At 39.9% G+C, this 72,089-nt stretch overlaps 1 protein-coding gene and 3 non-coding genes across 4 annotated transcripts; 2 read left to right on the top strand and 2 right to left on the bottom strand.

Annotated features, from left to right (window-relative positions):
• Nucleotides 1-13,788: 13,788 nt before the first annotated feature.
• LOC130958688 (small nucleolar RNA R71) lies at nt 13,789-13,896 on the top strand. The gene has a single exon (XR_009077797.1). It is a non-coding gene; the product is annotated as a small nucleolar RNA R71 (small nucleolar RNA).
• A 7,392-nt stretch (nt 13,897-21,288) lies between these two features.
• Nucleotides 21,289-22,115, bottom strand: LOC130954480 (tobamovirus multiplication protein 1-like). Its single transcript, XM_057881224.1, has 4 exons — nt 21,933-22,115; nt 21,783-21,854; nt 21,468-21,540; nt 21,289-21,338 (listed from the first exon to the last, which is right to left on the bottom strand). Exons 1-4 carry the CDS (start codon nt 22,098-22,100, stop codon nt 21,289-21,291), a joined length of 363 nt encoding a protein of 120 aa, XP_057737207.1. The 5' UTR covers nt 22,101-22,115.
• An 11,311-nt stretch (nt 22,116-33,426) lies between these two features.
• On the bottom strand, nt 33,427-33,534 carry LOC130959182 (small nucleolar RNA R71). Its single transcript, XR_009078277.1, has one exon. It is a non-coding gene; the product is annotated as a small nucleolar RNA R71 (small nucleolar RNA).
• Nucleotides 33,535-42,569: 9,035 nt separating this feature from the next.
• Nucleotides 42,570-42,677, top strand: LOC130959586 (small nucleolar RNA R71). Its single transcript, XR_009078658.1, has one exon. It is a non-coding gene; the product is annotated as a small nucleolar RNA R71 (small nucleolar RNA).
• The last annotated feature ends 29,412 nt before the right edge of the window (nt 42,678-72,089 follow it).

A 72,089-nucleotide genomic window follows, 5' to 3' on the forward strand; every position in this document is an offset into this window, starting at 1 on the left:
CAAAATATTGACTCAGCAAGTCAACATGATTTCTCAAAGTCTGAATGGATGGCAAAATGCATCCAACAGTACTAAAGAGGCATCTTCTGAAGAATAAGCTTATGATCCTAAGAACCCTGCAATGGCAGAGGTAAATTACATGGGTGAACCTTATGGGAACACCTATAATTCCTCATGGAGAAATCCTCTGAATTTCTCGTGGAAGGATCAACAAAAGCCTCAACAAGGCTTTAATAATGATGGAAGAAACAGGCTCAACAATAGCAAGCCTTTTCCATCATCTTCTCAACAACAGACAGAGAATCCTAAGGAGAGTTCCTCTAGCTTAGCAAACAGAGTCTCTGATCTATCTAAGGCCACTTTAAGGTTCATGAGTGAAACAAGGTCCTCCATCAGAAATTTAGAGGCACAAGTGGGCCAGCTGAGTAAAAAAGTCACTGAAACTCCTCCTAATACTCTCCCAAGCAATACTGAAGAGAATCCAAAAAGAGAGTGCAAGGCCATTGACATAATCAACATGGCCGAACCTAGAGAGGAAGGGGAGGACGTGAATCCCAATGAGGAAGACCTCATGGGACGTCTCCCAAGTAAGAAGAAGTTCCTTATTATGGACTTAAAGGAATCTGAAGGTCATATAAAGACCATTGACGTTGGGATTTTTGCCAATAAAGAATTTCATAAAAATAGTCGCGTTGTAGATATAGTCTCTAAACCGACAGAAATCCCTTCGTACAAACGTTTTGGTTGTCACAAGTAACAAACCCCTTTTTCAAATTGATAACCGAGTATTTAAACCTCGGGTCGTCTTCTCAAGGAATTGCAGGGAGGTATGTTCTTATTATTGGTTATGAGTTTTGTAAATCGGGGGTTTTGAGAATTTGGACAATGGGCACAAGCATATTTTAAAGCAATAAAAATAAATAAATAACTGTAAAATAAACTCTTGGCAAGGTATAAGAACTGGAAGTCCTATCCTAGTTATCCTTATCAATTGTGATGAGAATTGGATTTTTCTCCCACTTTGTTAACCTCTAACTATGAAGGTAAGTTAAGTGGATGAATTAATTTTGATTCCTCAGGTCCTAGTCTTTCCTTGGGAAAGGCTAGAGTTATTGGAACTTGAATTAATGAAATGAAGAAATCCAATTTTCAATCAACAACGGAGCTGATAACTTTAGAGTCACCAATTAATCAACTACAGCCAAAAATGTAAAAAGCTAAATTAAAATCATAAATATCTGGAATACCTTCAATTCATTCAAAGCAGTAAAATCTAATATGGAAAATATTCATAAGCCAATTGGGCAACAGAAAAATCCAAATTATTTATATAAATAAAAGACAGCAATCATCAATCTGAAATATCTCAAATAACATTAATTAAGAAAATCAATCTAAACATGGAACATTGAAAATAAATAAATACGAAGAACCTGGGATTGAGAGTCACTCCTAAAACTAAGAGAAGTCCTAAATCCTAATTTCTAAAAATCCTAATTTCTAAATCCTAAGAGAGAGGAGAGAATCTCTCTCTCTAAAAACTACATCTAAAACTAAAATTATGAATTATGAATAGCATGATCTGAATGGATGCAATCCCTCTACTTTATAGCCTCTAATCTGAGTTTTCTGGGCCGAAAACTGGATCGAAAACAGCCCAAAAATCGCTGGAGAAGAAATCTGCCACGCTGGTTTTTCGTCACTGCGACGCGGCCGCATGGGGCACGCAGTCGCGTCGCCTAGCGTCAGGGCGACTATGGCATATTATATATCAAATCGAAGCCCCAGACGTTAACTTTCCAACGCAACTGAAACCGCGTCATTTGGACCTCTGTAGCTCAAGTTATGGTCATTTTAGTGCGAGAGGGTCAGGCTGACAACTTTGCAGTTTCTCCAACTTCTTGTATTCCTTCCACATGCTTCCTTTTCATCCTCTAAGCCATTCCTGTCCTATAATATCTGAAAACACTTAACACACATATCAAGGCATCTAATGGTCATAAGAGAGGATTAATAGTAAGTAAATATAAGATCAAAGAAGCATGTTTTCAATCAAAGCACATAATTAGGAAGGCAAATGTCAAACCATGCAAATAGTATGAATAAGTGGGTAAAGAGTTGATAAAAACCACTCAATTGAACACAAGATAAACCATGAAATATGGGTTTATCAACCATAGAGATTCCATTAAACCTCCTTCTGCCATTCATGAGCTCTGAAGACTATTCTTCCTCTGAAGAGGATGAAGATATAACTGGAGAGCAAGTTGCTCAATATCTAGGAGCTATCATGAAGCTGAATGCCAAGTTGTTTGGTAATGAGACTTGGGAAGATGAACCTCCCTTGCTCATTAGTGAACTAGATACATGGGTTCAGCAAACTTTACCTCAAAAGAAACAAGATCCTGGTAAATTCTTAATACCCTGTACCATAGGCACTATGACCTTTGAGAAGGCTCTATGTGACCTAGGGTCAGGCATAAATCTTATGCCACTCTCTGTAATGGAGAAGCTGGGGATCATTGAGGTATAGCCTGCCACATTCTCATTAGAGATGGCAGACAGATCACAAAGACAAGCTTATGGATTGGTAGAGGATGTGTTAGTGAAGGTTAAAGGCCTTTACATCCCTGCTGATTTCATAATCTTATAGACTAGGAAGAATGAGGATGAATGCATCATCCTTGGAAGACCCTTCCTAGCCACAGCAGGAGCTGTGATTGATGATAATAGAGGAGAATTAGTCCTTCAATTGAATGGGGACTACCTTGTCTTTAAAGCCCAAGGCTATCCTTCTGTAACAATGGAGAGGAAGCATGAAAAGCTTCTCTCAGTACAGAGTCAAACAAAGCCTCCAGAATCAAACTCTAAGTTTGGTGTTGGGAGGCCACAACCAAACTCTAAGTTTGGTATTGAGAAACCCCCACATTCAAACTCTAAATTTGGTGTTGGGAATCCATAACATTGACCTGATCACCTGTGAGGCTCCATGGGAGCTCACTGTCAAGCTATTGACATTAAAGAAGCGCTTATTGGGAGGCAACCCAATTTTTATTTATATATATTTTTATTGTTCTTTTATGTTTTCTTAGGTTCATGATCATGTGAAGTCACAAAACAATTACTAAAATTAAAAACAAAATAAAAAACAGCAGAAGAAACAGCACACCCTGGAGGAAGAGCTTACTGGCATTTAAACGCCAGTAAGGAGCATCTGGCTGGCGTTCAACGCCAGAACAGAGCATGAATCTGGCGTTGAACGCCAGAAACAAGCATGGAACTGGCGTTTAACGCCAGAAACATGCTGCAGATTGGCATTGAACGCCTAAAACAAGCATGGAGCTGGCGTTTAACGCCAGAAATAAGCATTAATCTGGCTTTGAACGCCAAGATTGCATGCATAGGGTGTTTTACACGCCTCATTAGTGCAGGGATGATAAATCCTTGACACCTCAGGATCTGTGGACCCCACAGGATCATCTCAGGATCTGTGGACCCCACAGGATCACCTCAGGATCTGTGGACCCCACAGGATTCCTACCTACCTCAACTCACCTTCTCTCTTCTTCACACAATCCAATAACACTCTTCCCCAAAAACCCTTCACCAATCACTTCAATCTCTCTTCCCCATCACCTCTTCCCCACTCACATCCATCCACTCTTCCCCATAAACCCCATCTACCTTCAAAATTAAAAATCTCTTTCCCACCCAAACCCACCCTAAATGGCCGAACCAACTCCCTCTCCCTCCACTATATAAACCCCTTCATCCTTCTTCATTCTCACACAACACAACCATCTCTTATCCCCCTTGGCCGAAACACAAACCTCTCTCCCTCTCCTCCGTATCTTCTTCTTCTTTATCTATTCTTTTTTCTTTTGCTCGAGGACGAGCAACATTCTAAGTTTGATATGGAAAAAGCATAGCTTTTTTTGTTTTTCTATAACCATTGATGGCACCTAAGGCCGGAGAAACCTCTAGAAAAGGGAAAGGGAAGACAAAAGCTTCCACCTCCGAGTCATGGGAGATGGAGAGATTCATCTCAAAAGCCCATCAATACCACTTCTATGAAGTTGTGGCCAAGAAGAAGGTGATCCATGAGGTCCCTTTCATGCTCAAGAAAAATGAGTATCCAGAGATCTGACATGAGATCCAAAGAAGAGGTTGGAAAGTTCTAACCAACCCCATTCAATAAGTCGGGATCTTAATGGTTTAAGAGTTCTATGCCAATGCATGGATCACTAGGAACCATGATCAAAGTATGAACCCGAATCCAAAGAATTATCTTACAATGGTTCGGGGAAAATGCTTAGATTTCAGTCCGAAAAATGTAAGGTTGGCGTTCAACTTGCCTATGATGCAAGAAAATGCACGCCCCTACACTAGAAGGGTCAACTTTGATCAAAGATTTTACCAAGTCCTTATGGACATATGTGTGGAAGGAGCTCAATGGAAAAGAGACTCAAAAGGCAAGTCGGTTCAATTAAGAAGACTGGACCTCAAGCTTGTGGTTAGAGGATAGTTGGAGTTCATCCAACACTCCATCATCCCCACTAGCAACCGATCTGAAGTTACTGTGGATCGGGCTATCATGATCCATAACATCATGATTGGAGAGGAAGTATAAGTTCATCAAGTCATCTCTCTTGAATTCTACAAAATAGCCGAAAAGCCCTCTACCTTGGCAAGGCTAGCTTTTCCTCATCTCATTTTCCATCTATGCTACTCAGCTGGAGCTGTTATAGAAGGAGACATCCTCATTAAGGAGGACAAGCCCATCACTAAGAAGAGGATGGAGCAAACAAGAGAGACCACTCATGGATCTCAAGAGATACATGAGGAAGCTCATCACCAAGGAATCCCTAAGATGCCTCAAGGGATGCACTTTCCTCCCAACAACTATTGGGAACAACTCAACACTTCTCTAGAAAACTTGAGTTATAACATGGACCAACTAAGGGTGGAGCATCAAGAGCACTCTATCATTCTCCATGAGATTAGAGAAGATCAAAGAGCAATGAGGGAGGAGCAACAGGCAAGGAAGAGACATAGAAGAGCTCAAGGACATCATTGGTCCTTCAAGAAGAAGGTGCCACCATCACTAAGGTGGATTCATTCCTTGTTCTTATTTTTTTGTTTTTCGGTTTTCATGCTATATGTTTGTCTATGTTTGCGTCTCTATTACATGATCATTAGTGTTTAGCAACTATGTCTTAAGGCTATGAATAATTCCATGAATCCTTCACCTTTCTTGAATGAAAAATGTTTTTAATATAAAAGAACAAGAAGTACACGAGTTTCAAATTCATCCTTGAAATTAGTTTAATTATATTGATGTGGTGACAATACTTTTTATTTTTTAAATGAATGCTTGAACAGTGCATATTTTTTATCTTGTTGTTTATGAATGTTAAAATAATTGGCTCTTGAAAGAATGATGAACAAAGAGATATGTTATTGATAATCTGAAAAATCATGAAATTGATTCTTGAAGCAAGAAAAAGCAGTGAAAAAGCATAAGCATGCGAAAAAAAAGTGGCGAAAAAAATATGAAAGAAAAAAGAAAAAGCAAGCAGAAAAAGCCAATAGCCCTTAAAACCAAAAGGCAAGGGTAAAAAGGATCCAAGGTTTTGAGCATCAATGGATAGGAGGGCCCAAGGAAATAAAATTTAGGCCTAAGCGGCTAAATTAAGCTGTCCCTAACCATGTGCTTGTGGCATGCAGGTCCAAATGAAAAAACTTGAGACTGAATGGTTAAAATCGTGATCCAAAGCAAAAAGAGTGTGCTTAAGAACTCTGGACACCTCTAACTAGGGACTTTAGCAATGCTGAGTCACAATCTGAAAAGGTTCACCCAGTTATGTGTCTGTGGCATTTATGTATCTGGTGGTAATACTGGAAAACAAAGTGCTTAGGGCCACGACCAAGACTCATAAAAGTAGCTATGTTCAAGAATGAACATACTTAACTAGGAGAATCAATAACACTATCTGAAATTCTAAGTTCCTATAGATGCCAATCATTCTAAACTTCAAAGGAAAAAGTGAGATGCCAAAACTATTCAGAAGCAAAAAGCTATAAGTCCCGCTCATCTAATTAGAACTAATATTCATTGATATTTCGGGATTTATAGTATATTCTCTTCTTTTTATCCTATTTGATTTTCAGTTGCTTGGCGACAAGCAACAATTTAAGTTTGGTGTTGTGATGAGCGGATAATTTATACGCTTTTTGGCATTGTTTTTAGATAGTTTTTAGTAGGATCTAGCTACTTTTAGGGATGTTTTCTCTAGTTTTTATGCTAAATTCACATTTCTGGACTTTACTATGAGTTTGTGTGTTTTTCTGTGATTTCAGGTATTTTCTGGCTGAAATTGAGGGACCTGAGCAAAACTCTGATAGAAGGCTGACAAAGGACTGCTGATGCTGTTGGATTCTGACCTCCCTGCACTCGAAATGGATTTTCTGGAACTACAGAAATCCAAATGGCGCGCTCTCAACGGCGTTGGAAAGTAGACATCCAAAGCTTTCCAGAAATATATAATAGTTTATACTTTATTGGAGATTAGACGATGAAAACTGGCATTCAACGCCAGTTCCATGCTGCATTCTGGAGTCAAACGCCAGAAACACGTCACAAACCAGAGTTAAACGCCAAAAACACGTTACAACTTGGCGGTTAATTCCAACAGAAGCCTCTGCACATGTAAAGCTCAAGCTCAGCCCAAGCACACACCAAGTGGGCCCCGAAAGTGGATTTCTACATCAATTACTTATTTTTGTAAACCCTAGTAGCTGGTCTAGTATAAATAGAACATTTTACTATTGTATTAGACATCTTGGTTTCGTCTTTTATCTTAGCATCCATCTTTGGATGTTTAGTTCTTAGACTTTGGGGGCTGGCCATTCGGCCATGCCTGAACCTTGATCACTTATGTATTTTCAACGGTGGAGTTTCTACACACCATAGATTAAGTTATGGAGCTCTGCCGTACCTCGAGTTTTAATGCAAAGTACTACTATCTTTTATTCAATTCGGCTTATTCTTATTCTAAGATATTCGTTGCACTTCAACATGATGAATGTGATGATCCGTGACACTCATCATCATTCTCACCTATGAACGAGTGACTTACAACCACTTCCGTTCTACCTTAGATCGAGCGTGTATCTCTTGGATTCCTTAGTCAGAATCTTCGTGGTATAAGCTAGAACACTTTGGCGGCCAATCTTGAGGATCCGGAAAGTCTAAACCTTGTCTGTGGTATTCCGAGTAGGATTCAGGGATTAAATGGCTGTGACGAGCTTCAAACACGCGATTATTGGGCGTGATGACAAACGCAAAAGAATCAATGGATTCTATTCCGACATGATCGAGAACCGACAGATGATTAGCCGTGCTGTGACAAAGCATTTGGACCATTTTCACTGAGAGGATAGGATGTAGCCATTGACAACGGTGATGCCCTACATACAACTTGCCACGGACAGGAGTATAAAGGATTGAAGGAAGGCAGTAGGAAAACAGAGATTCAACAGGGACAAAGCATCTCCATACACTTATCTGAAATTCCCACCAATAATCTACATAAGTATCTCTATCTTTATTTTATGCTTTATTTATTATTATTTTCGAAAACCATTATAAACCTTTTGAATCCGCCTAACTGAGATTTACAAGATTACCATAGCTTGCTGGTGCGCGAAATTGTGATCACTACACAACTTTGCACAACTAACCAGCAAGTGCACTGGGTCGTCCAAGTAATACCTTACGTGAGTAAGGGTCGATCCCACGGAGATTGTTGGTATGAAGCAAGCTATGGTCACCTTGTAAATCTCAGTCAGGCAGACTCAAATGGGTATAGATGATGAATAAAACATAAAGATAAAGATAGAGATACTTATGTATATCATTGGTGAGAGCTTCAGATAAGCGTATGAAGATGCTTTCCCTTCCGTCTCTCTGCTTTCTTACTGTCTTCATCCAATCCTTCTTACTCCTTTCCATGGCAAGCTTATGCAAGGGTTTCACCGTTGTCAGTGGCTACCTCCCATCCTCTCATTGGAAATGTTCAACGCACCCTGTCACGGCACGGCTATCCATCTGTCGGTTCTCAATCAGGCCGGAATAGAATCCAGTGATTCTTTTGCGTCTGTCACTAACGCCCCGCCTTCAGGAGTTTGAAGCACGTCACAGTCATTCAATCATTGAATCCTACTCAGAATACCACAGACAAGGTTAGACCTTCCGGATTCTCTTGAATGCCGCCATCAGTTCTTGCCTATACCACGAAGACTCTGATCTCACGGAATGGCTGGCTCGTTTGTCAGGCGAGCACTCGGTTGTCAGGCGATCAACCATGCATCGTGTATCAGGAATCCAAGAGATATTCACTAGAGCCTCGAATGCTTGTAGAACAAGAGTGGTTGTCAGTCACTTTGTTTATGAGTGAGAATGATGATGAGTGTCACGGATCATCACATTCATCAAGTTGAAGAACAAGTGATATCTTGGACAAAGAACAAGCGGAATTGAATAGAAGAACAATAGTAATTGCATTAATACTCGAGGTACAGCAGAGCTCCACACCTTAATCTATGGTGTGTAGAAACTCCACCGTTGAAAATACATAAGAACAAGGTCTAGGCATGGCCGTGAGGCCAGCCTCCCAATAATCTAAGAACAAGACGCCCAAAGATGATCTAGAGATCTAAAGTGATCAAAAGATGAAAATACAATAGTAAAAGGTCCTATATATAGAGAACTAGTAGCTTAAGAATTACAAAGATGAGTAAATGACATAAAAATCCACTTCCGGGACCACTTGGTGTGTGCTTGGGCTGAGCAATGAAGCATTTTTCGTGTAGAGACTCTTCTTGGAGTTAAACGCCAGCTTTTATGCCAGTTTGGGCGTTTAACTCCCATTTAGGTGCCAGTTCCGGCGTTTAACGCTGGGAATTCTGAGGGTGACTTTGAACGCCGGTTTGGGCCATCAAATCTTGGGCAAAGTATGGACTATCATATATTGCTGGAAAGCCCAGGATGTCTACTTTCCAACGCCGTTGAGAGCGCGCCAATTGGGCTTCTGTAGCTCCAGAAAATCCACTTCGAGTGCAGCGAGGTCAGAATCCAACAGCATCTGCAGTCCTTTTCAGTCTCTGGATCAGATTTTTGCTCAGGTCCCTCAATTTCAGCCAGAAAATACCTGAAATCACAGAAAAACACACAAACTCATAGTAAAGTCCAGAAAAGTGAATTTTAACTAAAAACTAATAAAAATATACTAAAAACTCAACTCAAACTACTAAAACATACTAAAAACAATGCCAAAAAGCGTACAAATTATCCGCTCATCACAACACCAAACTTAAATTGTTGCTTGTCCTCAAGCAACTGAAAATCAAATAAGATAAAAAGAAGAGAATATGCAATGAACTCCAAAAACATCTATGAAGATCAGTATTAATTAGATGAGCGGGGCTTTTAGCTTTTGCCTCTGAATAGTTTTGGCATCTCACTCTATCCTTTGAAATTCAGAATGATTGGCTTCTTTAGGAACTCAGAATCCAGATAGTGTTATTGATTCTCCTAGTTAAGTATGATGATTCTTGAACACAGTTATTTATTGAGTCTTGGCCGTGGCCCAAAGCACTCTGTCTTCCAGTATTACCACCGGATACATACATGCCACAGACACATAATTGGGTGAACCTTTTCAGATTGTGACTCAGCTTTGCTAAAGTCCCCAATTAGAGGTGTCCAGGGTTCTTAAGCACACTCTTTTTGCCTTGGATCACAACTTTATTTCTTTCTTTTTCTTTCTTTTTCCCTTTTTTTTTCGTTTTTTTTTTTTTTTTTTTTTTTGTATTCACTGCTTTTTCTTGCTTCAAGAATCATTTTTATGATTTTTCAGATCCTCAGTAACATGTCTCCTTTTTCATCATTCTTTCAAGAGCCAACATTCATGAACCACAAATTAAAAAGACATATGCACTGTTCAAGCATACATTCAGAAAACAAAAGTGTTGCCACCACATCAAAATAATTAAACTGTTATAAAATTCAAAATTCATGCAATTCTTCTCCTTTTCAATTAAGAACATTGTTAATTTAAGAAAGGTGATGGATTCATAGAAAATTCATAACTTTAAGGCATAGATACTAATGATCACAAGACACAAACATAGATAAACATAAGCACTAAAATTCGAAAAACAGGAAAATAAAGAACAAGGAGATTAAAGAACGGGTCCACCTTAGTGATGGCGGCTTGTTCTTCCTCTTGAAGGTCTTATGGAGTGCTTGAGCTCCTCAATGTCTCTTCCTTGTCTTTGTTGCTCCTCTCTCATGATTCTTTGATCTTCTCTAATTTCATGGAGGAGAATGGAGTGTTCTTGGTGCTCCACCCTTTTCTTAGTGATGGGCTTGTCCTCATCAATAAGGATGTCTCCTTCTATGTCCACTCCAACTGAATAACAGAGGTGACAAATGAGATGAGGAAAGGCTAACCTTGCCAAGGTAGAGGACTTGTCCGCCACCTTATAGAGTTCTTGGGCTATAACCTCATGAACTTCCACTTCTTCTCCAATCATGATGCTATGGATCATGATGGCCTGGTCTAGAGTAACTTCGGACCGGTTGCTAGTGGGGATGATTGAGCGTTGGATAAACTCCAACCATCCTCTAGCCACGGGTTTGAGGTCATGCCTTCTTAATTGAACCGACTTCCCTCTTGAATCTCTCTTCCATTGGGCGCCCTCTTCACAAATGTCAGTGAGGACTTGGTCCAACCTTTGATCAAAGTTGACCCTTCTAGTGTAAGGATGTTCATCTCCTTGCATCATGGGCAAGTTGAATGCCAACCTTACATTTTCCGGACTAAAATCCAAGTATTTCCCCCGAACCATAGTAAGCCAATTCTTTGGATCCGGGTTCACACTTTGATCATGGTTCTTGGTGATCCATGCATTGGCATAGAACTCTTGAACCATTAAGATTCCGACTTGTTGAATGGGGTTGGTAAGAACTTCCCAACCTCTTCTTCGGATCTCATGTCGGATCTCCGGATATTCACTTTTTGAGTGAAAAAGGGACCTCGGGGATCACCTTCTTCAAGGCCACAACTTCATAGAAGTGGTCTTGATGCACCCTTGAGATGAATCTTTCCATCTCCCATGACTCGGAGGTGGAAGCTTTTGCCTTCCCTTTCCTCTTTCTAGAGGTTTCTCCGGCCTTGGATGCCATAAATGGTTATGGAAAAACAAAAAGCAATGCTTTTACCACACCAAACTTAAAAGGTTTGCTCGTCCTCGAGCAAAAAAAGAAAGAAGAGAGTAGAAGAAGAAGAAATGAGGAAGAAGGGAATGGCTTTGTGTTCGGCCAAAGAGGGTGAGAGTTGGTGTTTAGGTTGTGTGAAAATGAAGGAGTGAAGAAGGGTTTATATAGAAGAGGGGGGCTTATGGTTCGGCCATTATGGGTGGGTTTGGGTGGGAAAGTGGTTTGAATTTGAATGGTGAGGTAGGTGGGGAAGAGAAAGATGGGATTTGATAGGTGAAGGGTTTTTGGGGAAGAGGTATTGAGGTGATTGGTGAATGGGTGAAGAGGAAGAGAGAGTGGTGGGTTGGTGGGGATCCTGTGGGGTCCACAGATCCTGAGGTGTCAAGGAAAAGTCATCCCTGCACCAAATGGCATGCAAAAACACGTTTTGTGCCAAATCTGGCGTTAAACGCCGGGCTGGTGCCCATTTCTGGCGTTTAACGCCAGGTTCTTGCCCTTTCCTGGCGTTTAACGCCAGTCTGGTGCCCTTTTCTGGCGTTAAACGCCCAGAATGGTGCCAGACTGGGCGTTAAACGCCCAATTGCTAGCCTTACTGGCGTTTAAACGCCAGTAGGTTCTTCCTCCACGGTGTGCTGTTTTTCTTCCTGTTTTTCATTCTGTTTTTGCTTTTTCAATTGATTTTGTGACTTCTTATGATCATCAACCTACAAAAAACATAAAATAACAAAAGAAAATAGATGAAATATAACATTGGGTTGCCTCCCAACAAGCGCTTCTTTAATGTCAGTAGCTTGACAGTGGGCTCTCATGGAGCCTCACATTTTCTCAGAGCAATGTTGGAACCTCCCAACACCAAACTTAGAGTTTGAATGTGGGGGTTCAACACCAAACTTAGAGTTTGGTTGTGGCCTCCCAACACCAAACTTAGAGTTTGACTGTGGGGGCTCTGCTTGACTCTGATTTGAGAGAAGCTCTTCATGCTTCCTCTCCATGGTGACAGAGGGGTATCCTTGAGCCTTAAACACAAAGGATTCTTCATTCACTTGAATGATCAGTTCACCTCCATCAACATCAATCACAGCCTTTGCTGTGGCTAGGAAGGGTCTGCCAAGGATGATGGTTTCATCCATGCACTTCCCAGTCTCTAGGACTATGAAATCAGCAGGGATGTAATGGTCTTCAATCTTCACCAAAACATCCTCTACAAGTCCATAAGCTTGTTTTCTTGAGTTGTCTGCCATCTCTAGTGAGATTCTTGCAGCTTGTACCTCAAAGATCCCTAGCTTCTCCATTACAGAGAGAGGCATGAGGTTTACACTTGACCCTAAGTCACACAGAGCCTTCTTGAAGGTCATGGTGCCTATGGTGCAAGGTATGGAAAACTTCCCAGGATCTTGTCTCTTTTGAGGTAATTTCTGCCTAGACAAGTCATCCAGTTCCTTGGTGAGCAAAGGAGGTTCGTCCTCCCAAGTCTCATTTCCAAATAACTTGTCATTTAGCTTCATGATTGCTCCAAGGTATTTAGCAACTTGCTCTTCAGTGACATACTCATCCTCTTCAGAGGAAGAATACTCATCAGAGCTCATGAAAGGCAGAAGTAAGTCCAATGGAATCTCTATGGTCTCATTTTGAACCTCAGATTCCCATGGTTCCTCATTAGGGAACTCATTGGAGGCTAGTGCACGCCCATTGAGGTCTTCCTCAGTGGTGTTCACTTCCTCTCTCTCCTCTCCAAATTCGGCCATGTTGATGGCCTTGCACTCTCCTTTTGGATTTTCTTCTGTGTTGCTTGGGAGAGTACTTGGAGGGAGTTCAGTAACTTTCTTGCTTAGCTGTCCCACTTGTGCCTCCAAATTCCTAATGGAGGATCTTGTTTCAGTCATGAAACTTTGAGTGGTTTTGATTAGATCAGAGATCATGGTTGCTAAGTCAGAGGTGTTCTGCTTAGAATTCTCTGTCTGTTGCTGAGAAGATGATGGAAAAGGCTTGCCATTGCTAAACCTGTTTCTTCCACCATTATTGTTGTTGAAACCTTGTTGAGGTCTCTCTTGATTATTCCATGAGAAATTTGGGTGATTTCTCCATGAAGAATTATAGGTGTTTCGATAGGGTTCTCCTAGGTAATTCACCTCTTCCATTGAAGGATTCTCAGGATCATAAGCTTCTTCTTCAGATGAAGCATCCTTAGTACTGTTTGGTGCATTTTGCATTCCAGACAGACTTTGAGAAATCAAGTTGACTTGCTGAGTCAATATTTTGTTCTGAGCCAATATGGCATTCAGAGTATCAATCTCAAGAACTCCTTTCTTCTGACTTGTCCCATTGTTCACAGGATTCCTTTCAGAAGTGTACATGAATTGGTTATTTGCAACCATTTCAATTAGCTCTTGAGCTTCTGTAGGCGTCTTCTTCAGATGAAGAGATCCTCCAGCAGAGCTATCCAAAGACATCTTGGATAGTTCAGAGAGACCATCATAGAAAATACCTATGATGCTCCATTCAGAAAGCATGTCAGAAGGACATTTTCTGATCAATTGTTTGTACCTTTCCCAAGCTTCATAGAGGGATTCTCCTTCCTTCTGTCTGAAGGTTTGGACTTCCACTCTAAGCTTACTCAATTTTTGAGGTGGAAAGAACTTTGCCAAGAAGGCGTTGACTAGCTTTTCCCACGAGTCCAAGCTTTCTTTAGGTTGTGAGTCTAACCATGTCCTAGCTCTATCTCTTACAGCAAAAGGGAATAGCATAAGTCTGTAGACCTCAGGGTCAACCCCATTAGTCTTGACAGTGTCACAGATTTGCAAGAATTCAACTAAAAACTGATGAGGATCTTCCAATGGAAGTCCATGAAACTTGCAATTCTGTTGCATTAGAGAAACTAATTGAGGCTTAAGCTCAAAGTTGTTTGCTCCAATGGCAGGGATAGAGATGCTTCTCCCATAGAAGTCGGGAGTAGGTGCAGTAAAGTCACCCAGCACCTTCCTTGCATTGTTGGCATTGTTGTTATTTTCGGCTCCCATGGGTTCTTCTTCTTTGAAGATTTCTGTCAGATCCTCTATAGAGAATTGTGCCTTAGCTTCTCTTAGCTTTCACTTCAAGGTCCTTTCAGGTTCAGGGTCAGCTTCAATAAGAATGCCTTTGTCTTTGTTCCTGCTCATATGAAAGAGAAGAGAACAAGAAAATATGGAATCCTCTATGTCACAGTATAGAGATTCCTTGAGGTGTCAGAGGAACAGAAAAATAGAAGGAAGAAGTAGAGAATTCGAACTTAATCAGATAGAGTTCGAATTGTGCATTGAGAAGGAGTGGTACTCCACAAATAGAAGGATGTGAGAAGAGGGGAAGAGATTTTTTCGAAAATTAAGTTAAAAAGATTTTAAGAACTGGTGCACGAAATTGCAATAACACTTTTGCAATCCCGCACAACTAACCAGCAAGTGCACTGGGTCGTCCAAGTAATACCTTGCGTGAGCAAGGGTCGATCCCACGGAGATTGTCGGCTTGAAGCAAGCTATGGTTATCTTGTAAATCTTAGTCAGGATATCAGAAATTATCAGGATTGATTGTAAAAAGCAAAAGAACATGAAATGATTACTTGTTTTGCAGTAATGGAGAATAGGCTGAGGCTTTGGAGATGCTCCATCTTCCGAATCTCTGCTTTCCTACTGTCGTCTTCATCAAACACGCAAGGCTCCTTCCATGGCAAGTTGTATGTAGGGTTTCACCGTTGTCAATGGCTACCTCCCATCCTCTCATTGGAAATACGTCCCTGATGCTCTGTCACAGCATCGGCTATCCATCTGTCGGTTCTCAATCAGGCCGGAATAGAATCCAGTGATTCTTTTGCGTCTGTCACTAACGCCCCGCCTTCAGGAGTTTGAAGCACGTCACAGTCATTCAATCATTGAGTCCTACTCAGAATACCACAGACAAGGTTTAGACCTTCCGGACTCTCTTGAATGCCGCCATCAGTTCTAGCTTATACCACGAAGATTCCGATTAAAGAATCCAAGAGATACCTACTTAATCTAAGGTAGAACAGAGGTGGTTGTCAGGCACATGTTCATAGTTGAGAATGATGATGATTGTCACAGATCATCACATTCATCCGGGTTAAGAACAAGTGATATCTTAGAATGGAAGCAAGCATGATTGAATAAGAAACAGTAGTAATTGCATTAATCCATCAAGACACAGCAGAGCTCCTCACCCCCAACCATGGGGTTTAGAGACTCATGCCGTGGAAGGTACAAGAAACGTGTAAAAAGTGTTATGAGGTCATAAGGTACGGATACAATGTCAAAAGGTCCTATAAATAGTTAAACTAATATCCTAAGGTTTACAGAAATGAGTAAATGACAGAAAAATCCACTTCCGGGCCCACTTGGTGTGTGCTTGGGCTGAGCAATGAAGTAATTTCGTGTAGAGACCTTTTCTGGAGTTAAACGCCAGCTTTCATGCCAGTTTGGGCGTTTAACTCCAAGTTTTATGCCAGTTCCGGCGTTTAACGCTGGAATTTCTGATGCTGATTTGCTACGCCGGTTTGGGCCATCAAATCTTGGGCAAAGTATGGACTATCATATATTGCTGGAAAGCCCAGGATGTCTACTTTCCAATGCCGTTGAGAGCGCGCCAATTGGGCTTCTGTAGCTCCAGAAAATCCACTTCGAGTGCAGGGAGGTCAGAATCCAACAGCATCTGCAGTCCTTTTCAGTCTCTGGATCAGATTTTTGCTCAGAACCTTCAATTTCAGCCAGAAAATACCTGAAATCATAGAAAAACACACAAACTCATAGTAAAGTCTAGAAAAGTGAATTTTAACTAAAAACTAATAAAAATATAATAAAAACTAACTAAAAGATACTAAAAACATACTAAAAACAATGCCAAAAAGCGTATAAATTATCCGCTCATCAAGAACATTTTGAAAAATTGATTGATAACTTTCAAAAACTAAGAGTGGGAAAGAAATCAAATGATTTTTGAAAAAAATATGATTGAAAACTATTTTTGAAAAAGATGTGATTAAAAGGATATGTTTGAAAAATTATGCTTTTAAAAAGATATGATTGAAAAGATATGATTTGAAAACAATTTTAAAAAGATTTGATTTTAAAATTAATGACTTGGCTAACAAGAAAAGATATGATTCAAACATTAAACCTTTCTCAACAGAAAAGGCAACATACTTAAAATGTTCAATCAAATCATTAATTGTTAGCAAGTATCTTTGAAAAAGGAAAGAAATTGATTTTGAAAACATTTGATTGAAAAGATTTGATTTGAAAAAGATTTGATTTTGAAAAACTTTGAAAACTTGAAAAAAAAATCTGAATTAAAAACAGAATCTTCCCTCTTGTGCCATCCTGGCGTTAAACGCCCAGAATGGTGCACATTCTGGCGTTTAATGCCCAATGCACTACCTTTTTGGGCGTTAAACGCCCAACCAAGCACCCTGGCTGGCGTTTAAACGCCAGTCTGTCCTTCTTCACTGGGCGTTTTGAACGCCCAGCTTTTTCTGTGTAATTCCTTTGCTGCATGTTCTGAATCTTCAGTTCCCTGTACTATTGACTTGAAAATAGAACCAAGATCAAATAAACAATGCATGCAAGACACCAAACTTGAAATTAGACACTAGACTCAAACAAGAAACATAAAATATATTTTGGTTTTTATGATTTTTAATTTTTGTTTTTGGATTTTTCTAAAACTATAATGAAATAGAAAATAAAGGTTTCAGAATTCTCAATTTGGATTCCAGGAATCATTGCAATGCTAGTCTAAGACTCCGGTCCAGGAATTAGACATGGCTTCACAGCCAGCCAAGCTTTCAAAGAAAGCTTCGGTCCAAAACACTAGACATGGCCAATGGCCAGCCAAGCCTTAGCAGATCATTGCTCTAATAGCAAGATTGATAGGAATCAACAAGCTCTTGTGATGATAGGTTGAAACCTTGGTCCAATTAGATTAGACATGGCTTCTCAGCCAGCCAGACTTCAACAGATCATCATGAAACACTAGAATTTATTCTCAAGAACTCTGAAGAAAAATACCTAATCTAAGCAACAAGATGAACCGTCAGTTGTCCATACTCAGAACAATCCCCGGCAACGGCGCCAAAAACTTGGTGCGCGAAATTGTGATCACTACACAACTTTGCACAACTAACCAGCAAGTGCATTGGGTCGTCCAAGTAATACCTTACGTGAGTAAGGGTCGATCCCACGGAGATTGTTGGTATGAAGCAAGCTATGGTCACCTTGTAAATCTCAGTCAGGCAGACTCAAATGGGTATAGATGATGAATAAAACATAAAGATAAAGATAGAGATACTTATGTATATCATTGGTGAGAGCTTCAGATAAGCGTATGAAGATGCTTTCCCTTCCGTCTCTCTGCTTTCCTACTGTCTTCATCCAATCCTTCTTACTCCTTTCCATGGCAAGCTTATGCAAGGGTTTCACCGTTGTCAGTGGCTACCTCCCATCCTCTCATTGGAAATGTTCAACGCACCCTGTCACGGCACGGCTATCCATCTGTCGGTTCTCAATCAGGCCGGAATAGAATCCAGTGATTCTTTTGCGTCTGTCACTAACGCCCCGCCTTCAGGAGTTTGAAGCACGTCACAGTCATTCAATCATTGAATCCTACTCAGAATACCACAGACAAGGTTAGACCTTCCGGATTCTCTTGAATGCCGCCATCAGTTCTTGCCTATACCACGAAGACTCTGATCTCACGGAATGGCTGGCTCGTTTGTCAGGCGAGCACTCGGTTGTCAGGCGATCAACCATGCATCGTGTATCAGGAATCCAAGAGATATTCACTAGAGCCTCGAATGCTTGTAGAACAAGAGTGGTTGTCAGTCACTTTGTTCATGAGTGAGAATGATGATGAGTGTCACGGATCATCACATTCATCAAGTTGAAGAACAAGTGATATCTTGGACAAAGAACAAGCGGAATTGAATAGAAGAACAATAGTAATTGCATTAATACTCGAGGTACAGCAGAGCTCCACACCTTAATCTATGGTGTGTAGAAACTCCACCGTTGAAAATACATAAGAACAAGGTCTAGGCATGACCGTGAGGCCAGCCTCCCAATAATCTAAGAACAAGACGCCCAAAGATGATCTAGAGATCTAAAGTGATCAAAAGATGAAAATACAATAGTAAAAGGTCCTATATATAGAGAACTAGTAGCTTAAGAATTACAAAGATGAGTAAATGACATAAAAATCCACTTCCGGGACCACTTGGTGTGTGCTTGGGCTGAGCAATGAAGCATTTTTCGTGTAGAGACTCTTCTTGGAGTTAAACGCCAGCTTTTATGCCAGTTTGGGCGTTTAACTCCCATTTAGGAGCCAGTTCCGGCGTTTAACGCTGGGAATTCTGAGGGTGACTTTGAACGCCGGTTTGGGCCATCAAATCTTGGGCAAAGTATGGACTATCATATATTGCTGGAAAGCCCAGGATGTCTACTTTCCAACGCCGTTGAGAGAGCGCCAATTGGGCTTCTGTTGCTCCAGAAAATCCACTTCGAGTGCAGGGAGGTCAGAACCCAACAGCATCTGCAGTCCTTTTCAGTCTCTGGATCAGATTTTTGCTCAGGTCCCTCAATTTCAGCCAGAAAATACCTGAAATCACAGAAAAACACACAAACTCATAGTAAAGTCCAGAAAAGTGAATTTTAACTAAAAACTAATAAAATATACTAAAAACTCAACTCAAACTACTAAAAACATACTAAAAACAATGCCAAAAAGCGTACAAATTATCCGCTCATCACTTGCTTCATACCAACAATCTCCATGGGATCGACCCTAACTCACGTAAGGTATTACTTGGACGACCCAGTGCACTTGCTGGTTAGTTGTGCGAAGTTGTGACAAAGTGTGATTCACGTTTGAGAGCACCAAGTCTATTGGCGCCATTGTTGATGATCACAATTTCGTGCACCAACACACTGCTTCGTGCATATGTGCACAAGCCAAATTTTCCAGCCCCAACTCATTAAATGATCGAAGACGTTAGTGTGCTATCTTGGGTAACATTAGCACACTAATGTTGGCACCTCCCCCTTATGTAGTAACGTTAGTGAGCCAGCTTTGGCCACTAACGTTGCCCATTCTTCCGTGATGCACGTTGGTGAGCCAACTTTAGCCACTAACGTTGGTGAGCTAACTTTGGCCACTAACGTTGCTTATTCTTTACTTGCCACCTAGGCCACTTGATTGAGGACCATGCTATTTCTTTTGCTTATGTGGTTGCCGTTTTACCCAGCCAATGTGTGTGTTCTATGCCGAGCACACTTGGAATACACATATTGTGTTTTATTATACCACACTAATATGATCTTTTTCCTCAATTGTTGTTTGTTTGCGTTCTACAGCAACCCGGAGCCCCGGTGCCCACCAGCTAAAGGTGGAGCCTCTTAGAGCATCTCTTCACCTCCGGATTGAGTGCATGCATGAAGGACCGTGCAACGATCAAGTGTGGGGGAGGATCTGCAATTTTCGGAGCATAAATTTTCTTTTTCTCAACACTTTGCACTATTTCCTAGCTTTTAATAGTTGTGCTTTTCTATGAATATTTGTTAGTATTTTATTACATTATGCTTTGCTTATTTTGCTTGTATATATCTTAGCTTGTTTATAGTTTTAATTTAGTAAATCTGCATTTGTATTTGCATAGTAGAGTAAATAAGTTTGGTAAAACAACAAAGAATTTTCAAGAAATCTCTTTTAGGGCGCTCCATTGATTAGATTTGAAAACTTGCTTTTGAACTTGCTTGAAGTATCTTTTTATGGAACATAGAGAAAAAGCTTGAACAAATACCAAGTGAGATTTGAGTTTTGATTGTGTGGTTTCATATTTTCAATCACAATTTTTGTTCTTGTGTGATATGCTTCTTTTATGATTGTAATCTTAGATTTGTTTTAGTCTATTGTCCTATGTTTGATGTTTTGAATTGCATTTAGTATGATTGAGGCCATCTTTGAAATTGAACTCACAAACCCATATGGCCAACCCTTACATCTACCATCACTACAAGAAACATCATTAAAATCGACGGCAAAATCGACGGCTATGCCGTCGATAATATTAAAAATCGACGGCAAAATGGACGGTGGAAGTGGTCGCTATTAAGCTTGTTAATTTTTCAAAATTTGAATAAAATCGACGGCTTGCCTAGCCGTCGATAATAATTTAATAAAATCGACACCATTTCGTCTATAATATGAATTTGATAACTTTACCTTCTTACTAAAATCGACAATGTTGCCGTCGATATTATTATATAAAATCGACGCCTTTTTTGTTGATATTTGATTCAATAAAATCGACACAACTACCGTCGATTTAATTATTTAGATACCGACAAAATTTTTTGTCTATATTTTGTTTTTTTTTGTCTATTTTAAATTTTAAAAGCGACAATGCTACCGTCAATTTTAATAGCTATATTTTTTTTATTTGAAAAATAGTAAACAATTAATCCAAATAAACTTTTAAATATAGAAATAAAATTTATATAGAATATTAGATAACAAGGAAAATAAATTTTTAAATATAAAAACAAAATTTATACTAAATATTAGATAATAAATTTACAAATTTATTAAAATAATAAATAATCCTCTAACATAAAGACATAAGACAAGATAAATTTTTACGGTAACCTTTTTTTTAGTCAACTTAATTCTTAACGAAAGCACTAATATATTAAACTACAAAATTTTAAAAGAATCATTATTACAAAAATTAATTATTATAATTGAAGGATCAAATTCCAACCATGAAAAACTACCATTCCATTGCAAGAAAATTGGTACAAACTAGGAACTGTTACCCTCCATGAAAATGATCCTATCAAACAGTAATTTTTTCCCTTGCTATCAACAGCTTTCTTCCACCCACACCATCCACCATTAACGATCTTTTTCAGATCATCTGTGCCTGTATAGTGTGGATCGAGTATTAGATTGAATCAAATGCAAAAGTCTCACCTTCCTCCATATATAAGGAACCCTAATGCAGCCATAAATGACACAGCTGCACAGAAGAAAAATAATCTCATAAGAGAAAAGGCCACGCATATAGCAAGATATTGTATTCTGGTGGCAAAAATGCATTCTTAATATGGGTATGAAATACAATTTGATATTTGCTTTAAAAACTAACCTGCAATGAATATATTTCCAACGAGCTCAATAACACTATTGTGATCTATCCAGAGGTACAGCCAAATACAAACCTGAATCCAAACCACGCTTTAATCATTACGATAATCGATATCATCTATCAAAGGAGAAATTTGTTTTCTTCTATTTTGCTCTGGGAGAAACTTATGCCATCCTGAAATGCTTCTTGTGGCAACTAAATACAAGTATAAAACAAATAGTAGAAATCTATAATGGGATTTTCGCAAAGCAATCAAAATTCTTAACTAGTCTAGTAGCTTGTGATTGAAGTAAAGGTAGCAGGAAAGCACAATACCTGGATGAAATAGACGGCAGCATTGATAGAGATATAAACAAGCCTGAAATTATCAGTGGACAAACTCCTTGCCTGCTCAGTGTGTCAGTTAGAATGGACTGTAAGAGTAATTGTAAAAGAGAGCGCAGAAAAGAAAAGGGGGAGGCATACCTGACGATAAATCTCAGCCCAGAAAAGGACCAGAAGTGTATAAGTAGAGAAAAATAGGATGCCAGGAAGGTCCAAGAGAACCAAAATCAACACCTTGGGATGGAGGAGGAAGACTTGGGTGTGAAATCCAAAGACGAGGGCGCGTAGAGCGTTGACGAGGAAGTTCATGAGATGGAAGATCTTCTGGGTGGTCCAACGATATTCGGGGATTCTCAGCTCGATTCTAATCAACTGAATCTGAAGAAATCAAAGATGGTGAGGGAATTGATTTTGAAATAGTAATCCACTCCCAAGAGTGTATATACAAGTACACCACCACCTGCATTTAGATGCTAGAGGGTTAAGAGCAACTCATTCTGAAAATAACACAGAGCAAAAGACAAATCATTGAAGCGAATATGCAACTGAAAAATCATGTTCCTTCAGCTTATCCCCTGAGAAATCACAGATAAATCATGTTTCTGCTCAGTCTATTTCCACAACAATATTGTCCAGTTCCACTATCATAGGGAAACATAATCATTATGTGATTTTATTAGTATGACAAAGTATGAACATGAGGCTTTGGTACCTAAACCAAAAGCACTACTCCCTAAAGTTAAGAGTACTATGGGATTTATGACTTGGCCAAATGGCTTTCTTCTTGGATTTCTTGTATGTAATTCAAATTCTAAACCTACAAATTCTGATGAGTCTGAAGATGATGGGAATGAGAGAGATGAGTTTAATGAGTCAACTATCAAATTCTCAAATGTCAAGAAAGTTTGCACAGATTATTATGTTATAGGTATAAGCTTCACATTATTCTGCCCTATATACAAATGAATTAATAGACTAATAATTAAGAACATAAGCATATACACATTTAATAAAACCAAATTATCTTTGTCTGATAATTTAAAGCCAGTTACTCAGTAATTACAAATGAAGTGTATTTGGATATGTCATTGTAATAAAGGCCAACATGAAAAAGAAGACATGTAATTTCAAAACCATTGGGGAGCAGAAAGATGGAAATTACCGAATCATTAAAACCATCCTGAAGATAATGAAAGTATTCATAGGAACCTTGAACAAGAGAAACACTTCCCCCAGAAACTGCATAAACCATAACATTTTCAGATAAATCAGAGAAAAATTACATTGAGACACAGAGCAAAATAGCACTTACCCCCACTGTTTGGAATCCCAATGTGTACATCCCTGAGTAAAGTTGAACCTAATATTACGAAAAGAATATTAAATAACTGAAGGCATAAATAAAACAGAGGAAATTATAGGAGTTATTACTAAAAAATAAATAATGGAAATGCAGATGCAATCATAATTCTCAGTACCTATAAAGCATTAAAAATAAATGAATAAATTAAATCTACTTATTACCCTTTTATTGAGAGCCAAGACCACCATTTTTCAATTTTGAAAAATCCAAGGCGTTAGCGATTCTCAGAAGGGGTCGATCAAAAGGTAATTCCAACCTTGTGTGTAAGGATCTCCTAACTTCAACTGCAGAGAGCCTTGTGATAGTATTTAAAGTTGTGGTAGTATTTTCTAGTATATATATATATATATTATATATATATATGATCATATCTAGTTCCCATGTAATATGATCATATGCAAGACCAGACCACTTTACAAGCCATTCAAAATAGCCAACTGAATAATTGTTATCATGCCCATCTAAATGTTCTTTATCTTGCTTTAGTAACACAATTGCTCTTTTTAGCAACAAGCGGTGAGGTATACTCCATTCTTTTTTCCACTTGATAACCTATCATTGTAGCATACAAGAAATTTATTAAGGATAGTTCCAAAGCAAGTATAAAAAATGAGCATTGCTATTCGTTTCTAAGAAAATATAAAGTAACTCAACCTGGCGCTTCCTCTTAAATGCTGACAAAACTTTTGGCCCCTCTTCAAGCATTTGTGTTTCTGGAATCCAGCGATTGTAAGCATGAGCAAGGCCCAAATACTTGACAAAGTACTCCTTTTTCGTCACTACCAACAGGTACTTAATCATTATCATCAATGAATAAACTGACTATAATATATTTGAAATGTGAAACAAAGGTAAGTGAAATATAATAGGAAATATTGGGGAAAAGAAACACCACAAATTATGATTGACCATACCATTGTTTTTTGAAATGCCTTCTCTAAAATCCAAGATGGACTCCACCCCTTCAGAAATGGAGTACGCACCAAGATCTAGCTTTTTCTTAACACACCATGCACAATTCAGAAAGCCCACATGGTAGTAATTGAGAGGAGGATTCAAAATACATGGTAATGCAAAAACAATAAATTAATTGAAGTTAATTTCAAAATACAACCCCAACAGAACATGCAAAGCAAAATTAACACCAATCAAAGCGAACACTTAGAGATTAGAAGAAACAAAAACTTGAATAAAACTAACCACTCGTATTCTTGAGAGGATAATATACTGGCAACTTGATCGGAAACTCACAACGAATCAAGCAACCATTCTCCCACACATTTCTCCGAATGTTCTTCTTCAACAACTGAATCAACCTTTTCGAGGCTATTCGATTTTCCACTCTCCGACACTAAAAATTTCAGCTCGCCAGAACCGGCGGCGACTGCTCCGATCACTGGTCGATTATCCCCTTCCTCTTCACCGTATAGAAGCTTCCTCAGTCTACGAGCAGCATGAACTGCTGCTTGAGCATCGGTGCCAGCTCCGTAAGCAAGCGCTCCAATTACTTCAAAGCCTTTAGGAATCAATGTCCGAAGCACCTCTGTTTACAAATTTCAAAATGCGAGACAAAGAAAAAGTTGAAGTGAATTTAAGATTTGAAATTTATAGAGAGAGAGAGAAGGAAAACCTGATTATTTGTGGAGATCATCGGAGGAGAGGCGGAGGAGGAGGGAGAGATCATCTTGATTCGATGGCGGAGCAGAGCGACGACGGCGCGGCGACGATGTAGAAGGAGGGTGATGACAAGTCATCTTATGCTAGTTTCACAAGCAGTTTTCATCTGTTTCATTAGGTTTTATACACTTTCTTGCACAATAAGTAAGTGATTGGAGTGGAATTTCATGTTTATCTTGATTTAATCAAACATCATTAATTTTATACAAAATCACGAGATTTAAGCAAGAATAAAATAATTATCATAAACGATGCAATTTCTTATGATTTTGGTGAGACTTTGATTTATTGTTTGATTGATTTTAGGTGACAAAATGGAGAGGAAGAGATGCATTCCATGGCAACGCTATGTTCAATTAAGGAACGCTACGCTCAGTAGCGACGCGCACGCGCACAGGGCGCTTACGCGTCAACAATGACTTTTGAAGATCCACGCGCACGCACGCATGACGCGTACTCGTGGATGTGCTTGGCGCTCATTTATAAAGAGAGCGCTACATTAAATTAGTGAACATTTTCGGGCATTTTAAGGTTAGGATTGGAAGTTTTGCACCCGACGCGCATGCACGCATGGCGCGCACGCGTCGATGGAGCACCGAGATGAAGCACGCGCAGGCACAAAGGACGCACATGCATGGGAGCGTTCATGGCACGAATGTAGCGCTCATTTAACGAACGCTATCAAGGATGCGTGAGCACACAAGATGCGGATGAGTCAATATGCTAAGATGACAGGGGATGCGTGATAAACCCCATTTGTAGGGTTTATCTTGTATTGATTTTTGGGGATTTTATCACATTTTACCCACATTTATTCAATGAAATAGCATGGTTTTGTATATTCTCCTTTAATCGTGCTTAAGAATGAAAACATGCTTTTTAGGTCTTAAAATAGCTAAATCTAATTCTCCTTGATTCCATTAGATGCCTTGATATGTTTGTTAAGTGATTTAAGGTTTAGAAGGCAAAGATTGGATCAAGGGAATGAAGAAAGAAGCATGAAAAGTTGGAGAACTCATGAAGAAATGAAAGAACCGGAAAGCTGTCAAGCCGACCTCTTTGCACTTAAACGACCATAACTTGAGCTACAGAGGTCCAAATGATGCGGTTTCGGTTGGGTTAGAAAGCTAACATCCGGGGCTTCGAAACGATATAAGATTTGCCATAGTTGCTAGACGTATGGTGGCGCGCACACGCATAGTACGCGCACGCGCCGTTGCTGCCACCTAGTCCACTTGAAGCAAAACGTGGCCAGCGATTTTAGAAGCCTTGTGGGCCCAATCCAACTCATTTCTGATGCTATTTAACCCAAGGAGTGAAGAGGAAAACACATGTTAGTTACCAATTAGTTTAGTTTAGCTTTGTAGTTAGTTTCTAGAGAGAGAAGCTCTCACTTCTCTCTAAAATTAGGATTAGGATTAGGTTTAGTTCTTAGATCTAGGTTTTAATCTTTGCTTTCTTCTACTTCTACATTTCAATTCTTTGTTGTTAGATTTATCTTCTTCTACTCTTTTGTTGTAATTTCCTTTATGTTGTTCTTGTGTTTTGTTGTAGATATACTTTTGTTTCTCCCATTTTCTCTCAATTCAATAAGAGGTAATTCATAATAATTGTTCTTCTTTGCTTTTCTATTGTTGATCTCTTGCCTTTGTAGTTAGATCTCTCTTTAATTCTTGCAATTTATGTTGTTTACTTTTATTGCCTTTTATGTGTTTGATGAAATGTCTCTTATAGCTATTAGTTAGATTTTGTTTCTCTTGGCCTAGGTAGAGTAATTAGTGATACTTGAGTTATCTAATTCCTTTGTTGATTGGTAATTGGAGAGATTGATAATTGGTTTGGAGTGCACTAAAGCTAGTCTTTCCTTGGGAGTTGGCTAGAACTTGTGGCTCAAGTCAATTCATCCACTTGACTTTCCTTTATCTAGTAAGGGTTAACTAAGTGGTAGCAATGAACGATTCTCATCACAATTGAGAAGGATAACTAGGATAGGACTTCTAATTTTCATACCTTGCCAAGAGCCTTTTATAGTTGTTAGTTTATTTTTATTGCCATTTACTTTCATGCCTCTTATCAAAACCCCAAAACAACTCAAACCAATAACAAGACACTTTATTGTAATTCCTAGGGAGAACGACCCGAGGTTTGAATACTTCGGTTTATAAAATTAGCGGTTTGTTACTTGTGACAAACAATCTTTTGTATGAAAGGATTTTTGATTGGTTTAGAAACTATACTTGCAACGAGACTTCAATAGTGAAATTCTATACCGTCAAAAATCCAATCGTCAATGCGCACGCGCAGAAGACGCGTACGCGTGAGTAAGTGAACACTGCGCTCAATTTGCCAACGCTACGTTCTCCTAGAAGTAGCAACCCAGCACCATCTATGACCCACTCCATGAGAAGGCCAAAAAGCCCATTCTAAGTACCAGAGGATTAGATTAGAAAGTTTATAAATAGGAGAAGATTTGATTTCATTGGGGTTCGGCCTGGAGATTTTCTTTTCATCTCTTTTTAGTCTCTCTTTAGAATTTTTAGATCGAAGTTCTGTTTTATTTTGTTCTTCATTTTCTGGATGATTTTCTTTTTTGTTTTTGTCTTACTTGAGCTATGATGAACTAACTCCGCCTATGTTACACTTGCAGTACATAGCTGGTTCCAAGCCTAGATAAAGGAGGAAGGTTGTGTTAGGTCTTCGGCAACCAACATAAAATTATAGCCGAACCCCCATTACATGAATCAAAGACATTATTACGCTAAAGCTAGGTCGTTGCCCAGAAGCAACGCGCCGTATGGCTCAAGTACAGTGTCAAAGCAAGAGCCACTGCATCGGTGCCCGGATGTAGTGTTAAATAAGAAGGGTTCTCGCGTTTTCGTGAACAGACGGGGGTAAATAAGCTAGTTCACAAAGTAAAAGGTAAAGGTCGAAGTGACAGAAGGTTGAGATTTGGGACATGGAACATAGGCACTCTAACAGGAAAGTCCATGGAGGTGGTGGACACCATGACAAGGAGGAAGATTAACATTATGTGCCTACAAGAAACGAAATGGGTTGGTGCAAAGGCTAGGGAGTTGGATACTTCTGGTTTCAAACTTTGGTATATAAGAAAGGTGAAGAATAGGAATGGGGTTGGAATAATTATGGATAAGCAGTGGAAGAAGGACATAGTGGATGTCAAGAGGGTAGGAGATTGGATCATCTCTATCAAAATTGTGGTGGAGGGAGGTGCTTTCCATGTGATTAGCGCCTATGCACCGCAAGTAGGTTCGGACGAACAACACAAGATAAGGTTTTGGGAGGATCTAGATAGTTTGGTTCAAGGCATACCTTTGGGAGATAAGATTTTCTTAGGAGGAGATTTAAATTTCCATGTTGGGAGAGAAGTGACTGGATATGGGAGTATTCATGGAAGCCATGGTTTCGGGGTGATCAATGCCGAGGGTAAAACTATTTTGGACTTTTCCTCAACCTTTGATCTTCTCATCGCAAATACATGTTTTAAAAAGAGAGACGAACATCTTATAACCTATAAGAGTGGCATGACAAGCTCTCAAATCGACTTCTTCTTGCTGAGGAGAGTCGACCAAAAATTTTGCATTAACTGTAAAATTATCCCGGGAGAGAGTTTGACAACACAACATAGGGTGCTCGTCATGGATTTTCACGTTGAGCAAAAGTTGAGGAAAAGACATCATACGAAGAACCCAAGGATGAGGTGGTGGCAGATGAAAGGTGAGGAACAAAGAAGCTTCCTAAGACGGGTAGGAGAAGAGGCAAAGTGGGGTGGGAATGGAAGCGCGGAAGAAATGTGGAGGGATATGGCAGAAGTTATTAGAAGAATAGCAAAAGAAAGTTTTGGTGAATCTAAAGGAATAGGACCAAGAGACAAGGAGTCCTAGTGGTGGAATGCGAGTATACAAGAAAAGATAAAGATAAAAAGGGAATGATTTAAAGAGTGGTCTTTATGCCGCAATGCAGATAATTGGGAAAAATATAAGGCGGCTAAGAAAGAGACAAAAGTGGTTGTAAGTGAAGCAAGAACAAGAGCATATGAGGGTCTCTACCAGTCTTTGGGCACGAAAGAAGGAAAAAAAGGTATATATAGAATCACAAAGAGCCGGGAAAGAAGAACGAGAGATTTGGATCAGGTTAAGTGCATAAAGGATAAGGATGGATAGGTGTTGGCTCAAGAGGAGAAGATTAATGAAAGGTGGAAGAGCTACTTCTACGAGTTATTTAATGAAGGACAGAAGACTCTTCCGAGCCTTGGTCAATTATGCGCAAGGGAAGAAGATCAAAACTTTGACTACTATCGAAGGATTTGAGACTTCGAGGTAAAAAAGGCTCTAAAGCAGATGAAAAATGGCAGGGCAGTAGGACCTGATAATATCCCGATTGAGGTTTGGAAGGGTCTTGGAGAAAAAGGCATCAACTGGTTAACCAAGCTTTTTAATGAAATTTTAAGGTCAAAGAAGATGCCTGATGAGTGGAGAAAGAGCACCTTGTACCTATCTACAAGAATAAGGGGGATATACAAAGTTGCGGAAACTATATAGGGATTAAGCTTATGAGTCATACTATGAAGTTATGGGAAAGGGTGATAGAATGGAGGTTGAGAAAAGAGACACAAGTAACAGAGAACCAATTTGGATTTATGCCAGGAAGATATACCACTGAAGCGATATACTGATGAGCGGATAATTTGTACGCTTTTTGGCATTGTTTTTAGTATGTTTTTAGTAGTTTTAGTTTAGTTCTTAGTATATTTTTATTAGTTTTTAGTTAAAATTCACTTTTCTGGACTTTACTATGAGTTTGTGTGTTTTTCTGTGATTTCAGGTATTTTCTGGCTGAAATTGAGGGACCTGAGCAAAAATCTGATTCAGAGACTGAAAAGGACTGCAGATGCTGTTGGATTCTGACCTCCCTGCACTCGAAGTGGATTTTCTGGAGCTACAGAAGCCCAATTGGCGCGCTCTCAACGGCGTTGGAAAGTAGACATCCTGGGCTTTCCAGCAATATATGATAGTCCATACTTTGCCCAAGATTTGATGGCCCAAACCGGCGTTCAAAGTCACCTCAAGAAATTCCAGCGTTAAACGCCGGAACTGGCACCTAATTGGGAGTTAAACGCCCAAACTGGCATAAAAGCTGGCGTTTAACTCCAAGAGAAGTCTCTACACGAAAATGCTTCATTGCTCAGCCCAAACACACACCAAGTGGGCCCGGAAGTGGATTTTTATGTCATTTACTCATCTTTGTACACCCTAGGCTACTAGTTTTCTATATATATAGGACCTTTTACTATTGTATAGAGAGTCTTTTGATCATGTTTTGATGATTGAACTCACTTTGGGAGGCTGGCCATTCGGCCATGCCTAGACCTTGTTCTTATGTATTTTCAACGGTGGAGTTTCTACACACCATAGATTAAGGTGTGGAGCTCTGCTGTACCTCGAGTATTAATGCAATTACTATTGTTCTTCTATTCAATTCCGCTTGTTCTTTGTCCAAGATATCACTTGTTCTTCAACTTGATGAAGGTGATGATTGACACTCATCATCATTCTCACCTATGAACAAGGTGACTGACAACCACTCTTGTTCTACAAGTAACCAAGGCTCTAGTGAATATCTCTTGGATTCTTTAATCGGAATCTTCGTGGTATAGGCAGGACCTGATGGCGGCATTCAAGAGAATCCGGAAGGTCTAAACCTTGTCTGTGGTATTCTGAGTAGGATTCAATGATTGAATGACTGTGACATGCTTCAAACTTGTAACCTGCTGGGCGTTAGTGACAGACGCAAAAGAGGGATTCTATTCCAGTAGGAAGCGGGAACCAACCGGTGATTGGCCGTACTGTGACAGAGTGCGTGAGCATTAGCTTTCACTGCGAGGATGGGAGGTAGCCATTGACAACGGTGAAACCCTACACGAGCTTGCCATGGAAAGGAGTAAGAAGGATTGGATGAAGACATTAGGAAAGCAGAGAGACGGAAGGGAAGGCATCTTCATACGCTTGTCTGAAGCTCTCACCAATGATATACATAAGTATCTCTATCTTTATCTTATTACTTTATTCATCATCTATACCCATTTGAGTCTGCCTGACTGAGATTTACAAGATGACCATAGCTTGCTTCATACCACCAATCTCCGTGGGATCGACCCTTACTCGCGTAAGGTTTATTACTTGGACGACCCAGTGCACTTGCTGGTTAGTTGTGCGAAGTTGTGTTTATGCCATGGTATTGAGCACCAAGTTTTTGGAGCCATTACTAGGGATTGTTTATGTTTTGAAAAGTATTGATCACAATTTCGTGCACCAAGTTTTTGGCGCCGTTGCCGGGGAATTGAATGTCCTAACTACGGTTTCGCATTCGTTCTCTGCAATAACAGTGCCAAGTTTTGATCCTGATCCGGCAACAGCACCAAGTTTTTGGCGCCGTTGCCGGGGATTGTTCTTGTGTATGGACAACTGACGGTTCATCTTGTTGCTTAGATTAGGCATTTATTTTTTTTCGAAATTCTTGAAGATGAATTCTAGAGTTTCATGATGATTTGTTGAAATCTGGCTGGCTGTAAAGCCATGTCTAATTTCATTGGACCGAGGTTTCAACTTATCATCACAAGAGCTTGTTGATCTTGCTTTTGGAGCAGTGATCTGCTAAGGCTTGGCTGGCCTTTGGCCATGTCTAGTGTTTTGGACCGAAGCTTTCTTTGAAAGCTTGGCTGGCTGTGAAGCCATGTCTAATTCCTGGACCGGAGTCTTAGACTAGCATTGCACTGATTCCTGGAATTCTCATTAAGAATTTTGATATCTTTTTCCACTTAATTTTCGAAAATCATAAAAAAAAAAAATTTCACAAAATCATAAAAACCAAAAATATTTGATGTTTCTTGCTTGAGTCTAGTGTCTCATCTTAAGTTTGGTGTCAATTGCATGCATTCATTCATGTGTCTTAAGATCTTCAAATAATTCTTGATGATTTCTTACTCTGATCTTTAAATTCTTTTGACTTGAGTGTTTATGTGTCTCATATAGTGTCAATAGTATACAAACTGCTAAGTTTGGTGTCTTGCATGCATTGTTATTTGATTCTTGTTGCATTTTGATTATTAAAAATCCAAAAATTTTTTTTTATTTGTGTCTTTTCAAGTCAATAATACAGAGAATTGAAGATTCAGAACATACTGCAGAGGAATTATACAGAAAAAGCTGGGCATTCAAAAATGCCCAGTGAAGAAGGCAGACTGGCGTTTAAACGCCAGCCAGGATACCTGGTTGGGCGTTTAACGCCCAAAAAGGGTGCATTTTGGGCGTTAAACGCCAGAATGGATACCATTCTGGGCGTTTAACGCCAGGATGGTGCTAGGGGGAAGATTTTGTTTTTCAAATCAAATTTTTTTTCAAGTTTTCAAAGTTTTTCAGAATCAAATCTTTTTCAAATCATATCTTTTCAATCAAATGTTTTCAAAATTAATTTCTTTCCTTTTTCAAAGATACTTACTAACAATTAATGATTTGATTGAACATTTTTTGCCTTTTCTGTTGAGGAAGGTTTTATGTTTGAATCATATCTTTTCTTGTTAAGCAAGTTATTTATTTTTAAAATCAAATCTTTTTAAAATTGTTTTCAATTCATATCTTCTCAATCACATCTTTTTAAAATCAATCATATCTTCTTAACCACATCTTTTTCAAAATAGTTTTCAATCAAATCTTTTTGATTTCTAATTTCAAAATCTTTTTCAAAAATCACTTAACTTCTTTCCCACTTTTGTTTTCGAAAATCAATTAGTGTTTTTCAAAAATGTTTTCAAAATATTTTAATTAATTTTCAAAAAAAAAATTACTCCCCTCCTTCTCACATCCTTCTATTTATGGAGTACCACTCCTTCTTAATGCACAATTCAAACCTTATCTAAGTAAAGTTCGAATTCTTCTTCTCCTTCTTCTTTCTATTTCCCTTTTCCTCTGACACATCAAGGAATCTCTATACTGTGACATAGAGGACTCCACATTTTCTTGTTCTCTTCTCTTTCATATGAGCAGGAGCAGAGACAAAGGCATTCTAGTTGAAGCTGACCCTGAACCCGAAAGGACCTTGAAGAGAAAACTAAGAGAGGCCAAAGCACAACTCTCTTTAGAGGACCTGACCGAATTCTTCAAAGAAGAAGAAGACATGGCAGCCGAAAACAACAATAATGCAAACAATGCAAGGAAGGTGCTGGGTGACTTTACTGCACCTACTCCTGATTTTTATGGGAGAAGCATCTCTATCCCTGCCATTGGAGCAAACAACTTTGAGCTTAAACCTCAATTAGTTTCTCTAATACAACAGAATTGCAAGTTCCATGGACTTCCAATGGAAGATCCTCATCAGTTCTTAGCTGAATTCTTGCAAATCTGTGACACAGTCAAGACTAATGGGGTAGACCCTGAGGTCTATAGACTGATGCTATTCCCTTTTGCTGTAAGAGACAGAGCTAGGATATGGTTGGACTCTCAACCTAAAGAAAGCCTGGACTCTTGGGAAAAGCTAGTCAATGCCTTCTTGGCAAAGTTCTTTCCACCACAAAGATGGAGTAAGCTTAGAGTGGAAGTCCAAACCTTCAGACAGAAGGATGGAGAATCCCTCTATGAAGCTTGGGAAAGATACAAACAATTAATCAGAAAATGTTCTTCTGACATGCTTTCTGAATGGAGCATCATAGGTATTTTCTATGATGGTCTCTCTGAACTATCCAAGATGTCCTTGGATAGCTCTGCTGGAGGATCTCTTCATCTGAAGAAGACGCCTACAGAGGCTCAAGAGCTCATTGAAATGGTTGCAAATAACCAATTCATGTACACTTCTGAAAGGAATCCTGTGAACAATGGGACAAGTCAGAAGAAAGGAGTTCTTGAGATTGATGCTCTGAATGCCATATTGGCTCAGAACAAGATATTGACTCAACAAGTCAATTTGATTTCTCAAAGTCTGTCTGGAAGGCAAAATGCACCAAGCAGTACTAAGGAGGCTTCATCTGAGGAAGAAGTTTATGATCCTGAGAACCCTTCAATGGAAGAGGTGAATTACCTAGGAGAACCCTATGGAAACACCTATAATTCTTCATGGAGAAATCACCCAAATCTCTCATGGAAGAATCAAGAGAGACCTCAACAAGGTTTCAATAATAATGGTGGAAGAAACAGGTTTAACAATGGCAAACCTTTTCCATCATCTTCTCAGCAACAGACAGAGAATTCTAAGCAGAACCCCTCTGACTTAGCAACCATGGTCTCTGATCTAATTAAAACCACTCAAAGTTTCATGACTGAAACGAGGTCTTCCATTAGGAATTTGGAAGGACAAGTGGGACAGCTGAGCAAGAAAGTTACTGAACTCCCTCCAAGTACTCTTCCAAGCAACACAGAAGAAAATCCAAAAGGAGAGTGCAAAGCCATCAATATGGCCGAATTTGGAGAGGAAGGGGAGGAAGTGAACGCCACTGAGGAAGACCTCAATGGGCGTGCACTGGCCTCCAATGAGTTCCCCAATGAGGAACCATGGGAATCTGAGACTCAACATGAGACCATAGAGATTCCATTGGACTTACTTCTGCCTTTCATGAGCTCTGATGAGTATTCTTCCTCTGAAGAGGATGAGTATGTCACTGAAGAGCAAGTTGCTAAGTACCTTGGAGCAATCATGAAGCTAAATGACAAGTTATTTGGAAATGAGACTTGGGAGGATGAACCTCCTTTGCTCACCAAAGAACTGGATGACTTGTCTAGGCAGAAACTACCTCAAAAGAGACAAGACCCTGGGAAGTTTTCCATACCTTGTACCATAGGCACCATGACCTTCAAGAAGGCTCTGTGTGACTTAGGGTCAAGTGTAAACCTCATGCCTCTCTCAGTAATGGAGAAGCTAAGGATCTTTGAGGTACAAGCTGCAAAAATCTCACTAGAGATGGCAGCCAACTCAAGAAAACAAGCTTATGGACTTGTAGAGAATGTTTTGGTTAAGATTGAAGACCATTACATCCCTACTGATTTCATAGTCCTAGAGACTGGGAAGTGCATGGATGAATCTATCATCCTTGGCAGACCCTTCCTAGCCACAGCAAAAGCTGTGATTGATGTTGATGGAGGTGAACTGATCATTCAAGTGAATGGAGAATCCTTTGTGTTTAAGGCTCAAGGATACCCCTCTGTCACCATAGAGATGAAGCATGAAGAGCTTCTCTCAAATCAGAGTCAAGAAGAGCCCCCACAGTCAAACTCTAAGTTTGGTGTTGGGAGGCCACAACCAAACTCTAAGTTTGGTGTTGACCCCCCACATTCAAACTCTAAGTTTGGTGTTGGGAGGTTCCAACATTGCTCTGAATATCTGTGAGGCTCCATGAGAGCCCTCTGTCAAGCTACTGACATTAAAGAAGCGCTTGTTGGGAGGCAACCCAATGATTATATTTTATATAGTTTCTTTTGTTATTTTATGTTTTTTGTAGGTTGATGATCATAAGAAGTCACAAAATCCATTAGAAAAGCAAAAACAAAATGAAAAATAGGAAGAAAAACAGCACACCCTGGAGGAAGATGTTGCTGGCGTTCAAAAGCCAGTAAACCTAGCAGTTGGGCGTTTAACGCCCAGTCTGGCACCATTCTGGGCGTTTAACGCCAGAAAGGGGCACCAGACTGGCGTTAAACGCCAGAAAAGGGTAAGAACCTGGCGTTAAACGCCAGGAATGGGCATCAGCCCGGCGTTTAACGCCAGAAATGCCTCAAAACGTGATTTTGAGCAACATTTGGTGCAGGGATGACTTTTCCTTGACACCACAGGATCTGTGGACCCCACAGGACCCCACCACCACTCTCTCTCTTCTTCCCCCATTCACCAATCACCTCAACACCTCTTCCCCAAAAACCCTTCCCCTATCAAATCCCATCTTTCTCTTCACCACTCACATCCATCCTTCATAAAACCCCACCAACCTCACCCTTCAAATTCAAACCACTTTCCCTCCCAAACCCACCCATAATGGCCGAACCTCATCTCCCCTCTCTCCTATATAAACCCTTCTTAACCCCTTCATTTTCACACAACCAAAACACCACTTCTCCCCTCTTTGGCCGAATACACCACCATCTCCCTCTTCCTCATTTCTTCTTCATCTACTCTCTTCTTTCTTCTTTTGCTCGAGGACGAGCAAACATTTTAAGTTTGGTGTGGTAAAAGCGTTGCTTTTTCGTTTTTCCATAACCATTATGGCATCCAAGGCCGGAGAAACCTCTAGAAAGAGGAAAGGGAAGGCAAAAGCTTCCACCTCCGAGTCATGGGAGATGGATAGGTTCATCTCAAGGGTGCATCAAGACCACTTTTATGAAGTTGTGGCCTTGAAGAAGGTGATCCCCGAGGTCCCCTTTTCACTCAAAAAGGGTGAATATCCGGAGATCCGCCATGAGATTTGGTGCGCGAAATTGTGAATAATACTTTTTCACAACTCAAATAATCCCCGGTAATGGCTCCAAGAACTTGGTGGCTCAATACCATGGCATTACACAACTTCGCACAACTAACCAGCAAGTGCACTGGGTCGTCCAAGTAATAAACCTTACGTGAGTAAGGGTCGATCCCACGGAGATTGTTAGTATTGAAGCAAGCTATGGTCATCTTGTAAATCTTAGTCAGGCAAACTCAGATGTATATGGTGATGAACGAAAATAACATAAAAGATAAGGATAGAGATACTTATGTATATCATTGGTGTAAGAGCTTCAGACAAGTGTATGAAGATGCCTTCCCTTCTGTCTCTCTGCTTTCCTAATGCCTTCATCCAATCCTTTCTTACTCCTTTCCATGGCAAGCTCGTGTAAGGTTTCACTGTTGTCAGCAGCTACCTCCCATCCGCGCAGTGAAAGCTAATGCACACACTCTGTCACAGTGCTGCCAATCACCGGTTTGGTTCCCTCCCCTACCGGAATAGAATAACTCTTTTGCGTCTGTCACTAACGCCCAGTAGGTTACAGGTTTGAAGCACGTCACAGTCATTCAATCATTGAATCCTACTCAGAATACCACAGACAAGGTTAGACCTTCCGGATTCTCTTGAATGCTGCCATCAGTTCTTGCCTATACCACGAAGACTCTGATCTCACGGAATGGCTGGCTCGTTTGTCAAGCGAGCACTCGGTTGTCAGGCGATCAACCATGCATCGTGCAATCCGGAATCCAAGAGATATTCACTAAGCCTCAAATGCTTGTAGAACAAGAGTGGTTGTCAGTCACCTTGTTCATAGGTGAGAATGATGATGAGTGTCAATCATCACCTTCATCAAGTTGAAGAACAAGTGATATCTTGGTAAAAGAACAAGCGGAATTGAATAGAAGAACTATAGTAATTGCATTAATACTCGAGGTACAGCAGAGCTCCACACCTTAATCTATGGTGTGTAGAAACTCCACCGTTGAAAATACATAAGAACAAGGTCTAGGCATGGCCGTGAGGCCAGCCTCCCCAAAGTGATCAAAGGATCAAAAATAATCCAAAGATGATCAAAGGATCTAAAAACAATCCAAAGATTTTTAATACAATAGTAAAAGGTCCTACTTATAGAAAACTAGTACATAGATGAGTAAATGACATAAAAATCTACTTCCGGGCCCACTTGGTGTGTGCTTGGGCTGAGCAATGAAGCTTTTTCGTGTAGAGACTCTCCTTGGAGTTAAACGCCAGCTTTGGTGCCAGTTTGGGCGTTTAACTCCCATTTGGGTGCCAGTTCCAGCGTTTAACGCTGGGATTTCTTGAGGTGACTTTGAACGCCGGTTTGGGCCATCAAATCTTGGGCAAAGTATGGACTATCATATATTGCTGGAAAGCCCAGGATGTCTACTTTCCAACGCCGTTGAGAGCGCGCCAATTGGGCTTTTGTAGCTCCAGAAAATCCACTTCGAGTGCAGGGAGGTCAGAATCCAACAGCATCTGCAGTCCTTTTTGAGTCTCTGGATCAGATTTTTGCTCAGGTCCCTCAATTTCAGCCAGAAAATACCTGAAATCACAGGAAAAACACACAAACTCATAGTGAAGTCCAGAAAAGTGAATTTTAACTAAAAACTAATAAGAATATACTAAAAACTAACTAGATCATACTAAAAATATACTAAAAACAATGCCAAAAAGTATACAAATTATCCGCTCATCACAACACCAAACTTAAATTGTTTCTTGTCCCCAAGCAACTGAAAATCAAATAGGATAAAGAGAAGAGAATATGCAATGAACTCCAAAAACATCTATGAAGATCAGTATTAATTAGATGAGCGGGGCTTTTAACTTTTTGTCTCTGAATAGTTTTGGCATCTCACTCTATCCCTTGTAATTCAGAATGATTGGCTTCTTTAGGAACTCAGAATCCGGATAGTGTTAATGATTCTCCTAGTGAAGTATGATGATTCTTGAACATAGCTATTTATTGAGTCTTGGCTGTGGCCCAAAGCACTCTGTCTTCCAGTATTACCACCGGATACATACATGCCACAGACACATAATTGGGTGAACCTTTTCAGATTGTGACTCAGCTTTGCTAAAGTCCCCAATTAGAGGTGTCCAGGGTTCTTAAGCACACTCTTATTTGCCTTGGATCACAACTTTATTTCTTTCTTTTTCTCTCTTTTTTTTTTCTTTTTTTTTTCTTTTTCGAAAATTTTTTTTTTCGTTTGCTTTTTCTTGCTTCAAGAATCATTTTTAATGATTTTTCAGATCCTCAGTAACATGTCTCCTTTTTCATCATTCTTTCAAGAGCCAACATTCATGAACCACAAATTCAAAAGACATATGCACTGTTCAAGCATACATTCAGAGAACAAAAGTGTTGCCACCACATCAAAATAATTAAACTATTATAAAATTCAGAATTCATGCAATTCTTTCCTTTTCAATTAAGCACATTTTTATTCAAGAAAGGTGATGGATTCATAGGACATTCATAACTTTAAGGCATAGACACTAAGACACTAATGATCATAAGACACAAGCATGGATAACATAAAGCACTAAAATTCGAAAAACAAAGGAATAAAGAACAAGGAAATCAAGGAACGGGTCCACCTCAGTGATGGCGGCTCTTCCTTGCTTTTGAAGGTCCTATGGAGTGCTTGAGCTCCTCAATGTCTCTTCCTTGTCTTTGTTGCTCCTCCCTCATGATTCTTTGGTCTTCTCTAATTTCATGGAGGAGAATGGAGTGTTCTTGATGCTCCACCCTTAGTTGTCCCATATTGGAACTCAACTCTCCTAGGGAGGTGTTTAGTTGCCCCCAATAGTCTTGTGGAGGAAAATTCATCCCTTGAGGAATCTCAGGGATCTCATGATGAGAGGGGTCTCTTGTGTGCTCCATCCTTTTCTTGGTAATGGGCTTATCCTCATCAATGGTGATGTCTCCCTCTATGTCAACTCCAACTGAATAACAGAGGTGACAAATGAGGTGAGGAAAGGCTAACCTTGCCAAAGTGGAGGTCTTGTCCGCCACCTTGTAGAGTTCTTGGGCTATAACCTCATGAACTTCTATTTCTTCTCCAATCATGATGCTATGGATCATGATGGCCCGGTCTATGGTAACTTCGGACCGGTTGCTAGTGGGAATGATTGAGCGTTGTATGAACTCTAACCATCCTCTAGCCACGGGTTTGAGGTCATGCCTTCTCAATTGGACCGCTTTCCTCTTGAATCTTGCTTCCATTGTGCGCCCTCTTCACATATGACTGTGAGGACTTGGTCCAACCTTGATCAAAGTTGACCCTTCTAGTGTAAGGATGCTCATCTCCTTGCATCATAGGCAAGTTGAACGCCACCCTCACACTTTCCGGACTAAAATCCAAGTATTTCCCCGAACCATAGTAAGATAATTCTTTGGATCCGGGTTCACACTTTGGTCATGGTTCTTGGTGATCCATGCATTGGCATAGAACTCTTGAACCATCAAGATTCCGACTTGTTGAATGGGGTTGGTAAGTACTTCCCAACCTCTTCTTCGGATCTCATGGCGGATCTCCGGATATTCACCCTTTTTGAGTGAAAAGGGGACTTCGGGGATCACCTTCTTCAAGGCCACAACTTCATAGAAGTGGTCTTGATGCACCCTTGAGAGGAATCTATCCATCTCCCATGACTCGGAGGTGGAAGCCTTTGCCTTCCCTTTCCTCTTTCTAGAGGTTTCTCCGGCCTTGGATGCCATAAATGGTTATGGAAAAACGAAAAAGCAACGCTTTCACCACACCAAACTTAAAATGTTTGCTCGTCCTCGAGCAAAAGAAGAAAGAAGAGAGTAGAAGAAGAAGAAATGAGGAGGAGGAGATGGTGGTGTATTCGGCCAAGGAGGGGGAGAAGTGGTGTTTAGGTAGTGGGAAAATGAAGGGGTAAAGAGGGGTTTATATAGGAAAGAGGGGGATGAGGGTTCGGCCATTTGAGGGTGGGTTTGGGAGGGAAAGTGGTTTGAATTTGAAGGGTGAGGTTGGTGGGGTTTTATGAAGGATGGATGTGAGTGGTGAAGAGAAAGATGGGATTTGATAGGTGAGGGTTTTTGGGGAAGAGGTGTTGAGGTGATTGGTGAATGGGGGAAGAAGAGAGAGAGTGATGGTAGGGTCCTGTGGGGTCCACAGATCCTGTAGTGTCAAGGAAAAGGCATCCTTGCACCAAATGGCATCAAAATCCACGTTTGAGCCTTTTCTGGCGTTAAACGCCGGGCTGGTGCCCATTCCTGGCGTTTAACGCCAGGTTTTTGCCCTTTACTGGCGTTTAACGCCAGTCTGTGCCCCTTTCTGGCGTTAAACGCCCAGAAGGGTGCCAGACTGGGCGTTAAACGCCCAACAGCTAGCATTACTGGCGTTTGAACGCCAGCTTCTTCTTCTCCAGGGTGTGCTGTTTTTCTTCCTGTTTTTCATTTTGTTTTGCTTTTTTCATTGTTTTTGTGACTTCTTATGATCATCACCTACAAAAAAGATAAAATAACAAAAGAAAATAATTAATTATAAAACATTGGGTTGCCTCCCAACAAGCGCTTCTTTACTGTCATTAGCTTGACAGAGGACTCTCATGGAGCCTCAGAGATGCTCAGAACCGTGTTGGAACTTCCCAACACCAAACTTAGAGTTTGATTGTGGCCTCCCAACACCAAACTTAGAGTCTGACTGTGGGGGCTCTGTTTGGCTCTGTTTTGAGAGAAGCTCTTCATGCTTCTTCTCCATGATGACAGAGGGATATCCTTGGGCCTTAAACACCAAGGATTCTTCATTCACTTGAATGATCAACTCTCCTCTATCAACATCAATCACAGCCTTTGCTGTGGCTAGGAAGGGTCTGCCAAGGATGATTGATTCATCCATGCACTTCCCAGTCTCTAGGACTATGAAATCAGTAGGAATGTAATGGTCTTCAACCTTAACCAGAACATCCTCTACAAGTCCATAGGCTTGTTTTCTTGAGTTGTCTGCCATCTCTAGTGAGATTTTTTGCAGCTTGCACCTCAAAGATCCCTAATTTCTCCATTACAGAGGGGCATGAGGTTTATACTTGACCCCAAGTCACACAAGGCCTTCTTGAAGGTCATGGTACCTATGGTACAAGGTATAGAAAACTTCCCAGGATCCTGCCTCTTTTGAGGCAATTGCTGCCTAGACAAGTTATCCAGTTCTTTGGTGAGCAAAGGGGGTTCATCCTCCCAAGTCTCATTTCCAAATAACTTGTCATTCAGCTTCATGATTGCTCCAAGGTATTTAGCAACTTGCTCCTCAGTGACATACTCCTCCTCTTCAGAGGAAGAATACTCATCAGAGCTCATGAAGGGCAGTAGTAAGTCCAAGGGAATCTCTATGGTCTCAGTTTGAGCCTCAGATTCCCAAGGTTCCTCATTGGGGAACTCATTGGAGGCCAGTGGACGTCCAGTGAGGCCTTCCTCAGTGGCGTTCACTGCCTCTTCTTCCTCCCAGAATTCGGCCATATTTAGGGCTTTGCACTCTCCTTTTGGATTTTCTTCAGTGTTACTTGGGAGAGTGCTTGGGGGAAGTTCAGTAATTTTCTTGCTCAGCTGACCCACTTGTCCTTCCAAATTCCTAATGGAGGATCTAGTTTCAGTCATGAAACTTTGAGTGGTTTTGATTAGATCAGAGACCATGGTTGCTAAGTCAGAGGTATTCTGCTTAGAGCTCTCTGTCTGTTGCTGAGAAGATGATGGAAAAGGTTTACCATTGTTAAACCTGTTTCTTCCACCATTATTATTGAAACCTTGTTGAGGTCTCTCTTGATTCTTCCATGAGAGATTTGGGTGATTTCTCCATGAAGAATTATAGGTGTTACCATAGGGTTCTCCCAGGTAATTTACCTCTTCCATGGAAGGGTTCTCAGGATCATAGGCTTCTTCCTCAGATGAAGCTTCCTTAGTACTGCTTGGTGCATTTTGCATTCCAGACAGACTTTGAGAAATCAAATTGACTTGTTGAGTCAATATCTTGTTCTGAGCCAATATGGCATTCAGAGTGTCAATTTCAAGAACTCCTTTCTTCTGACTAGTCCCATTGTTCACAGGATTCCTTTCAGAAGTGTACATGAATTGGTTATTTGCAACCATTTCAATCAGTTCTTGAGCTTCTGCAGGCGTCTTCTTCAGATGAAGAGATCCTCCAGCAGAGCTATCCAAAGACATCTTGGATAGTTCAGAGAGACCATCATAGAAAATACCTATGATGCTCCATTCAGAAAGCATGTCAGAAGGACATTTTCTGATCAATTGTTTGTATCTTTCCCAAGCTTCATAGAGGGATTCTCCATCCTTCTGTCTGAAGGTTTGGACTTCCACTCTAAGCTTACTCCATCTTTGTGGTGGAAAGAACTTTGCCAAGAAGGCATTGACTAGCTTTTCCCAAGAGTCCAGGCTTTCTTTAGGTTGAGAATCCAACCATATTCTAGCTCTGTCTCTTACAGCAAAAGGGAATAGCATCAGTCTATAGGCCTCAGGGTTAACCCCATTAGTCTTGACTGTGTCACAGATTTGCAAGAATTCAGCTAAAAACTGATGAGGATCTTCCATTGGAAGTCCATGGAACTTGCAATTCTGTTGCATTAGAGAAACTAATTGAGGCTTAAGCTCAAAGTTGTTTGCTCCAATGGCAGGGATAGAGATGCTTCTCCCATAGAAATCAGGAGTAGGTGCAGTGAAGTCACCCAGCACCTTCCTTGCATTGTTGGCATTGTTATTGTTTTCGGCTGCCATGTGTTCTTCTTCCTTGAAGAATTCGGTCAGGTCCTCTAAAGAGAGTTGTGCCTTGGCTTCTCTTAGCTTTCGCTTCAAGGTTCTCTCAGGTTCAGGGTCAGCTTCAACAAAAATGCCTTTGTCTCTGCTCCTGCTCATATGAAAGAGAAGAGAAAAAGAAAATGTGGAATCCTCTATGTCACAGTATAGAGATTCCTTGAAATGTCAGAGGAAAAGAGAAATAGAAAGAAGAAGGAGAAGAAGAATTCGAACTTTAGTTAGATAAGGTTCGAATTGTGCATTCAGAAGGAGTGGTACTCCATAAATAGAAGGATGTGGGAAGGAGGGAAGAGAATTTTCGAAAATTCATTTAAAAGATTTTGAAAACATTTTGAAAATTTGATTGATAATTTTCGAAAATTAAAAGTGAAAAAGAAATCAAGTGATTTTTGAAAAAGATTTTGAAATTAGAACTTAAAAAGATTTGATTGAAAACTATTTTGAAAAAGATGTGGTTAAAAAGATTTAATTGAAAAGTTATGGTTTTAAAAAGATGTGATTGAGAAGATATGATTTGAAAACAATTTTAAAAGGTATGATTTGAAAACAATTTGAAAAGATATGATTTTAAAAATTAATGACTTGCCTAACAAGAAAAGATATGATTCAAACATAAAACCTTTCTCAACAGAAAAGGCAACAATTTTTGAGATGTTCAATCAAATCATTAATTGTTAGTAAGTATCTTTTAAAAAGGAAAGAAATTGATTTTGAAAACATTTGATTGAAAAGATTTGATTTGAAAAAGATTTGATTTTGAAAAACTAAAAAAAAAATTGATTTGAAAACAAAATCTTCCCCCTAGCACCATCGTGGCGTTAAACGCCCAGAATGGTATACATTCTGGCGTTTAACGCCCAAAATGCTACCTCTTTGGGCGTTAAACGCCCAACCAGGTGCCCTGGCTGGCGTTTAAACGCCAGTCTGCCTTCTTCACTGGGCATTTTTGAATGCTCAGCTTTTTCTGTGTAATTCCTCTGCAGTATGTTCTGAATCTTCAATTCTTTGTATCATTGACTTGAAAAGACACAAATTAAAAATATTTTTGGATTTTTTTATAATCAAAATGCAAAAGGAATCAATTAACAATGCATGCAAGACACCAAACTTAGCAGTTTGTATACTACTGACACTAACAATATGAGAATGCATATGAGACACACAAAATGCTTCAAGTCAATAGAATTCAAAGATCAAAACAAAGAAATATATGCATGGATTCGAAAATTATAACAAAAACATGCATTTGACACCAAACTTAGGATGAGACACTAAACTTATGCAAGAAACATCAAATATTTTTGGTCTTTTTATGATTTTGTAAATTTTTTTTTTTGTGTTTTTCGAAAATTAAATGGGAAAAGGTATCAAAATTCTTAATGAGAATTCCAGGAATCAGTGCAATGCTAGTCTAAGACTCCGGTCCAGGAATTAGACATGGCTTCACAGCCAGCCAAGCTTTCAAAGAAAGCTTCGGTCCAAAACACTAGACATGGCCAGAGGCCAGCCAAGCCTTAGCAAATCACTGCTCCAAAAGCAAGATTGATAAGAAATCAACAAGTTCTTGTGGTGATAAGTTGAAACCTCGGTCCAATGAGATTAGACATGGCTTCTCAGCCAGCCAGATTTCAACAAATCATCATGAAACTCTAGAATTCATCTTCAAGAATTTCGAAAAAAATAATACCTAATCTAAGCAACAAGATGAACCGTCAGTTGTCCAGCCTAAACAATCCCGGGCAATAACACCAAAAACTTGATGTTGTTGCCGGATCTTGGCACTGATGTTACCAAAAGCTTGCTCAAAACTTGAACAATCCCCGGCAACGGCGCCAAAAACTTGGTGCGCGAAATTGTGAACAATACTTTTTCACAACTCAAATAATCCCCGGTAATGGCTCCAAGAACTTGGTGGCTCAATACCATGGCATTACACAACTTCGCACAACTAACCAGCAAGTGCACTGGGTCGTCCAAGTAATAAACCTTACGTGAGTAAGGGTCGATCCCACGGAGATTGTTAGTATTGAAGCAAGCTATGGTCATCTTGTAAATCTTAGTCAGGCAAACTCAGATGTATATGGTGATGAACGAAAATAACATAAAAGATAAGGATAGAGATACTTATGTATATCATTGGTGTAAGAGCTTCAGACAAGTGTATGAAGATGCCTTCCCTTCCGTCTCTCTGCTTTCCTAATGCCTTCATCCAATCCTTTCTTACTCCTTTCCATGGCAAGCTCGTGTAAGGTTTCACTGTTGTCAGCAGCTACCTCCCATCCGCGCAGTGAAAGCTAATGCACACACTCTGTCACAGTGCTGCCAATCACCGGTTTGGTTCCCTCCCCTACCGGAATAGAATAACTCTTTTGCGTCTGTCACTAACGCCCAGTAGGTTACAGGTTTGAAGCACGTCACAGTCATTCAATCATTGAATCCTACTCAGAATACCACAGACAAGGTTAGACCTTCCGGATTCTCTTGAATGCTGCCATCAGTTCTTGCCTATACCACGAAGACTCTGATCTCACGGAATGGCTGGCTCGTTTGTCAGGCGAGCACTCGGTTGTCAGGCGATCAACCATGCATCGTGCAATCCGGAATCCAAGAGATATTCACTAAGCCTCAAATGCTTGTAGAACAAGAGTGGTTGTCAGTCACCTTGTTCATAGGTGAGAATGATGATGAGTGTCAATCATCACCTTCATCAAGTTGAAGAACAAGTGATATCTTGGTAAAAGAACAAGCGGAATTGAATAGAAGAACTATAGTAATTGCATTAATACTCGAGGTACAGCAGAGCTCCACACCTTAATCTATGGTGTGTAGAAACTCCACCGTTGAAAATACATAAGAACAAGGTCTAGGCATGGCCGTGAGGCCAGCCTCCCCAAAGTGATCAAAGGATCAAAATAATCCAAAGATGATCAAAGGATCTAAAAACAATCCAAAGATTTTTAATACAATAGTAAAAGGTCCTACTTATAGAAAACTAGTACATAGATGAGTAAATGACATAAAAATCTACTTCCGGGCCCACTTGGTGTGTGCTTGGGCTGAGCAATGAAGCTTTTTCGTGTAGAGACTCTCCTTGGAGTTAAACGCCAGCTTTGGTGCCAGTTTGGGCGTTTAACTCCCATTTGGGTGCCAGTTCCAGCGTTTAACGCTGGGATTTCTTGAGGTGACTTTGAACGCCGGTTTGGGCCATCAAATCTTGGGCAAAGTATGGACTATCATATATTGCTGGAAAGCCCAGGATGTCTACTTTCCAACGCCGTTGAGAGCGCGCCAATTGGGCTTCTGTAGCTCCAGAAAATCCACTTCGAGTGCAGGAAGGTTAGAATCCAACAGCATCTGCAGTCCTTTTTGAGTCTCTGGATCAGATTTTTGCTCAGGTCCCTCAATTTCAGCCAGAAAATACCTGAAATCACAGAAAAACACACAAACTCATAGTGAAGTCCAGAAAAGTGAATTTTAACTAAAAACTAATAAGAATATACTAAAAACTAACTAGATCATACTAAAAATATACTAAAAACAATGCCAAAAAGTATACAAATTATCCGCTCATCAAGATTCAAAGAAGAGGTTGGGAAGTACTTACCAACCCCATTCAACAAGTTGAAATCTTGATGGTTCAAGAGTTCTATGCCAATGCATGGATCACCAAGAGCCATGATCAAAGTATGAACCCGGATCCAAAGAATTATCTTACTATGGTTCGGGGGAAATACTTGGATTTTAGTCCGGAAAGTGTGAGGGTGGCGTTCAACTTGCCTATGATGCAAGGAGATGAACATCCTTACACAAGAAGGGTCAACTTTGATCAAAGGTTGGACCAAGTCCTCACAATCATATGTGAAGAGGGCGCACAATGGAAGAGAGATTCAAGAGGCAAGCCGGCTCAATTGAGAAGGCATGACCTCAAACCCGTGGCTAGAGGATGGTTGGAGTTTATCCAACGCTCAATCATTCCCACTAGCAACCAGTCCGAAGTTACTTTAGACCGGGCCATCATGATCCATAGCATCATGATTGGAGAAGAAGTGGAAGTTCATGAGGTTATAGCCCAAGAACTCTACAAGGTGGCGGATAAGTCCTCTACCTTAGCAAGGTTAGCCTTCCCTCACCTCATTTGTCACCTCTGTTATTCAGTTGGAGTTGACATAGAGGGAGACATCACCATTGATGAAGATAAGCCCATTACCAAGAAAAGGATGGAGCACACAAGAGACCCCTCTCATCATGAGATCCCTGAGATGCCTCAAGGGATGCACTTTCCTCCACAAAACTATTGGGAGCAACTAAACACCTCCCTAGGAGAATTGAGTTCCAACATGGGACAACTAAGGGTGGAGCACCAAGAACACTCCATTCTCCTCCATGAAATAAGAGAGATCAAAGAATCATGAGAGAGGAGCAACAAAGGCAAGGAAGAGACATTGAGGAGCTCAAGCACTCCATAGGACCTTCAAGAGGAAGGAAGAGCCGCCATCACTAAGGTGGACCCGTTCCTTGATTTCCTTGTTCTTTATTCTTCTGTTTTTCGAATTTTAGTGCTTATGTTTATCCATGTTTGTGTCTTATGATCATTAGTGTCTTAGTGTTTATGCCTTAAAGTTATGAATGTCCTATGAATCCATCACCTTTCTTAAAGTAAAAACGTGCTTAATTGAAAAGGAAAAGAATTGCATGAATTTTGAATTTTATAACAGTTTAATTATTTTGATGTGGTGGCAACACTTTTGTTCTCTGAATGTATGCTTGAACAGTGCATATGTCTTTTGAATTTGTGGTTCATGAATGTTGGCTCTTGAAAGAATGATGAAAAAGGAGACATGTTACTGAGGATCTGAAAAATCATAAAAATGATTCTTGAAGCAAGAAAAAGCAGTGAATACAAAAAAAAAAAAAGCAAGCAAAAAGCAAACGAAAAAAAAAAGAGAAAGAAGAAAAGAGAAAGAAAAAGAAAGGAATAAAGTTGTGATCCAAGGCAATAAGAGTGTGCTTAAGAACCCTGGACACCTCTAATTGGGGACTTTAGCAAAGCTGAGTCACAATCTGAAAAGGTTCACCCAATTATGTGTCTGTGGCATGTATGTATCCGGTGGTAATACTGGAAGACAGAGTGCTTTGGGCCACGGCCAAGACTCAATAAAGTAGCTGTGTTCAAGAATCATCATACTTAACTAAGAGAATCAATAACACTATCTGGATTCTGAGTTCCTAGAGAAGCCAATCATTCTGAGTTCCAAGGGATAAAGTGAGATGCCAAAACTATTCAGAGGCAAAAAGCTAAAAGCCCCGCTCATCTAATTAATACTGATCTTCATAGATGTTTTTGGAGTTCATTGCATATTCTCTTCTTTTTATCCTATTTGATCTTCAGTTGCTTGGGGACAAGCAACAAATTAAGTTTGGTGTTGTGATGAGCGGATAATTTGTACGCTTTTTGGCATTGTTTTTAGTATGTTTTTAGTAGTTTTAGTTTAGTTCTTAGTATATTTTTATTAGTTTTTAGTTAAAATTCACTTTTCTGGACTTTACTATGAGTTTGTGTATTTTTCTGTGATTTCAGGTATTTTCTGGCTGAAATTGAGGGACCTGAGCAAAAATCTGATTCAGAGACTGAAAAGGACTGCAGATGTTTTTGGATTCTGACCTCCCTGCACTCGAAGTGGATTTTCTGGAGCTACAGAAGCCCAATTGGCGCGCTCTCAACGGCGTTGGAAAGTAGACATCCTGGGCTTTCCAGCAATATATGATAGTCCATACTTTGCCCAAGATTTGATGGCCCAAACCGGCGTTCAAAGTCACCTCAAGAAATTCCAGCGTTAAACGCCGGAACTGGCACCTAATTGGGAGTTAAACGCCCAAACTGGCATAAAAGCTGGCGTTTAACTCCAAGAGAAGTCTCTAGACGAAAATGCTTCATTGCTCAGCCCAAACACACACCAAGTGGGCCCGGAAGTGGATTTTTATGTCATTTACTCATCTTTGTACACCCTAGGCTACTAGTTTTCTATATATAGGACCTTTTACTATTGTATAGAGAGTCTTTTGATCATGTTTTGATGATTGAACTCACTTTGGGAGGCTGGCCATTCGGCCATGCCTAGACCTTGTTCTTATGTATTTTCAACGGTGGAGTTTCTACACACCATAGATTAAGGTGTGGAGCTCTGCTGTACCTCGAGTATTAATGCAATTACTATTGTTCTTCTATTCAATTCCGCTTGTTCTTTGTCCAAGATATCACTTGTTCTTCAACTTGATGAAGGTGATGATTGACACTCATCATCATTCTCACCTATGAACAAGGTGACTGACAACCACTCTTGTTCTACAAGTAACCAAGGCTCTAGTGAATATCTCTTGGATTCTTTAATCGGAATCTTCGTGGTATAGGCAGGACCTGATGGCGGCATTCAAGAGAATCCGGAAGGTCTAAACCTTGTCTGTGGTATTCTGAGTAGGATTCAATGATTGAATGACTGTGACGTGCTTCAAACTTGTAACCTGCTGGGCGTTAGTGACAGACGCAAAAGAGGGATTCTATTCCAGTAGGAAGCGGGAACCAACCGGTGATTGGCCGTACTGTGACAGAGTGCGTGAGCATTAGCTTTCACTGCGAGGATGGGAGGTAGCCATTGACAACGGTGAAACCCTACACGAGCTTGCCATGGAAAGGAGTAAGAAGGATTGGATGAAGACATTAGGAAAGCAGAGAGACGGAAGGGAAGGCATCTTCATACGCTTGTCTGAAGCTCTCACCAATGATATACATAAGTATCTCTATCTTTATCTTATTACTTTATTCATCATCTATACCCATTTGAGTCTGCCTGACTGAGATTTACAAGATGACCATAGCTTGCTTCATACCACCAATCTCCGTGGGATCGACCCTTACTCGCGTAAGGTTTATTACTTGGACGACCCAGTGCACTTGCTGGTTAGTTGTGCGAAGTTGTGTTTATGCCATGGTATTGAGCACCAAGTCTTTGGAGCCATTACTAGGGATTGTTTATGTTTTGAAAAGTATTGATCACAATTTCGTGCACCATATACCTATTAAGAAGGATGATGGAGAGGTATCGTAGTAATAAAAGGGATCTACATATGGTGTTTATTGATTTAGAAAAAGCGTATGATAGGGTACCAAGGGAGGTCTTATGGAAGGTTTTAGAAAAGAGGAGAGTAAGGATCACATATATTCGGGCAATTAAAGACATGTATGATGGGGCCACAACTAGTGTGAAGACTCAAGGTGGTGTGACAGAGGAATTCCCTATTGGTATAGGATTACACCAGGGATCATCCTTAAGTCCATACCTTTTCACATTAGTCTTGGAAGTACTCACAGAGCACATCCAAGAGCCTGTGCCATGGTGCATGCTTTTTTTTCGATGATATCGTCCTTATGGGAGAGTCAAGGGAAGACCTAAATAAGAAGTTGGAGTTATGGAGAGAAGCTTTAGAAGGGTATGGTCTGTGCATAAGCCGTAGGAAGACGGAATATATGGAATGTAAGTTCAGTCTGAGAAGGGAAAACCCCAATATAGAGGTGAAGATTGGAGAAAACATCCTACGAAAAGTTAAAAGTTTTAAGTATCTTGGGTGCATCATACAGGATAATGGAGAGATTGAACAGGATGTAAATCATAGGATCCAAGCAGGTTGGTCAAAATGGCGGAGTGCATCTGGTTTTATATGCGACAAAAAAGTGCCTTTAAAACTTAAAGGTAAATTCTATCGCACCGCTATAAGACTGGCTATGCTGTATGGTACGGAGTGTTGGGCGGCTAAAGGGGAGCACAAACATAAGCTGAGTGTGGCAGAGATGTGAAGATGTTGAGATGGATGAGTGATCATACGCGATTGGATAAAATAAAGAATGAAGATATAAGGGAGAGAGTTGGAGTAGCACCCATTGTGGAAAAGATGGTTGAATCGCGTCTCAAGTGATTTGGACATGTGAGAAGAAGACCAATAGAACATCCAGTCAGGAGGGTGGATGAGATGGAAGATGGACAAAGGGCGAAAGGCAGAGGAAGACCTAAGAAGACCATCCATGAGGTGGTCAAACGAGATCTACATGTAAACAGTCTCTCTGTAGACATGATACATGATAGAGCACAATGGCGTCGTTTGTTTCATGTAGCCGACCCCACTTAGTGGGATAAGACTTTGTTGTTGTTTGTTTGTTTGAGCTCTGATGAACTAAACCCTAAATTCATTAGGGGGAGGAGCTCTACTGTAATTCCAATGAATCAATGAAATTCTTCTTCTTCTAAATTCATTTCTGTAGCAATTGGGTATCTTCTGCTTTGTTTGTGAATTATTCACTTCGAAAGGGGGTTTAATTCAGTGAATGTGGGTGTGAGCCTCGGAAAGGGAATCACCTTCATTTGAACTGAAGCTCTGTCCAACACAATTCTCATTATCAACACTATTTGGGAGGAATTGAGATTTTGAGAATTTGTGTGGCTTATGGATAAAAGAATGTGCTTTAACTCTTCTTATCACAATTAGATCAAGGAATTGGCAAGATTGATTGTGATTAGAGAGATTGGGTTGCCAAGGAATTGGGATCCAATTAATTTCAATCCGCCATAGATCTACTTAAATGATTAAGAAAGGAGTTGAGACTAATTGATTCAGGCAGGATTACAGTACCTCCAATTCCAGATGAACCACTTTCTCTGAATTTCCATTTAGATTTCTCTGCAATCTATAGTCTCTAGTTCAGTTCTAATTTCCCATACCCAAATCCCTTTATTGTTCATGAATTTTAATTCTCTGCCAATTTAAATTCTGTAATTTAATTTCCTTGCACTTTATAATTCCGCATTTACTTTTCTTGCAATTTAAGCTTCAGCTCTTTTAGTTGCTTACACTTTAAGTTACAGTCTATTTAATTTTCTGCTATTTACTTTCATGCCAATTTAACTTCAGTATTTCCAGTTTCTTTCAATTTACTTTCAGTTAAGTCGATTCCACTCAATTCTTCAATATTCGCTTAACTAAATTCATCACCTAACTAAAGTTGCTTGATCCAATCAATCCTTGTGGGATCGACCTCACTCTTGTGAGTTTACTACTTGATGCGACCCGGTGCACTTACCGGTTAGTTTGTGCGAAAATCTATTTCCACGCCAGTAAGTTTTTGGTGCCATTGCCGGGGATTGATTTAGATTGACAATAATTAAGTAGGGTGATAATCCAGATTAAGCATCTTTCTTTTATTTTTACTAAGCACACCAACTATTTAAAATTTTGTCTCTACCAATCCTAACTGCACTCAAGCGACAGAATGCTCTTTTTGTGTTTCTTGTTGTTTTGGTTGCATGCCAGGAGAAAGAAGAGGTGATTCCACTTCTTTTGATTATGAACTAAAAAGAACATTCTTGAGATTGAGAAGAGAAGCAAGTGGGAAGGGCGTAATTGGAGAAGAAGAATCAGAGGAAGAGAATCAAGAGATGGAGGGAAACCCCCTAACCCACCAGAAGAGCTGGCTAATAATAATGGCTAGCCTCAAAGGAAAGTTCTAGCCTCCTACACCTTCCCCAATGCAAGAAACTGTGGAATCAGTATACTCATTCTAAATGTTCATGCCAATAACTTTCAGTTGAAGCCTCAGCTTATCACTTTGGTGCAGAACAACTGTTCTTATGGTGGAGGTCCCTCGGAAGACCCAAATAAACACCTCGCCATCTTTCTGAGGATATGTGACATAGTTAAGACAAATGGTGTACACCCAGACATCTATAAGTTGCTGTTGTTTCCATTTTCCTTGAGGGATAAAGCAAATTAGTGGTTAGAAGCATTTCCCAAAGAAAGCATCAACAACTGGGAGGATTTAGTGAGCAAATTTTTGGCTAAGTTCTACCCGCCTCAGAGGATCATAAGATTGATGACAGAAGGGCAAACATTCACCCAAATGGATGGAGAATCACTTTATTAGGCTTAGGAGAGATATAAAGCCTTGATTAGGAAGTGTCCACCAGAGATGTTTAATGAATGGGACAGACTTCAGAATTTCTATGAGGGATTGACTCTAAAAGCTTAAGAGGCCTTGGATTATTCTGTTGGAGGTTCAGTGCAACTAATGAAGATGGCTGAGGAAGCTCAGAATATAATAGACACTGCTGGAGGTTCAGTACTTCTATGCTCATCAAAGGCAACGCCAACCAGTTCCAAAGAGAGGTGTATTAGAACTTGAAGGTGTGGATACCATCCTGGCACAAAAAAAGGTGATGCACCAACAGATTCAACAATAAATGGAGATGATGGCAAAAAGGATAGATGGTCTTCAAGTAGCTATAGTGAACACAACAAGTCAATCATCACCTGCATGGGGACAAAATGAAGAGAGCTATGAAGAGCAATGGTGCACGAAATTGTGATCATCAATGGCACCATCAACATGGTATGCTCAATTACAATCTCAACTCTTTATCACAACTTCGCACAACTAACCAGCAAGTGCACTGGGTCGTCCAAGTAATAAACCTTATGTGAGTAAGGGTCGATCCCACGGAGATTATTGGTATGAAGCAAGCTATGGTCATCTTGTAAATCTCAGTCAGGCAGATTCAATTGGTTATGGGTGATTTATGAATAAAGCATAAAATAAGGATAGAGATACTTATGTAATTCATTGGTGAGAACTTCAGATAAGCGTATGGAGATGCTTTGTCCCTTCCGTCTCTCTGCTTTCCTACTGTCTTCATCCAATCCTTCTTACTCCTTTCCATGGCAAGCTGTATGTAGGGTTTCACCGTTGTCAATGGCTACCTCCCATCCTCTCAGTGAAAATGTTCAACGCGCTCTGTCACAGCACGACTATTTAGCTGTCGGTTCTCGATCATGTCGGAATAGAATCCAGTGATTCTTTTGCGTCTGTCACTAACGCCCCACAATCGCAAGTTTGAAGCTCGTCACAGTCATTTAATCCTTGAATCCTACTCAGAATACCACAGACAAGGTTTAGACCTTCCGGATTCTCTTGAATGCCGCCATCAATTCTAGCTTATACCACGAAGATTCCGATTAAGGGATCCAAGAGATATCCACTCAATCTAAGGTAGAACGGAGGTGGTTGTCAGGCACACGTTTATAGGTGAGAATGATGATGAGTGTCACGGATTCACATTCATCAAGTTGAGGAACAAGTGATATCTTAGAACAAGAACAAGCTGAATTGAATAGAAGAACAATAGTAAATTCATTAATACTCGAGGTACAGCAGAGCTCCACACGTTAATCTATGGTGTGTAGAAATTCCACCGTTGAAAATACATAAGAACAAGGTCTAGGCATGGCCTTATGGCCAGCCTCCCAATAATCTAAGAACTAGACGTCCAAAGATGATCCTAAGATCTAAAGTGATCCAAAGATCCAAAAGATCCAAAGATAATCAAATACAATAGCAAAAGGTCCTATTTGTAGAGAACTAGTAGCTTAGGGTTTACAAAGATGAGTAAATGACATAAAAATCCACTTCCGGGCCCACTTGGTGTGTGCTTGGACTGAGCATTGAATTTTTCATGTGTAGAGACTTTTCTTAGAGTTAAACGCCAGCTTTTGTGCCAGTTTGGGCGTTTAACTCCCATTCTTGTGCCAGTTCCGGCATTACACGCCAGAATTTTTGAGCTGACTTGGAACGCCTGTTTGGGCCATCAAATCTCGGACAAAGTATGGACTATTATATATTGCTGGAAAGCCCAAGATGTCTACTTTCCAACGCAATTAAGAGCGCGCCAATTCGGCTTCTGTAGCTCCAGAAAATCCACTTCGAGTGCAGGGAGATCAGAATCCAACAGCATCTGCAGTCCTTTTCAGCCTCTGAATCAGATTTTTGCTCAGGTCCCTCAATTTCAGCCAGAAAATACCTGAAATCACAGAAAAACACACAAACTCATAGTAAAGTCCAGAAAAGTGAATTTTAACTAAAAACTAATAAAAATATAATAAAAACTAACTAAAACATGCTAAAAACATACTAAAAACAATGCCAAAAAGCGTATAAATTATCCGCTCATCACAACACCAAACTTAAATTGTTGCTTGTCACCAAGCAACTAAAAATCAAATAAGATAAAAAGAAGAGAATATGCAATGAATTCCAAAAACTTCTATGAAGATCAGTATTAATTAGATGAGCGGGGCTTTTAGCTTTTTGCCTCTGAACAATTTTGGCATCTCACTCTATCCTTTGAAATTCAGAATGATTGGCTTCTATAGGAACTCAGAATCCAGATAGTGTTATTGATTCTCCTAGTTAAGTATGATGATTCTTGAACACATCTACTTTATGAGTCTTGGCCGTGGCCCAAAGCACTCTGTCTTCCAGTATTACCACCGGATACATACATGCCATAGACACATAACTGGGTGAACCTTTTTAGATTGTGACTCAGCTTTGCTAGAGTCCCCAATTAGAGGTGTCCAGGGTTCTTAAGCAAACTCTTTTTGCCTTGGATCACGACTTTATTATTGTTTTCTTTTTCTTTTTCCCTTTTTTTTCGTTTTTTTTATATATATATTCACTGCTTTTTCTTGCTTCAAGAATCATTTTTATGATTTTTCAGATCCTCAGTAACATGTCTCCTTTTTTCATCATTCTTTCAAGAGCCAACATTCATAAATAACAAATTCAAAAGACATATGCACTGTTTAAGCATACATTCAGAAGTCAAAGTATTGCCACCACATCAAAATAATTAATCTGTTATAAAATTCAAAATTCATGCAATTCTTCTCTTTTTCATTTAAGAACATTTTTCATTTAAGAAAGGTGATGGATTCATAGGACATTCATAACTTTAAGGCATAGACACTAAGACACTAATGATCATGTAATAAGACACAGACATAGATAAACATAAGCTAAAAAATTCGAAAAAACAGGTAAATAAAGAACAAAAAAATTAAAGAACGGGTCCACCTTAGTGATGGCGGCTTGTTCTTCCTCTTGAAGATCTTATAGAGTTCTTGAGCTCCTCAATGTCTCTTCCTTGCCTTTGTTGCTCCTCTCTCATGATTCTTTGATCTTCTCTAATTTCATGGAGGAGGATGGAATGTTCTTGGTGCTCCACCCTTAGTTGTCCCATGTTGGAACTTAATTCTCCTAGGGAGGTGTTGATTTGATCCCAATAGTTTTGTGGAGGAAAGTGCATCCCTTGAGGCATCTCAGGGATTTCATGATGAGGAATCTCCTCATGTCATGTCCATGAGTGGGATCTCTTATTTGCTCCATCCTTTTCTTAGTGGTATCCATGAGGACTTGGTCCAACCTTTGATCAAAGTTGACCCTTTTTGAGTTTGAAAGGGACCTCGGGGATCACCTTCTTCCTGGCCACAACTTCATAGAAGTGGTCTTGATGCACCCTTGAGATGAATCTCTCCATCTCCTATGACTCGGAGGTGAAAGCTTTTGCCTTCCCTTTCCTCTTTCTAGAGGTTTCTCCGGCCTTAGGTGCCATAAATGGTTATGGACAAACAAAAAGCAATGCTTTTTACCACACCAAACTTAAAAGGTTTGCTCGTCCTCGAGCAAAAGAAGAAAGAAGAGAGTAGAAGAAGAAGAAATAGAGGAGATGGAGGTGGCTTTGTGTTTCGGCTAAGGGGGAAGAAGTAGTGTGTAGGTTGTGTGAAAAAGAAGGAGTGAAGATGGGTTTATATATGGGTGGAGAGAGGGGTAGGGTTCGGTTATGTATGGGTGGGTTTGGGAGGGAAAGTGGTTTGAATTTGAATGGTAAGGTAGGTGGGGTTTATGAAGGATGGATGTGACTGGTGAAGAGAATGGTGGGATTTGATAGGTGAGGGGCTTTTGGGGAAGAGGTGTTGAGGTGATTGGTGAATGGGTGAAGAAGAGAGAGAGAGTGGTGGGGTAGGTGGGGATCCTGTGGGGTCCACAGATCCTGAGGTGTCAAGGATAATTCATCCCTGCACCAAGTGGTGAGCAAAATTGCTCTTTCTGCCAATCCTGGCGTTAAACGCCGGGCTGGTGCCCATTTCTGGCGTTTAACGCCAGCTTGATGCCTATTCCTGGCGTTAAACGCCAGTTTGGTGCCCCTTTCTGGTGTTAAACGCCCAGAATGGTGCCAGACTGGGCGTTAAACGCCTATTTGTTGCCCTTACTGGCGTTTAAATGCCAGCAAGGTTTTCCTCCAGGGTGTGCTGTTTTTCTTTCTATTTTTTATTCTATTTTTGCTTTTTCAATTGATTTTGTGACTTCACATGATCATCAACCTACAGAAAACATAAAATAACAAAGGAAAATAGATAAATATAACATTGGGTTGCCTCCCAACAAGCGCTTCTTTAATGTCAGTAGCTTGACAGTGGGCTCTCATGGAGCCTCACAGATACTCAGAGCAATGTTGGAACCTCCCAACACCAAACTTAGAGTTTGAGTGTGGGGATTCAACACCAAACTTAGAAGTTGGTTGTGGCCTCCCAACACCAAACTTAGAGTTTGACTGTGGGGGCTCTGTTTGACTCTGTTTTGAGAGAAGCTCTTCATGCTTCCACTCCATGGTTACAGAGGGATATCCTTGAGCCTTAAACACAAAGGATTCTTCATTCACTTGAATGATCAATTCTCCTCTGTCAACATCAATCACAGCCTTTGCTGTGGCTAGGAAGGGTCTGCCAAGGATGATGGATTCATCCATGCACTTTCCAGTCTCTAGGACTATGAAATCAGCAGGGATGTAATGGTCTTCAACCTTTACCAAAACATCCTCTACAAGTCCATAAGCTTGTTTTCTTGAATTGTCTGCCATCTCTAGTGAGATTCTTGCAGCTTGCACCTCAAAGATCCCTAGCTTCTCCATTACAGAGAGAGGCATGAGGTTTATACTTGACCCTAAGTCACACAGAGCCTTCTTAAAGGTCATGGTGCCTATGGTACAAGGTATTGAAAACTTCCCAGGATCCTGTCTCTTTTGAGGTAATCTCTGCCTAGCCAAGTCATCCAGTTCTTTGGTGAGCAAAGGGGGTTCATCCTCCCAAGTCTCATTACCAAATAACTTTTCATTTAGCTTCATGATTGCTCTAAGGTATTTAGCAACTTGCTCTTCAATGACATCTTCATCCTCTTCAGAGGAAGAATACTCATCAGAGCTCATGAATGGCAGAAGTAAATCCAATGGAATCTCTATGGTCTCATTATGAGCCTCAGATTCCCATGGTTCCTCATTAGGGAACTCATTGGAGGCCAGTGGACGTCCATTGAGGTCTTCCTCAGTGGCGATCACTGCCTCTTCCTCCTCTCCAAGTTCGGCCATGTGGGTCATGTTAATGGCCTTGCATTCTCCTTTTGGATTCTCTTCTGTATTGCTTCGAAGAGTACTAGGAGGGAGTTCAGTAATTTTCTTGCTCAGCTGTCCCACTTGTGCCTCCAAGTTTCTAATGGAGGACCTTGTTTCAGTCATGAAACTTTGAGTGGTTTTGATTAGATCAGAGACCATGGTTGCTAAGTCAGAGTGGCTCTGCTTAGAATTCTCTGTCTGTTGCTGAGAAGATGATGGAAAAGGCTTGCCATTGCTAAACCTGTTTCTTCCACCATTGTTGTTGTTGAAACCTTGTTGAGGTCTCTGTTGATACTTCCATGAGAGATTTGGATGATTTCTCCATGATAGATTATAGGTGTTTCCATAGGGTTCTCCCATGTAATTCACCTCTTCCATTGAAGGGTTCTCAGGATCATAAGCTTCTTCTTCAGATGAAGCGTCCTTAGTACTGCCTGGTACAGCTTGCATTCTAGACAGACTTTGAGAAATCAAATTGACTTGCTGAGTCAATATTTTATTCTGAGCTAGTATGGCATTCAGAGTATCAATCTCAAGAACTCCTTTCTTCTGATTCGTCCCATTGTTCACAAGATTCCTTTCAGAAGTGTACATGAATTGGTTATTTGCAACCATTTCAATGAGTTCTTGAGCTTCTGCAGGCGTCTTCTTCAGATAAAGAGATCCTCCAGCAAAACTGTCCAATGACATCTTGGACAGTTTAGACAGACCATCATAGAAGATACCTATGATGCTCCATTCAGAAAGCATGTCAGAGGGACACTTTCTGATCAACTATTTGTATCTTTCCCAAGCTTCATAGAGGGATTCTCCTTCCTTATGTCTGAAGGTTTGGACTTCCACTCTAAGCTTACTCAATTTTTGAGGTGGAAAGAACTTTGCCAAGAAGGCATTGACTAGCTTTTCCCAAGAGTTCAGGCTTTCTTTAGGTTGTGAGTCCAACCATATCCTAGCTCTGTCTCTTACAGCAAAAGGGAATAGCATAAGTTTGTAGACCTCAGGGTCAACCTAATTAGTCTTGATAGTGTCACAGATTTGCAAGAATTCAGCTAAAAACTGATGAGGATCTTCCAATGGAAGTCCATGGAACTTGCAATTCTATTGCATTAGAGAAACTAATTGAGGCTTAAGCTCAAAGTTGTTTGCTCCAATGGCAGGGATAGAGATGCTTCTCCCATAGAAGTTGGGAGTAGGTGCAGTAAAGTCACCCAACACCTTCCTTGCATTGTTGGCATTGTTGTTGTTTTTGGCTGCCATGTCTTCTTCTTGTTTGAAGATTTCTGTTAGGTCCTCTACAGAGAGTTGTGCTTTAGCTTCTCTTAGCTTTCGCTTCAAGGTCCTTTCAGGTTCAGGGTCAGCCTCAACAAGAATGCTTTTGTCTTTGCTCCTGCTCATATGAAAGAGAAGAGAACAAGAAAGTATGGAATCCTCTATGTCACAGTATAGAGATTCCTTGAGGTGTCAGAGAAAAAGAAAAATAGAAGGAAGAGGTAGAAGAATTCGAACTTATCAAGAAAGATAGAGTTCGAATTGTGCATTGAGGAGGAATGTTAGTCCATAAATAGAAGGATGTTAGAAGAGGGGAAGAAATTTTCGAAAATAAATTAAAAAGATTTTAAAAACATTTTGAAAAACTGAAGAATGATTTTCGAAAAATATGAGTGGAAAAGAAATCAAGTGATTTTTTGAAAAAGATTTTGAAATTATAAATTAAAAAGATATGATTGAAAACTATTTTGAAAAAGATGTGATTAAAAAGATATGATTCAAAAGTTATGGTTTTAAAAAGATATGATTGAAAAGAGATGGTTGAAAAACAATTTAAAAATATTTGATTTTGAAAATTAATGACTTGGCTAACAAGAAATTTAAAAGATATGATTCAGACATTAAACCTTTCTCAACAGAAAAGGCAACATACTTGAAATGTTGAATCAAATCATTAATTGTTAGCAAGTATCTTTGAAAATGGAAAGAAATTCATTTTGAAAATATATGATTGAAAAGATATGATTTGAATAAGATTTGATTTTGAAAAATTTTGAAAACTTGAAAAAAATTTGAATTAAAAACAGAATCTTCCCTCTTGTGCCATCCTGACGTTAAACACCCAGAATGGTATACATTCTGGCGTTTAACGCCCAAAATGCTACCCTTTTGGGCGTTAAACGCCCAGCCAGGTACCCTGGCTGGCGTTTAAACGCCAGTTTTCCTTCCTCACTGGGCGTTTTGAACGCCCAGCTTTTTCTGTGTAATTCCTCTGCTATATGTTCTGAATCTTCAATTCTCTGTATTATTGACTTGAAAAGACACAAAGAATTTTTTTTTTGAATTTTTAATGATGAGGAATAATCAAAATGCAACTAAAATCAAATAAACAGTGCATGCAAGACACCAAACTTAGAAGTTTGTATACTACTGACACTGACAAATTGAGAATGCACATGAGAAACAACAAAACACTCAAGACAAGAGAATTTAAAGATCAGAGTAAGGAAATCATCAAGAACAACTTGAGGATCAATGAAGACACATGCATGAATTCAAAAAAATGCAAGAAGAATAGAAACATGCAATTGATACCAAACTTAAAATGAGACACTAGACTCAACAAGAAACATACAATATTTTTGGTTTTTTATGATTTTGTAATTTTTTTATTTTTTTTTCAAAAATAGATTGAAAAAAAAAAGAAAATAAGGGTATCAAAATTCTTAATGAGAATTCTAGGAATCATGCAATGTTATTCTAAAGCTTCAGTCTAAAGAAATTAGACATGGCTAGCCAAGCTTCAGCAGGACATTGCATTCAAGAGCTAAATTGATGAGAATCAATCAGCTTGGGTGAAGATAAGAACATCACCTTGAAACACTAGAATTCATTCTTAAGAACTCTGAAGAAAAATACCTAATCAAAGCAACAAGATGAACCGTCAGTTGTCCAAACTCAAACAATCCCCGGCAACGGCGCCAAAAACTTGGTGCACGAAATTGTGATCATCAATGGCGCCATCAACATGGTACGCTCAATTGCAATCTCAACTCTTTATCACAACTTCGCACAACTAACCAGCAAGTGCACTGGGTCGTCCAAGTAATAAACCTTACGCGAGTAAGGGTCGATCCCACGGAGATTGTTGGTATGAAGCAAGCTATGGTCATCTTGTAAATCTCAGTCAGGCAGATTCAATTGGTTATGGATGATTTATGAATAAAGCATAAAATAAAGATAGAGATACTTATGTAATTCATTGGTGAGAATTTCAGGTAAGCGTATGGAGATGCTTTGTCCCTTCCGTCTCTCTGCTTTCCTATTGTCTTCATCCAATCCTTCTTACTCCTTTCCATGGCAAGCTGTATGTTGGGCATCACCGTTGTCAATGGCTACAGTCCTGTCCTCTCAGTGAAAATGTTCAACGCGCTCTGTCACAGCACGGCTATTCAGCTGTCGGTTCTCGATCTTGTCGGAATAGAATCCAGTAATTCTTTTGCGTCTGTCACTAACGCCCCACAATCGCGAGTTTGAAGCTCGTCACAGTCATTCAATCCTTGAATCCTACTTAGAATACCACAGACAAGGTTTAGACCTTCCGGATTCTCTTGAATGCTGCCATCAATTCTAGCTTATACCACGAAGATTCCGATTAAGGGATCCAAGAGATATCCACTCAATCTAAGGTAGAATGGAGGTGGTTGTCAGGCACACGTTCATAGGTGAGAATGATGATGAGTGTCACGGATCATCACATTCATCAAGTTGAGGAACAAGTGATATCTTAGAACAAGAACAAGCTGAATTGAATGGAAGAACAATAGTAATTGCATTAATACTCGAGGTACAGCAGAGCTCCACACCTTAATCTATGGTGTGTAGAAACTCCACCGTTGAAAATACATAAGAACAAGGTCTAGGCATGGCCGAATGGCCAGCCTCCCAATGATCTAAGAACTAGACGTCCAAAGATGATCTTAAGATCTAAAGTGATCTTAAGATCTAAAGTGATCCAAAGATCCAAAAGATCCAAAGATGATCAAATACAATAGCAAAAGGTCCTATTTGTAGAGAACTAGTAGCTTAGGGTTTACAAAGATGAGTAAATGACATAAAAATCCACTTTCGGGCTCACTTGGTGTGTGCTTGGGCTGAGCATTGAAGCTTTCATGTGTAGAGACTTTTCTTGGAGTTAAACGCCAGCTTTTGTGCCAGTTTGGGCGTTTAACTCCCATTCTTGTGCCAGTTCCGGCGTTAAACGCCAGAATTCTTGAGCTGACTTGGAATGCCTGTTTGGGCCATCAAATCTCGGGCAAAGTATATACTATTATACATTGCTGGAAAGCCCAGGATGTCTACTTTCCAACGCAATTGAGAGCGCGCCAATTGAGTATTTGTAGCTCTAAAAAATCCACTTCGAGTGCAGGGAGGTGAGAATCCAATAGCATCTGCAGTCCTTTTCAGCCTCTGAATCAGATTTTTGCTCAGGTCCCTTAATTTCAGCCAGAAAATACCTGAAATCACAGAAAACACACAAACTCATAGTAAAGTCCAGAAAAGTGAATTTTAACTAAAAACTAATAAAAATATAATAACAACTAACTAAAACATACTAAAAACAATGCTAAAAAGCGTATAAATTATCCGCTCATCAAGCAACAGCCTGAGCAAGTCCAATACATGCACAACGAAGGAGCTGGACAAAATGAGTTCCATGGAGACACCTACAATTCATCCTGTAGGAATGACGTTAGGATTTTTGCTAGTAAAGAATTTGTAAAAATATAGTCGCGTTGTGAGTATAGATTCTAAACCAACACAAAATCCCTTCGTACAAACGTTTTGATTGTCACAAGTAACAAACCCAATAAATTTATAAACCGAAGTATTCAAAGCTCGGGTCGTCTTCTCAAGGAATTGCAGGGAGGTATGTTCTTATTATTGGTTATGCAAAGGTATATTTTGGGGTTTTTAAAAGGGTTGAACAAGTAATTTAATTGATAAGAAAAATAAATAAATGACTATAAAATAAACTCTTGGCAAGATATGAGAAATTGGAAATCCTATCCTAGTTATCTTTATCAGGTGTGATGAGAATTGGGTTTTAATCCCACTTAGTTAACCTTTACTAAAGCAAAGGAAAGTCAAGTGGACTAATTAGTTTGATCCTCAAGTCCTAGTCAATTCCTGTGGGAAGACTAGCTTTAAAACGACCTAGATCAATTAGAATCTGCCAATTTCAACCACTACTGAGTTTGACGACTCAAGAGTTACCAATTAATAAACCAAAACCAAAAGGGAATAAAATCTACTTAAATGAAAATAATTTGGATAGAGCCCAAGCATCAATAACATAAATTAGAGAAAATAATCATAACTCTGAAATACCTCAAATAATATTAATTAAGAAAATCATAACATGAATATCATTAAGCCAAATTGGTAACATATAAAAAATAAGAGAAGTCAAAATAAAGGAATATTGAACCTGATATGAAGATGAGATAAATCCTAAATCCTTTAAGAGGAATCCTAATCCTAAATCCTAAAAGAGAGGAGAGAACCTCTCACTCTAAAACTACATCTAAACTAAATATTATGAATTATGAGCTGATGATTATGAATGAATAGATTCCCTCACTTTATAGCCTCTAATCTGTGTTTTCTGGGCGGTAAACTGGGTCGAAAACAGCCCAGAAATCGCTGGAGAAGAAATCTGCCACGCTGATTTTCGTCACTGCGACGCGTCCGCGTGAAGCATGCGTTCGCGTCACTTATCTGTACGGTCACTATGGCAAATTATATATCAAATCGAAGCCCCGGACATTATCTTTCCAACGCAAGTGGAACCGCATCATTTGGACCTCTGTTGCTCAAGTTATGACCATTTGAGTGCGAAGAGGTCAGGTTGACAGCTTTGACAATTCCTTCAGTTTTTTGTATTCCTTCCACTTTTGCATGCTTCCTTTCCATCCTCTAAGCCATTCCTGCCCTGTAATCTCTGAAATCACTTAACACACATATCAAGGCATCGAATGGTAATAAGAGAGGATTAAATAAAAGAAAATAAAAGCCAAAGAAGCATGTTTTCAATCATGGCATAAAATCAGGAAGGAAAATGTAAAACATGCAAATCATATGAATAAGTGAGTAAAGAGTTGATAAAAACCACTCAATTGAGCACAAGATAAACCATAAAATAGTGGTTTATCAAGGAACCACCCTAACTTGAGGTGGGGAGATAACCAAAACCAATAACCTTGGCAGAGAAATTCAAACCAAAATAACTCCAGAAACACAAACCATCAAAACTATCAAAACACTAACCAAAATCAATACAGAAAACCACAAAACAATCAACCCCCATCTAACTACTATCCACCAAATAACCCAGTAATTAACCAAAACAACTATCATCTACGCTCAACACCCCACAATCAACCACAACCACCCCAATAAGCTCAAAGAATCTCCAACTTGGAGATGATGATGGAAAAGATGATCAAGCATCAAGAATTGGCCAACAAGAACCATGAAGCTTCATTGAGAAATCTAGAAAGACAAATTGGACAATTGTCCAAGCAAACAGTGGCCAAAAGATCACCAATACACTCCCAAGTGACACCATTCCCAATCCCAAAGAAGAATGTAAAGCAATCCAATTGAGGAATGAAAGAACTTTGGAGAATGACAAAGAAGCTAACAAAATGCCAGAAGAGAATGATGAGGACAATAGCAAGGAAGAGGTGACAGCAAAAGGAAAAGACCAAGAGGAGTCCAAAAAGAAAGAGGAGGAACATCACGCCTCAAAGAAAGGGAAACAAGTCATGGAGGAGCAACCACACGAACAAAAGAAAGTGGAAAAGCCATATACTCCTCCCCTTCCAAACCTTCAAAGGTTCAACAGGGAGCTAAAGGACCAACAATTCCCAAAGTTCCTAGAGGTTTTTAAGAAGCTGGAAATCAATATTCCACTTGCTGAAGCCTTGGAACAGATACCTCTATATGCGAAATTTCTCAAGGAGCTTATTAACAAAAAGAGACGATGGGATGAAAAAAACAGTAATTCTAACCCAAGAGTGCAATGCTGTGATTCAAAAAGGCTTGCTACCAAAACTTAAAGATCCTAGAAGCTTCTTTCTGTCATGTACTATTGGCAGCATGCAAATTGACAAGGCCTTGTGTGACTTAGGCTCAAGCATCAATTTGATGCCCCTCTCCATGATGAGAAGACTATCCATAGAAGAGGTGAAGCCTACAAGAATGTCCTTACAACTAGTTGACAGGTCACTCATCATACCTTCTGGAGTTGTAGAGAACTTGTTGGTAAAAGTTGGGAAATTCATCTTTCCTGCTGACTTTGTTATTTTAGACATGGAAGAAGAAGGATATAACTCAATTATCTTGGGTAGACCTTTCTTGGCCACAGCAAGGGCCATTATTGATGTAGAAAAAGGAGAAATAATCCTCAGGGTGCATGATAAACAAATGATCATTAATGTTTTCAAAGCCATGCAATATCCTCATGAGAAAGCACAGCACATGAGAGTGAAAATGATAGAAGAACTGATGGAAGAAGTGTTTAAAGCCAACGGTCAAGAAGAACAAGAAGAAGAGATAGAAGCTGTTCAAGAGATCTCTGAAGAACAAGTAATTGAAATTTCCTCTGAAGGCAAGACAAAGGAAAAACTAAAACAAGAATTGAAGCTTGATGAGCGGATATTTTATACGCTTTTTGGGGGTATTTTCATATAGTTTTTAGAAGGATCTAGCTACTTTTTAGTATATTTTTATTAGTTTTTATGCAAAAATCACATTTCTGGACTTTACTATGAGTTTGTGTGTTTTTCTGTGATTTCAGGTATTTTCTGGTTGAAATTGAGGGACCTAAGCAATAATCTGATTCAGAGGCTGAAAAAGGACTGCAGATGCTGTTGGATTCTGACCTCCGTACACTCGAAATGGATTTCCTTGAGCTACAGAAGCCTAATTGGCGCGCTCTTAATTGCGTTGGAAAGTAGACATCCTGGGCTTTCCAATAATATATAATAGTTTATACTTGGCCCGAGTTGTAATGATGCAAACTAGCGTTTAACGCCAACTTTCTACCATATTCTGGCGTTAAACGCCAGAAACAGGATACAAGCTAGAGTTAAACGCCCAAACTGGCACAAAAGCTGGAGTGAAATGCCAGGAATAGCCTTTACACGTGAAAGCTTCATTGCTCAGCCCAAACACACACGAAGTGGGCCCCGGAAGTGGATTTCTGCACTATCTATCTTAGCTTACTCATTTTTTGTAAACCTAGGTTACTAGTTGAGTATATAAACTACTTTTAGAGATTCATTCAGTATCTCATGACATTAATGCAATTACTTCTGTTTTCTATTCAATCACGCTTGTTTCGATTCTAAGATATTCATTCACACTTCAACATGATGAATGTGATGATCCGTGACACTCATCACCATTCTCAACTTATGAACACGTGCCTGACAACCACCTCCGTTCTACCTTAGTGATGCAGGTGGAAATTGTCTCTCAACAAATTTCCTTCGGCAAGTGTACCGAATTTGTCGTCAAGTAAAAACTCACAATAGAGTGAGGTCGAATCCCACAGGGATTGATTGATCAAGCAACTTTAATTAGAAGAATGTTCTAGTTGAGCTAATTTAGAATTTGGGTTGAGAGTTGCAGAAAATTAAAATGCGGGAATGTAAATGACGGAAAAGTAAATGCTAGAATTAAAGAACTGGAAGTAAATGACTGAAATTAAATTGCTGAATTGTAAATGGGAATGGGGTATTTGCTCATGAAAATAAACGCAGAAATTAAAGAGAATGGGTGAGATCAGAATTGGGGAGTTCATTGGGCATAGGAGATGTTGCAATTCTCCGGATCAAGTTCATTTTCATCTCTTCCTCAATCAATGCACTCATTGATCTCCTTGGCAATCTTAATTGATTGAATTACAATTTCTTGCAATTCAATCTCTCAAATCTTGATCAATAGCCAATTCCTTGGTCAATTGCTCATGAGAAGAGATGAATTGTGGTCACAGATTATACCACATGCATTTCCCAAATCAAGTTTTGAGAGGATTATAGTCACATATCCATCCAAACCCAATTTGGTCCAGCATGAGAAAGCATTTCTAGCTTGATCTCTTCATTCCTCTTTCAAGGTTCAGAAGGGATCCAAGTTTGAATAGTTTCTTTTCCAAGATAACTACCCAATGGGATGAAGATCGAAAGGTCAAGTAAAATCAAAAGAAAAGATAGAAGAAGAATGAAGAAAACTAGTATTGATCCATCAAATTACAACAGAGCTCCCTACCAAATGAAATGGGTTTAGTTATTCATAGCTCTAAAAAATGAAAACAAAGATGGAGAATACATTCTGAACTAGAAGAGCAGAGAAAGTAAAATAGAGAGTAATGCTTTTTCCTTTCAGAACTCTTTCCAACTCCCCTAAATAATTTAAAGCTACTCCTATATATACTACTCTTCTATTCTTCTAGTTGATTCTTCAAGTCTTGGGCCTTTGGATCTTCAGTTTGGAGCATATATCTTCTTCACTTGGGCTTGGTTTTACTTGCAGAGAGAAAGTGTGAAGTGGGCAAAGACTTTAGCTCAGGATGTTAGAGGTGTTAACCTTCAGTGAGAAAATGGGTTCGAAAACGTTAGTGTCATTCAACTTTTTCACTAACGTTTCTTACCCAAGTAAAGGCCACGTTAACCTCAACGTTAGTGGCACAAACGTTGCCACAAACGTTGCCTCTTTGTCCTTCGCACACGTTATTGGGACTCAACTTTCCCAATAACATTGAGAGCCTCCCCCTTTCCCACGTTAGAGTCCACGTTAACTTAGTTAATGTGGCTCTTTTAACGTAGGTGTGCCAATCTTCGAGAACGTTAGTGACACTCAACATTGTCACTAACGTTCCAATATTCCCCTATCTCATGTTAGAGTCCACGTTAACTAGGTTAACGTGGCTTCTAACGTGGCTTTGCAAACCATTTCCAACGTTAGTGACAATGTTGAGTGTCACTAACGTTGGCTCATCTTTCACTCATTGCCGTTAGCTTCCACGTTAACTACGTTAACGTAGAAGTTAACGTGGCTCCTTGGAGTTTTGTGGTTGCTTCCAACGTTAGTGACAATGTTGGGTGTCACTAACGTTGTCGACCATTCTTGCCTCTCACGTTAGCTCCCACGTTAACCAAGTTAACGTGGAAGTTAACGTGGTACATTGCACCTTAGGCCAACGTTAGTGACAATGTTGAATGTCACCAACGTTGGCTTCCTTCCCCTTGTTAACGTTAGAGGCCACGTTAACCAAGTTAACGTGGACTCTAACGTGGCCACTTATGATCATTGGCCAACGTTAGTGATAATGTTAAGTGTCACTAACGTTGGCTCCAAGTCCTTTCTTCACGTTAGAGCTCACGTTAACTTAATTAATGTGACTCTTAACGTGGGCAATGATGGCTTCGAGAGCGTTATTGGCAATCACTTTTCTCATTAACTTTACAAGTTACCTCCCATTCCACGTTAGTGGCCACGTTAATTAGATTAACGTGACTGCTAAGTGGTTCTTCCTTGCTTCCTTTGGTCCTGAAATCAAGCAATAGAGTGCATCAAAGTTCTAGTCCAAGTCATGGGTAATGCAACATACAATTTGTCACTAAATTCATGCAAAATCCTCATGAAATCATGTAAAATGCACAATGTATGCTTGAATCAAGGTGTAAGTGAATATATACCCAAAACTAGCTTATTTCCTAAGGAAATGCATGAAACTACCTTAAAAACAGTAAAGAAAAGGTTAGTGAAACTGGCTAAGATGCCCTTGCATCACAACACCAATCTTAAAGCTTGCTTGTCCCTAAGCAAGTACTGGAACAAGAGAATGATGAATGGAATGCCAAGAGAAATGAGTCATTCTTGTGGAGGTCATGTTACAGATTTTATGGTGGTTCCATTACTAGCTTTCAGACCTTTATCATGTTCTAAAATACTGGTTTTGCTTACATACCATGAGACTTTTGTTGATCCTTTTATTGTCATTTCAGGGCTTATTTGTGTTCTTCAGGCTAGGTGCTCTGTAAGGGGGCAACTCTTTAAAATAAGCTTTCGGCCAACACTCCCGAACCAGTTGGTTCAAGGTGCTAGGTGTTGAGACACCCCTAAGGACTTACTCCCTCAAGTCTCTCCCCCAAACATACACACCACAGGCATCTGGTTCATTTATTTTCCTTCTTGAGACCTTGGTGTCCAACACCTCTTTGGGTTACTAAATGCTCTGTAGTGAGGGTTACTCTTGATAGTGGACTTTCAGCTGAGAATCCCGAGTTAGTTAACCCAAGTTACCAGGTGATAAGGCACCCCTAAGAGCTTATTCATCCAAGTAGATCCCTCACACAGGAACACCACAGACACATTCCTCAAGATTAAAACCATTGGTGCCTAGCCTTATTGCTTACTCTTTTTCTTTTGTTTTTCACTTTAAGTGTTATTTCCCTTTCTCTTATTAGGATCTTGCTATTTACTTAGTCTCATGTGTGTATTCAAAGCAAAGTATTCAGGACAGATAGTTGTCTTCCCACCTCATGGTTGAACCAACTTAGCTAACTTATGATCACACCAAAGATTCAAAAAATTACTCCATATTATGAACTCCACTCTGGTCTTTTGAAACACAAACATTCTCTTCTTCATTTGATTTTAAAGACAAGCATACAATAAGTAAAGATATGATGCATTGACACTTAAACCAGAAATCATAGACCTAAGCAACAGACTTAAAATACAGAATTGAAAAGATTCAAACTAACATGGAAGCATGTCCTATTCCATACAAGATCCTCCTTATTTAAAGCATAGAAAAAGATGGAGTAAAGAAGGAACTCCACCACCTTTTACTCTTGTGGCCGTCCATGCTCTTTTCCTTGCTTGTCCTCCTTGTGTCCTCTTGCATTTCCTCGCATCCACGCCAATCTTGCTTGCTTCCAATCCTCAAGTGCCTTCCTCACTGATTCATGACTCTCTTCCATCCTTTGTCTCTCTTCTCGTGCTAATTCATCCTTCACTTCTTCATACCTTGCAATTCCTGGGTGCAATATAGGCAGCTGTCCTACTAGGTATCCAAGCCTGGCCTGAGTGTTTATGTGATACCCTGTCTCGCTCATGTAAACTCCTTCTGTAAATGCCCTTTGCTTGCCCAGTAGTTCTGTGTTTTCTATTTGTCTTCGATGCATCTCATGTATGTGTGCCCCTTGATGTGCTTAGATGTTGATTAACCTCTGGATGAACTCTTGTTGCTCATTTTGCCTTTGTTCCATCCTGTTGAATGTTTCTTCCCATTGTTGCCCTTGACTTAGTTGCTGTTCCATCATTTGCCTTTGCCACTCACCTTGCTGAGTCATCCACCTTGAGAGTGCTTCCTCTTGCTGCCCCATCATCTGTAATTGAAGCTCTTTCTGTGCTCCTTGGCTCTCCAAATATTGTTGAGATAAGCTATCAATTGCTTATCTAAACCCTAAACCCTGCAATTGATGCATATCCAAGGTGGCTGGTGCTTGCCCTTCTAAGACTTGTCCTTCCACTACTTGAGGGGCTGGTCTCTTTCTTTGCTTTCGTTGAGGCAGGGGGGATGTGGCAGCATTCATCCTTCGGACAGTCATTGGAATGCCTTCTTTTATCCATACTGGGTCCTCATCTTCAAACACCACCCCAGCTCTCTTGCACAATCGGTAAATAGTGCTGGGGTAACCTAACGTTCCTCTTGAGTCACTTTTCTCTGCCATCTTCCTAATGCCTTCAGCTATGAGTTCATGAACCTTGATTTCTCCTCCTTTGAGAATGCAATGCACCATTGTAGCTCTCTTGAGATTCACCTCCGAGTTGTTTGCAGCTGGGAGAATGGATCTCCTCACGAGTTCAAACCACCCCTTGGCTTCAGGAGTGAGATCTGTTCTCTTGATGAACTTTGGTTTCTTTCCCGCACCCCTTTTCCAGTCAGCTCCGGGTACACAAATATCCCGTAAAATCTGGTCATAATTGGGGTTGTCCAGTCTTGAGTGATAATTCTCTTCTTCAAACTGTATGGACCGTAGCTTCAGTGCCCTCATGACACTCATGGGACCAAAATCCACTATCTTTCCTCTCACAAAGCTTATATATGACTCATCTTTCTTATCATATCGGACCGCATTTGCATAAAATTCTCTTATGAGGTTTGCATTCACCTTAGTGATAGGATCGGTGAGGAGCTCTCATCTTCTCTTTTCTACTTTCTCTGTGATTTCTGGACACTCAGTTTTCTTTACTTGAAATCCCAGCTCGTAAATGATTTCCTTTTCAACCATCTACCCGTATTGTAATGCATGATACAGGGTTCTAAATCTCTTTTCATCATACGGGTGTTGCTCCATGGGTTTCCCTTCCTTCTTTTAGAACTTGAAGAGGCCATGAATGAGAGTTAATATGTGAAGGTGGTAAGGTTTTGGAGACTTTTGGTTGCTTAGGGTTTTATTGCAATGAAGAGAGTGAGGGGGAAATGTTTGTACTGTGAGAGGGAATGTCTTATGCCGAAATGAAGAGTTGTGAAGAGTGGGTTATGACAATGAAGGTGGGCACGGGGCAAGGATTA

Source organism: Arachis stenosperma, chromosome 10 (genome assembly GCF_014773155.1).
Source record: "Arachis stenosperma cultivar V10309 chromosome 10, arast.V10309.gnm1.PFL2, whole genome shotgun sequence".
Classification (NCBI taxonomy): Eukaryota; Viridiplantae; Streptophyta; class Magnoliopsida; order Fabales; family Fabaceae; genus Arachis; species Arachis stenosperma.

Coding starts and splice junctions, on each gene's coding strand:
- LOC130954480 (XM_057881224.1), bottom strand. CDS start 22,100: ATGAACTTCCTCGTCAACGCTCTACGCGCCCTCGTCTTTGGATTTCAC. Junction 21,541..21,782: donor CTGCCGTCTATTTCATCCAG/GTATTGTGCTTT, acceptor GTTTGGATTCAG/GTTTGTATTTGGCTGTACCT. Junction 21,339..21,467: donor TGGAAATATATTCATTGCAG/GTTAGTTTTTAA, acceptor TCTTCTGTGCAG/CTGTGTCATTTATGGCTGCA.